At 37.6% G+C, this 72,089-nt stretch overlaps 1 protein-coding gene across 3 annotated transcripts; it reads right to left on the bottom strand.

The window, feature by feature from the left end:
* Positions 1–26,138: 26,138 nt before the first annotated feature.
* Positions 26,139–39,153, bottom strand: PCDH18 (protocadherin 18). 3 transcript variants are annotated; one of them, XM_070386537.1, is made up of 5 exons: positions 38,860–39,153; positions 36,202–38,604; positions 35,299–35,387; positions 35,046–35,209; positions 26,139–26,957 (listed from the first exon to the last, which is right to left on the bottom strand). In XM_070386537.1, the coding sequence occupies exons 1-5, from the start codon at positions 38,905–38,907 to the stop codon at positions 26,290–26,292; spliced, it is 3,372 nt and encodes a 1,123-aa protein (XP_070242638.1). In that variant the 5' UTR covers positions 38,908–39,153; the 3' UTR covers positions 26,139–26,289. The 3 variants fall into 3 exon arrangements, with proteins under 3 accessions (XP_070242638.1, XP_005892234.1, XP_005892235.1); XM_005892172.3 differs by having other exon boundaries at positions 36,202–39,153; XM_005892173.3 differs by having other exon boundaries at positions 35,299–35,384; positions 36,202–39,151.
* Between the last annotated feature and the right edge of the window lie 32,936 nt (positions 39,154–72,089).

Genomic DNA, 72,089 nt, shown 5'->3' on the forward strand with positions numbered 1-72,089 from the left:
CCTCTGTCTCCTGCATTGGCAGATGGACTCTTTACTGTTGTGCCACCAGGGAAACCCCTCAGAAGCTGTGAAAGTGACCTTATTCGAAAAAAGTGCTTTTAAAGATACAATTAGATCTCAAGATCCTGGTTTAAGGTTGGTTCTAAATCTAAAGATGGTTGTCCATTTAAAAGGAGGGGAGAAGATAAAGGGGAGAAGATCATGTGAAGGCCCATATGAAAATCTAGGCTAAGACTGAGGTTATTCTGCCCTATGCCAAGGAATACCAGGGGCCACTGGAACCTGGGAGAGGCAAGGAAATGTTCTCCTCAAGAACTTTCAGAGGAAGCATCGCCCTGCTGCCATCCTGATTCCAGACTTCAGGCCTGCATTATACATGATAATTTATTTCTATTGTTTTGAGCCACCAGTTTGTAGTAATTTGATACCCCTATGAAACTAATGCACATCTCCTTGCTTTTAAAATTCAGAAAAAGAAGGCAAGACACATTTACCAAATAAGGGCCCACTCTGTGAACAGTTCATCAGTCAAAAAATTGTTTAGAAACCTAGTCAAACAGTGGGACATTAGAGGAACTGTTTTATATTAAAGCCTCATGATGCAAAGAGAACAAGCCTTAAAGAGGAGTCATACACACATGCTATAATTGCAAGGAAGAATTCTCAAGTTTAGCAAAGTGACCACCTTTATAAAAACAAAAAACATAGAGTATAGTTCAAAAAGCTCAGGCACTTATGGTGAGAATTCAGAAGGAATAAAATACGAACAGGCAAAGCACAGGAAGAAAGGCTAGAGAAGAACAAACATAGACCCACACATGTTCAAAACCATCAAAAAAAAAAAAAAAAAAGAGAGAGAGAATATTCTCTCTTGAATGGTAGGAAATGAATGGTAGGAAAGACAGGCAAGTGGTATCTATTTTGCAAAATTAGTGGCCCCAAAGAAATTGATTACTAAAAATGAAAACAATAAAATTATCCTAAGATAACACAAAACTTTCCAAAATGAAATAGTACAAACTTGCTAAAAATTAAAGATGTGAATCTATAGATTTAAGAACCAAAAAAGCACCTATTATAAGAAAAGCTAACACAGAACAATCAATACATGAATATTGTGATACAGACTGGTAGATTTTACTGTACTTTAAACAAATAGAAGGAAAAACAGTTTAGGAATCTAAGCAAAGTAAGTCAAGACATCTGTAAGGGAATAAAATTATTCTGGTTTCCCTCTTCCTTGTTGCATCATTTAACCCTGAAAACAGGAAAGCATATCTATAAAGCCTTCAAAGTAGGAATGGGCAATATAAATAATCTATGTGGATTAAGTATCAAGGCAACCTAGACAAAAGAGCTAACAGTGGACATTAATTTATGTGAACAACTAGGATAAAGACAGATGTGAAAATAAGACTAATAATGAAAATACTATATGCTCTGAGAGTGTAGAAATGGTGTACTGGAAGGAAAATAGTGGGAACTGTGGTAAATGGGATGATTGTCTAATCTTTTATGAATACAAGTTGAATGAGCCATTTAATGATATAGACAAAGCTCTAAGTGTTACAAGTTTTACACAAAGTTACAAGTGTTACAAAGTTACAAGTTTACACATACTTTAATGTATAAGGCTAAATAAACAACAAGATAGGAAAAGAGAGAATGAAAGGAAGAGAAAGGAAGTAAAAACATTGAATTATGCTCTTGCCCACAGCAAGAAGTTCATAGACATTGTCAAAGAAAAAGAGTTTAATTTTTTTATATAAAGCTATAGTCATAAATGTATAAAAAATAAAAAGAAGATAAAAGAAAACTAATTAATACCATAATTATTAAAAAAAAAACATTAAATAGGTTAACCTAAACATAGAATTTGAAGAGACAAGGAAAACACATGTCAAACCACTAAATAGAAATGCACTACCTACCTATTATTTACTAAAATAATAAAATTCTCAGGTTGGACCTCAAAGCACAATCTGGTATAATAAAACATTCTTAGCACAAAGATATTTATATTAACTAGAAATTAATAAATGGGCAAAGGCAAACCAGGCAATTATGCACCCCAAAAAAAAGTTTTCGGAGAAGGCAATGGCACCCCACTCCAGTACTCTTGCCTGGAAAATCCCATGGATGGAGGGCCCGGTGGGCTGTAGTCCATGGGGTCACTAAGAGTCGGACACGACTGAGCGACTGAACTGAACTGAGCTGAAACCTATGAAAAACACAATGAAAATAGAAGAAAAGTAATATATATCAAAAGCAGTGTGCATTCAATTTTTAAATGTCCGAAAAAAGACAAATGTAAGAAAAGAGTGAGTAATAAAAATAAAAGCAAACATGTTGGAACCAATAAATAGGGCCTATTGTCCTTTTTGCTGTGAATAAAATTGATTGCACGAATAAAGAGAAAAGTTATTTATTATCAATGGCAATAAAGAAAGAATGACAAACATCATAGAAATTAGTAGAATTCTAAACACCCAATCATTTAAAATTTTTGCTTTTAGTTTGAGAACATGGATGCTTTCCTTGAAAAATATAAAGTACTAAAACTGACCCCACAAAGTGGGGCTGGGAAACCACACACATGATTTACCGCTCAAAAGATAAAGTATCCAATAGCTATTGCCCAGATGGTTTCACTAGGGAATTCTTAAAAAACTTCAAGTAATGGATAACTGCAATTATATTTCAACTGTTCAAGGCATAGAAAAAAACTTTCTACCTCTTTTAGAATTATCATACATCGCATTGATACCAAAATCTGATTGAAGGTATGCACATACAAAAACCCACAGAACTTTTAAATTTATTAATATAAAAGCATTTAAAAATTACCTAGCAGAAACCAGCTGCTTATTTAATAAATAATAGAACAAATACAGTTTATTCCTGAAATGTTAATGTAGTTAAATATTAGAGTAGCTGTAAGTTTAAATCAACATAATTGGCAAGTCAAAAGAGACATATACATCTAGCTATAAAGATATTATTTTAATTAAATTGACTACCTAATTCTTTATTTTAAAAATGATAATAAAGGTAGTTTCTATATGATCCTGTATATTTATGTAAAAATAGCTTGCATATGCAAATTGAGAAAAATTAGATATATTCTCTTTGAAACCAATAATGAAACAAAATTTGCTATCAACATTTTGATTATAAAATTTTCCAGAGGCATTAGGCAATAATATTGAGGAATGCATTGGGTAATAAATTTAGAAACAAAATTTGGAATGCAGAATTTTAAATTATTACTATTTGAGAATAATATATATATATTTTTCCTTACAAAATCTAGAAGGACCAATTAGAAGACTATCATAAAGAATAAGACAAAGCAGTTGCAGGGCTCAGCACAAAACTGATTCATAGAGAATAAATGGGTTTCTCATATGGGCGATAAAAAGGTATGAAAATAAGACACCAAAAGATAAAATCAAAACAAGAAACATGTACAGTTTTTTATGTAGAAAACTGTTTATGCCACTGAGAGACACAGAGGAAGACTTTAGCATAAGAAAAGATATTCTCAGAAAAGAAAATGCAACATCATAAGAATGTCGATTCTCCTTCAAATTAACTTGTAAATTTAAATGTGATCTTAGTAAAAATACCAACAGTATATATTTGCAAACTAGACAAATTGGTGCCAGTGTAAAACTAACAATAAAATAAGAATGTCCTAAAAATAGAGATACAAAAGGAGATAGAATTATGATTCTCTGTCCTTACCATTTTAAACTTGTCATAATAAAAACAACATGATATGGAATAGAAAGCCAATTCAATGTGCTTTAAGCATTACAAGGATGATATTTTTACATTATTATTAGTTTATTTTTTTAACTAGAATCTAATCAATTGGCCAACATTATATAATTAATTTTTATGTTTTCAGTCAAAAAATTTTTAAAAAGCACAGTTAAGAGTTTTATTAAAACAACATTATACATGCTGAAGGAGAACATTTATCAAGAGTAGATTTTTGCCTACACTAGAGTTAAATAAAATGAGAAAAGTGTGAAGAGTCAAGGAAAGATGTGATTAAATCAAATTTTCTCATGATATTCAGGATATAATATCCTGAAAAGCTTTTAACTTTTTGTGGGCATGTTAGGAAAAAAAGGAAAATTGAAAAACGCTTAAAATAAAAACTAATTTCTTTCAGAAGAGTTGATCAGTCCTGGAGTAAAATGGATTTTTCCGAATAACATTTTAAACCACCATCAAAACAATGAGTAATTAATGAGTACTTTTGAATGTGGATATTTTCATTGAAACTGAGAATTAAATACCAATGGAAATTTTTAATGCTAAATGAGAAGAAACAATCCCTTCAAATTAAAAGAAATTATGGAGTTGAGAGATTCTTTCTGTGGAAAGTCAGTTCAGTTCAGTTCATTTCAGTTGCTCAATCGTGTCCAACTCTTTGCAACCCTATGAACTGCAGCACACCAGGCCTCCCTGTCCATCACCAACTTCTGGAGTTTACCCAAACTTATGTCTGTTGAGTCAATGATGCCATTCAACCATCTCATCCTCTGTCATCCACTTCTCCTCCCACCCTCAGTGTTTCCCAGCATCAAGGTCTTTTCAAAAGAGTCAGCTCTTTGCATCAGATGGCCAAAGTATTGGAGTTTCAGCTTCAGCATCAGTCCCTCCAATGAACACCCAGGACTGCTCTCCTTTAGGATGGACTGGTTGGACCTCCTTGCAGTCCAAGGGACTCTCAAGAGTCTTCTCCAACACCACAGTTCAAAACCATCAATTCTTCGGCTCTCAGCTTTCTTTATAGTCCAACTCTCACATCCATACATGACTACTGGAAAAACCATAGCCTTGACTACATGGACCTTTGTTGACAAACTAATGTCTCTGCTTTTGAATATGTTGTCTAGGTTGGTCATAACTTTCCTTCCAAGGAGTAAGCATCTTTTAATTTCATGGCTGCAGTCACCATCTGCAGTGATTTTGGAGCCCCAAAATATAAAGTCAGCTACTGTTTCCACTGTTTCCCCATCTATTTCCCATGAAGTGATGGGACCGTATGCCATGATCTTCATTTTCTGAATGTTGAGTTTTAAGCCAACTTTTTCACTCTACTCTTTCACTTTCATCAAGAGGCTCTTTAGTTCTTCTTCACTTTCTGCCATAAGGGTGGTGTCATCTGCATATCTGAGGTTATTGATATTTCTCCCTTCAATCTTGATTCCAGCTTGTGACTCATCCAGCCCAGTATTTCTCATGATGTACTCTTCATATAAGTTAAATAAGTAGGGTGACAATATACAGCCTTGACAAACTCCTTTTTCTCTTTGGAACCAGTCTGTTGTTCCATGTCCAGTTCTAACTGTTGCTTCCTGACCTGCATATAGGTTTCTCAAGAGACAGGTCAGGTGGTCTGGTATTCCCATCTCTTTCAGAATTTTCCACAGATTATTGTGATCCACACAGTCAAAGGCATTGGCATAGTCAATAAAGCAGTAGTTAGATGTTTTTATCTATCAATAACATCAAAACATCAATAAATAGATGTTTTTCTGGAACTCTATTGCTTTTTCAATGATCCAGCAGATGTTGGCAATTTGATCTCTGGTTCCTCTGCCTTTTCTAAAACCAGCTTGAACATCTGGAAGTTCACAGTTCACATATTGCTGAAGCCTGGCTTAGAAAATTTTGAGCATTACTTTACTAGCATGTGAGATGAGTGCAACTGTGCAGTAGTTTGAGCATTCTTTGGCATTGCCTTTCTTTGGGGTCAGAATGAAAACTGACCTTTTCCAGTCCTGTGGCCACTGCTGAGTTTTCCAAATTTGCTGGCATATTGACTGTAGCACTTTCACAGCATCATCTTTCAGGATTTGGAATAGCTCAACTGGAATTCCATCACCTCCATGAGCTTTCTTCATAGTGATGCTTCCTAAGGCCCACTTGACTTCACATTCCAGGATGTCTGGCTCTAGGTGAGTGATCACACCATTGTGATTATCTGGGTCATGAAAATCTTTTTTGTACAGTTCTGTGTATTCTTGCCACCTCTGTGTATTCTTGCCATCTTCTGCTTCTGTTAGGTCCTTACCATTTCTATCCTTTATCAAGACCATCTTTGCATGAAATGTTCCCTTGGTATCTCTAATTTTCTTGAAGAGATCTCTAGTCTTTCCCATTCTGTTGTTTTCCTCTATTTCTTTGCATTGATTGCTGAGGAAGGCTTTCTTATCTCTCCTTGCTTATCTTTGGAACTCTGCATTCAAATGGGTATATCTTTCCTTTTCTCCTATGCCTTTCCAGTCTCTTCTTTTCTCAGCGTTTGGAAGGCGTCCTCGGATAGTCTGTAAAGCACTTGCTTTGTGTGTTTCTTCATCTGGGACATTAATATCTGGCCTGTCTTTGCTTTTATCAAAATGAAAGCATTATAATAAAAATGAGGGATATGGCAGAGGAGATTATTCTTTTGTTTTCTTGGCTATTTCTTTATTTGCTGGTTTTCATAAAAGAGATAACAGTGTGAATTACAAACCTTCAACAGTGACTCACTCAATGAGAAAGTTTTTGCAAACTCTTCCCAGTTGTGAATAGCATATTGTTAATTTCATGTGCACTGCCTAATACTCTTTGGGCAGTTTGGATACCTAAGGCTTGTTGTAAGTTCTAAACTGACATGTCATCATCAATACTAGGAACAATTAGTACGTACTTTTGATTATGAATATTTTCATTTTGACAGATTTTTCTGCCTGTTTGTAATTTTAGAGCAACAGTCTTATTGCTACTCAGACTCTTCATGTGATAGCTTTGGGTAACTCTCAGATTTCTCCTATAGCTGATGTGACATACTCTAAAAGGACTCTCAGAAAATTTAGTGAGAATTCTGTTACATACATGATGTATGTTACACTACACACACAGGCTTCCCTGATAGCTCAGTTGGTAAAGAATCCACCGGCAATGCAGGAGACCCCCAGTAGATTCCTGGGTTGGGAAGATCTGCTGGAGAAGGGATACGCTACTCACTCTAGTATTCTAGGGCTTCCCTTGTGGCTTAGCTGGTAAAAATCCACCCACAAAGAGGGTGACCTGGGTTTAATCCCTGGGTTGGGAAGATCCCCTGGAGAAGGGAAAGGCTACCCACTCCGGGATTTTGGCCTAGAGAATTCCATGGACTGTATAGTCCATGAGGTCACAGAGAGTCGGATGTGACTGAGTAACTTTCATTAAACACACACACACACACACACACACACACACACACACACACACACACACACATACAGGCTGTATGTTCAGGCCACCCAAGAGGGCTGTTCTCTTGCTCTCTGTATATCTTTTGACCAGCACCTGCTTCAACCTAATCATAGGACTGACTTTCTTACATACATGCTCTGGCCTCAGCCAGTGCTTTTTCTAACTATTAGATTAGAACATCTCCACCTAATAGCTTACTAGATGATAGACCAACAAAGGTCTGTCTAGTCAAAAGTTATGATTTTTCCAGTAGTCATGTATAGATGTAAGAGTTGCACTATAAAGAAAGCTAAGTGCTGATGAATTGATACTTTTGAACTGTGTTGTTGGAGATGACTGTTGAAGGTTCCTTGGACTGCAAGTAGATGAAACCAGTCCATCTGAAGGAAATTAGCCCTGAATATTCTTTGGAAGGACTGATGCTGAAGCTGAAACTCCAATACTTTGGCCACCTGATGCAAAGAACTGACTCCTTGGAAAAGACCCTAATGGGGGAAAAGATTGAAGACAGGAGGAGAAGGGGACGACAGACGATGAGATGGTTGGTTGGCATAACCAACTCAATAGACATGAGTTTGAGCAAGCTCTGGGAGTTGGTAATGGACAAGGAAGCCTGGTATGAAGAAGTCCATGGAGTTGCAAAGAATCAGACAGGAGTGAGCGACTGAACTGAACTGAACCGAACCTGATAGCTTACTAGATGGGCAGTGAGGGATGTGCTCCTCTGCTAGTTCCCCTGGTAACTGATGAGCCAACATGATGTCAATTCTCCCTATAATTGGTAACCTCCCTCTCTTTCCAGAGTGAAGACTGCTGCCATGTCCTGCCTGCTGACAACAGCACACACTGCAGTGTCAGTCCAGGACCTTGCTCAAACACGTAAGCCCTCCCATCCATTAAACCATTGATGTCTCTGTCACCAGCTCTGGGCTGTTTCTCTGGTCTTGAGGATGGGGAAATATAGGGCTTGGAGGGCTCTGCAGTGCAGCCCAACAATTGGCGGAGCAGCTGGGAGATAGAAGAAACTCTTTTGAGACCCATGGTGTCAGAAAATAAGGATTGGAAATGGATGGTTGTGGGGGATGTCCACTAGCATGTGGGGCCTGAAAGTTGTGGGGATAATCCTGGGGTGGCCATTCATGAAGATGGAGGGTTGCAGGGGAAGCTCCAGGGTCCCATCCACCATGTGGGGCCCTGTGGTGCCTGTCTTGATAAATGGGGGCTTCAGGAGTACAGAGAACTCATAGACATCCCTAAGGCTTTTGCAGAGATATTAGCTGCCATTACATGGAGAAAAAAGAAGTGGAAAGGCCACAGAAGCTGAATGTGAGTGAATGTCTGTTACTGTTATTTGCTTAAGCTGAACTGGCAATTTGAAAACTGAAAAAGAATCCCTGAAGATGTCCTCTTTTGACAATCTAAGACTGGATTTTGCATATGCCTTTAGAGGAAGTCAGCTTTAAGGAAGGAATTGGTATTTCTCTTTCTGTGCCTTTGAGAAGTAAATGATCTACCTGGGCTTTCAGGAACTTTAATCGTTTGTGTCTCTAAAAGTGAAACGGAAAAAAAGAAAAGACTTTTAAAAACTCTGTAGGAATAATTTGGGGTATGTCTATCTAAAATAATCTCTCCAGATTTTGGTAGCTTGAAACTCAGCTAAGTTAAATGAAGAGAATCGTTGATTATTTGAGTCATTCTGTTAGGTAGTTAGTATAGGAAAAAGAATCAGGCCAAGGATCAGGCCAATGAAAACTGTTAGCACAGGTCAGGTATTTAGCAGATTTTCCCACAGTTTATGAAGGGGATTCCTTGGCACGTGTTTCTCACTGCTTTTTCCTCCTGTCCTTCAGCTCTCTCTCCCAGGACTTGAGCCCAGCCAAAACCCATGGTGCCTGGCTTCAGGACCTAATGAAGCTCAGGCTCTGATGTCTCATTGCAAAAATTCAGTTAGAGACACAGCTATAGGAAAGAGGTGGATTTGTTCTGATATAGAGAGAAGCACACTCTGCAGGGTGTGGGCCATTGCAAAGGGCAAGTGCCTGGGCCATGGAATGTGATGTGGCTAGTTTTTTTTTTTTTTTCCCAGATAGGTGAATTCATATGCTAATGAGTTGAGAGGATCATCCCAACCATTGGGGAACCACCCACACCTCTGTCTTTTGACAGGTCCTTGCCACCTGAGTGTGTCATTTAGCTTGCAGATTGGGGATCAAGGTTTAGTTGTGTCAGGCAAGTGTAATCTCCTTGGTTCTGTCTCATCTCAACAAAAATTTGAAGCGACAGACATTAAAGCCCTCAGCACGTTGCAGCTCTTGGACAGACCGTGTTATAGCTCTCGGGTCTTGAACAGACAGTGTTACAGCTCTTAGACAGATCAGTGTTACAGCTCTGTGTTACAGCTCGGTTTTATTTAGAAAATAGCGGGAAAATACATCCTCGAGGCGTGAGGGCATGCCGACCCAAAGACGTGAAGAAGAGATAGAGAGAGAATGAACGCGCCTGTGTGTGGGAGACAGAGAGAGACCTGGCCCTTTGGCTCCTCTTTTTATATGTTTTTTCCTCCCCCATGGGCCTGCCCTATGTAAATTGGGCTAGCCAGGAGTGCTATTTGTTCTACCTGAGGTCCTCACTCCAGTCTTTGGACCTTACTTTGTTCTATTTTCATGGGCTTTTCCCTTCCTTGTCTTTTAGCCACCACCATTCTGGACTCCTTTTCCCTATTCTAACTCCCTAACATTCCCCACTCAAAGAGATGAGGGTCCCAATTCTTTGGGAATAAGGGCTTCGAGGTCTCTCTGGCTATTTCTTGCTGACCTGGGGCTGCAAGGGGCATTGGGCCTCCCCTCTTGCGAGTCTCAGGCCTCAGAGTCCTTATAGCAGTGTCCATCTAAGGATGAGTGATATTTTCTGTGGTCAGCTGTAGTTTTATATATCCTTATTGAACTGACACCGCATGTCGTAGCTTGTTGACCTGGTGGCAGAGGTTTAGCCTCTATGGTCTCAAAATCAGAGACTAATGCATATCCAGCTCTTCTGTTTCCATGAAAGATAAAGCTGCTTACCTCAGTGTACCAGATTTCCTCAGGACTGGTCAGAGGATCTTCCAACAATCCTTCTCGGGGTTTTGCCCAGTGGTCCAAGGCAAGAGTGAAAGGGGAGAAAGCCCTCGGGGGTAGGCAGGAGGGTGGCTGGGTTAAAATCTCACAAGAGGATATAGTGAGGCCTGAATTTTCCATCAGCACTACTTGATATCTGAGGATTCTTTGATCAGACATCCATAATGGCTTCTCCCATTTAGGAGGTTTTTCACTTGGTGGCTGGTAAAAATAGTTAGTTTGCCCCCAAAGGAGAGTTTTAAAGCATCTTCTATCAGGATTGCAATAGTTGCAAGATTTCGAAGGCAGTGGGGCCAGCCTTGGGCAATTGGGTTGAGCCTCTTGGATAAGTAAGCTACGGGCTGGGGCTCAGATCCCAACCTTTGAGTTAACACTCCCACAGCTATTCCCTCTCTTTCGTGGACATAAAGTTGGAATGCTTTTTCTGGGTTTGGCAATCTCAAGGCAGATGCCTGAGGTAAGCCTTGTTTTAGTGTAGCCTCTGCCTTCTTTTGAGGAGTTCCCCACATCAGTGGGATTGAATCATCCTGTCCCTTTAAGATGGGCAATTAGACCATAGTTGGTTATCCAGATTCTACAAAACTGGGTTAGCCCCAGGAAATCTCGCAATTGTTTTAGAGTCATGGGGGAGGGCAACTGGAGGATTCCTTGTACATGATCAGAGGACAGCCTCCTAGCCCCGTGTGTAATCTGAACTCCCAGGTAAATGATCTTTGTCTTGACCATCTCTGCCTTAGCATGGGAGACTTTATATCCCCTCTCTGCAAAAAAGTTTAGAACCTGAATTGCATATTGTTGAGCATTTTTCTCATCTGGAGAGCAGATTAGTAGGTCATCTGTGTATTGTAATATTTTTCCATTAGGTCCCAGGTCCAGATCTAGGAGATCCCAGCTAAGGGCCTGTCCAAACAGGTGGGGGCTATCTCTGAACCCCTGAGGTAATACTGTCCAAGTCATCTGTTGGTGTTTTTCTCCTGGGGCCTCCCACTCAAAGGCAAAAAGGTATTGGGATTCTTTAGCCAGTGGTATTCAAAAAAAAAAAAAAAAATGCATCTTTGAGATCCAAGACTGTAAACCACTTGGCACTGGGTGGGATTTCTCCCAAGATTACATATGGATTGGGTACTGTGGGAAGGATGGGGACTACAGCTTCATTTAAGATCCAGAGAACTTGAACCATTCGCCAGATTCTGTCCTTTTTCTCTACTGAAAGGATCTGGGTGTTACAGGGTGAATTGGTGGGGACCAATAGCCCGCAAGCAAGGAATTTATTTATTAAAGGCTGTAGTCCCCCCGAGCCTCTCTTCTGAGGGGATATTGTTTCCCGTTGGGAAACCGAGTGGGATCTCAGAGGACAATGACAATCGGTTCAGCTTGGTGGGCTTGTCCAGGAGTCCCCTGGTCCCACACCTGGTGGTTAATTTTGTCCTTCCAGAGTTTTTGGCCCCTCTCTATTGGAGAGGGTGTAATGGGTTCTTTAGTAGTAACCAGAAGCTGTAGGGCTCTAGGGGCTGAAAAGCTTCCCATCACAAGGGTGGCCCCCAATTTAGTGAGTATATCTCTTCCCAATAAGGGAGTAGGACACTCAGGGACCACCAGAAACATGTAGGGGGAATGTTAGATAGGTAGCATAGGAAAAAGGAGTCCAGAATGGTGGTGGCTAAAAGACAAGGAAGGGAAAAGCCCACAAAAATAGAACAAAGGAGGGTATAAGGACCAGAGTGAGGACCTCAGATAAAACAAACAGTACTCCTGACCAGCCCAATTTACATAGGGCAGACCCAGGGGGAGGGGAAAAAAACATAAAAAGAGGAGCTAAAGGGCTGGGGGTCTCTCTTCTCTTTCTCTCTTCTCTTCGCATCTTTTGGGTTGGCATGCCCTCATGCCTCAAGGATGTATTTCCCTGCTATTTTCTAAATAAAACTGAGCTGTAACACAGAGCAGTAACACTGGTCCATCCGAGAGCTGTAACACTGGTTGTCCAAGGGCTGTAACGCTGGTCTGACGCTTCAAATTTTTCTTGTGATAAGACAGAACCAAGGAAATTAAACACTTCCCCGACAATTCCAAGTAGGATAAAATGTTGGAACATTAATTGCTGGGTGGGTCTGAGTTTACCTAACTTTGCCTTTTTAGGAGAGGAAGGCTAAAGCATAAGTTTTCCAAACTGGAAATTCTGATATGACAAAGAGTTCACAATCACTTGCTTCTTGGTTTTTGCCATAGATTAAGGTTTTTAATGGTTAAGATTAAAACTGACCATAATTCTAGTTATTGTCATCATTTCTTTATTGATTACCTTGTAACCAGGTGTTTAAATGTGGCTTTTAAAGTCATTTGTTATTTATAGCCAGTTATTGTTATACTCTGATGCTTTTGGAAAAGTTCTTCATCTTTAAGAATAGCCATAGAAAGGGTTTTTTATAAGTTCAGGTTCCTGATGAATTTCATATTCTACTGTTAAACTGGATAAGAAATTAAAGACATGTAAGGGGAAACCTGATGAGTGTACAATAAGTTAACAAAGGATTGGTTATTGAGTGAACTGATGAATATGGTATAATTTTTATGGTTTTTGTCTAGATTATTACCAATTTTGATCTGTGTTTTCAAGATATATGGAAGCCCTTCCCCTCTAGTTAGTTATGATGTACAGCAATTTGGCAATTCTACACCTGTGGGTAGAATTGAAACATTTTTCTTTTCTCTTGCCCAGTCCTTCCAGAATTGGAGACTCTGAGTTCTGAGCAGTCTTATGAGGTGAATGGGAAAGGGTGTCTCCTAGCCAGTGCAGGAGTTTCAATATTTTGGGGACCTCTAGAAGAGAGAAATCCACTGAGGTGAAGCCTGATGGCAGGCCTTTGGCATGGCATTCCTGTCCTTGAGAGGAGTTTAGTCTGAGGTTGCACCACTGCCAGTTTGGAGGATACTATGCGGTTAATTAACCAGAGTATTTTACAAACAAAAATAACTTATTTTTCAAATTGTTTTGATTTGGCTTTGTTTGGGGAAGATGAGGGTAATTTTAAAGAGAAAAATAGTTGATTTGGTGGATATTAAATTCTAGTTCTGCTAATTGAGAATTAGCAGAATTTGTTCTGCTAATTGTATTTATGAATGTTTTTGTGTTAGCCATACTTTTTCCCCGATGTTCAGGATGGAAAGAAAATTATCTAGTGAGGTTGTCACAGAGTATAATTACTCATGATATATCACTGCTTGCTTTAACTCTGCCACTGAAAGGACATGTACAATGTTTGTGTAACAGTTTGATATGATAAAATGTGATAACATATTATTATAAGTGATAAAATGTATAGCCTGTAATGCTTTTCTCATTAACATTCCTCTGTGCTTCCTCACAGTATCTGATCAGTGTTCCCCCAGTGTAGATAACTAGCCAAATATTAATACAAAGGAGGCATAGGATCAAGGGACATGATCTAGACACAGGGCTGGCAACATTCACCCTGGTTTCAAGGGATGTATACTTTGGTGTTTTGAAAGATTTGCAATCAAAAGGGGAAATGATGGAAAAATCTTCACGTATGGAGGTATGGGGAAGTCATTCTGGTTTATATATGGTTTAACTTAAACTTTACTGAGCAGAGTGGCCTGTAATGTGTTCTATCAAACATGCCTTGTACATCTACTTTGGCCATTGAGGAGGGGAATACATTTGAAAGTCAAAATGGAGTAGCTGTGGTTCAGACATTCAAGATTAAAACTAGGTGGTCATTATGGATGTAATTTCAGACACATTCCTATCTTACTAAAACCTTGAGTTTTCTGAGCTCTTTTGTAGACCAGGACAAAACCCACAGATGGGTATGGTATTACCTCAGAATGTGGTTACTGCTAGTATTTTGCTGATTGCCATCATCTCCTCTGCGTTGTTGTTAGATGTCTTGTACTTTATCCTTAGCCTGAATGGAGGAAATCTGTTTGAGGACTGGGAAGCAACCATGGCCTCACTGCAAAATGAGTCTAATTGCTGGGTCTACAGTGAGATACTGTTGTTATCCTCCTCTGGATGTCCATGAAAAGTCAGCCTGGCTAATGGGAACACCTGACCATGAGAAGATTCTCTCCATCTTCCACTTGCACACAACAGTACATCAGATGGACCCTCATCAGTACACATTACTATACAACTGACTGCTCATGAATACCCCTGAACTCTGCTGTGTTGAGTGGAATAAGGTGACTTCTGGACACACAAGTCCAAGTAGTGAGTTAATTGTTTCTTGTTTGGAGAGACCTAATGGGTACACCCCTAATGGCACTCAATATAGGATAGGGTAAAGACCTGTCAGAGAAGGCAATGGCACCCCACTCCAGTACTCTTCCCTGGGAAATCCCATGGACTGAGGAACCTGGTAAGCTACAGTCCATGGGCTCGCAAAGAGTCAGACATGACTGAACAACTTCACTTTCACTTTTCACTTTCATGCACTGGAGAAGGAAATGGCAACCCACTCCAGTGTTCTTGCCTGGAGAATCCCAGGGACAGGAGCCTAGTGGGCTGCTGTCTATGGGGTCGCACAGAGTAGGACATGACTGACGTGACTTAGCAGCAGCAGCAGAGACTGTACTTGTGACTTCTGACTCCTGGCTAGGCCAACAGAATGTTTCCTCCCTGTGAGGGTGGCTCTGGGTTTGTAAAAAACAGAGGTGGCCTTACCTTCATTACATAATTGGATAAAATGCTACCATCATTGACTCCGTCTCCACTGACCTGGTAAACACTTGGCTTCAAAATTTGCCCTCATCCTGATAGATGACATACTTGATGTCTTTCTCTTGATACTCTTTGGCTGCTACTGGCTGTATTGTATTTGTGGTATCTGATTGCAGTGCCCCTCTACATACCTCAGCCCAGGAATATTGCTGAAAAGGTGCAGACCAAGATTATAAGGGTCTTACAGGGTGTGTAAATGTGGAGTGTATGATCAGGCCACCTAAGATGGCCATTCTTTTGCTCTCTGTATATCCTCAGTTTCAGGACCTTGCTTCAGATGCTTAAGCTCCCCCATCCATTAAACTATTCTTTGGTCTTAATGCTGGGCAAGCACGATGGGGGTACAGCCCAATATAAGTACAATCACAATATATTTGCAAGGGGAGAGGGTGTATATTTACTCTCACATAATGTTGCTATCTTGACAATGCACACAGATTGCTCTCCTATGTCACAATTTGTGTTTCTGTTAAAACTAAATAAAATCATAAGTTATTTTCCCTGTGTATGGAAAGCTCATTAACTGAAATTTGGTCTTCAGCATTCATGGTGGTTTCTTCAGTGCTTCTCTTGTCACACCCGATGGTGTAAAATGAAAATGATTAGGTACCATTAGCTGTTATCTTCTCTAAGAAACCTAAAGTTGTAACAGGAAGACAAGTAGCTAGGTCATAGAACTGAGTCACTCCTAATGCTGTGTGGTCTAGAATATCCTGCTGAGGACTTTCTCTGAACTAACTTCCTGTTGAATTAGAGAAGATTTGATTTGATTCAGTGAGAAGTCTTCATATTCTTCTCCATTTTTGCTTTCCAGCATCATTGAATTGTGATTTTTCTCATTTTATTGAGATATAATTTACAAATATTAAAATGCACAGATGTTAAGTGTAGTTCAGTGATGTTAAGTGTAAGTTTGGTGAATTTTGACAATTGTAATGGACCACCCCCAATCCAGATAAAGAACATTTCTTTACCATAAAGGATTCTATCTCTCTACTTTGCATGCAGTCTCCACCCTCATCTCTCCCTACCCTAGAAAGCACTTTCTTGATATCTATCAGGATTTGGGAAAAATAGTCATATTTATTTTATAAAATGGGTTGATTCTGATAACAGTATCTACCAGTCTTCCCATCACCACTGTATCTTCTACCAACCTTACCAGCCACAAAAGATTACTGTGAAGGATTTAAGTGTTTTTTTTAACATTAAAAAATTTTTTTTCTTAATTTTAATTATTCATAGATTGAGTACCTTTGACAGGTCAAAGACTATACCGGTCTCTGGAAACACAAAAAATGATTGAAAACAAAAATACACACTTTCTGTGTCAAGTCACTGAGATTCTAATGTGAGAATTCCAATAGTGAGCTGAAAATGACTGTAGAAATTATGTGGATGACTCGTGACATTGTGAGAGTGCAGGCATTCCTGAAGATTGCGTGGTAGAGACTGTGCTGCTGACAGAATATAGCAGGCAGCATTTCATAGCCTCCCTTTGGGGTCACGTGACTCTTTCTAGCTAGTGCGCTACCAGCACACAATTAGGACAGTTCCAGGCTTGGTTTCTGGTGATCTCCTAGTTGTATTACTCCATGACCATTTCCCCTGTCTGTCTGGAAAGGAGCTCCCTCTCAAGGTAAACTTGGAAATGATGGGTAAATGATAGTAGAGTCCTCATGATGCTGGTCTTCAAATGACCTTCACTTTAGATTGTATTAAGTGGGAAGAAACTCACTACATTTGAGAACTTACTCATTTTGAGTTTGTATTTTGCAACTGTTAGCCCTCTCCACTGACAGTGTTGTGAATCATAGTTTCTTTTCTTTATATAAAATTATTTTTTTCTTTCAAGCCAAATAGTGAAATCTCAGATGGCAAAGAAACATTATTTAATCCCCCCTTTCTGCACCAAAACTAATGAGCTCTTCTATAGAAAACCGACACAAGAAAACAGATGGTTCGTATTATAAATTCTCTGTGTTTTCCTCTTCTAATTTAAAGGTTTTATTATTTTCTTCACTTGAGGCAATTGTGCTATTACTATTGTATTTATTAACATTGTAGTATAAGTGTGGAAACCAGATTTTTCACTGATCATGTGACTTATTGAAAGCATGTTGCCAGATAAGAGTGGCTTTGGAGCATCAGCTTTGAGATATAGACTGCAACATCCAGTCCAGACACAAATGCCCAAATATAAGGACAAAATATTCCAAAATACCTAAATGTTCCTTTAAAAAAGTGAAAAAGAGACCTAAACAATTATATTTGGTCTCAGTTTTTCTTGATTTCCAATTCATGCTGTTAGGGGAAAACACTGAATTTTATTTTATTACCACTATCTTAGTTTCTTGGGTCATGCAGAACATATCTTAGTATGCTTGGGTCATAACTGAATATTTAATGGTAGTAATATTTTTTCAGTCCTTCTCTCTGACTAGCATTCAGGTTCAAGGAGAAGCATACAGTCATCTTTGCATTCTACAAGTATTTGTTGAGAATATATCAGAGGCCAGCTGCTGTTTGGGGGCTGGAGGTGTGTTGGTTAACAAAGCAGGGCCTCTATTCTGTTCTCTGTCCTGTTGAAAATTATACCTGATATGAAGTGTCTGTCTGCTCTGGTGCTGTGTATGGTCTTTCTGTCATGACAGTTAGAGTCTGGGGCTTTCTCTCTGCTGGCTTTGCCATTTACCCCTCTCTCTCCCTCTTTTATACTTTGTTAGTTTAGACCAGTTTCTGGTCAATAGCACAACTTAGAGAAAGGTACAGAGATTTTCTGTACACCCTGTGAACCCACACATGCAGAAACTCCCCCGTTAACACCATCCCTCAGATGGTACATCTGTAACAATTGATGAACCTACACTGACATACTATAATCACCCAAAGTCCAAGGTTTACATTATGCATCACTCTTGGTATTGTACGTTCTGTGGGTTTGGAAAAATGTATAATGGCATATATCCATCTTTATAGTATTATACAGAATATTTTTCCTGCCTAAAAATTCTCTGTGTTCTGCTTATTCATTTCTGCTACTAGACCTCTGGCAACCACTGACTTTTCACTGTCTTCATATATTTGTCTTTTTCAGAATGTCATATAGTTAGGTGTCATGCAGTACGTGGCCTTTTCAGATTGTCTTCTTTCACTTAATACACATTTAAGTTTCCTCCACATCTTTTCATGACTTGGTAGCTCATTTCTTTCTAGCACTGAATAATATTCCATTTCCTGGATGCACCATAGTTTATTTTTCTGTTCACATACTGAGGGGCATGTTGGTTGCTTCTAAGTTTTGGCAATTACAAAAAACATCCATAAACATCTGGGGTAGGCTTTTGTGTGGACGTAAGTTTTCAGCTTCTTTGAGTAAATACCAAGGAGCACAATTGGTAGATCATGGGCTTCCCTGGTGGCTCAGACAGTAAGAATCTGCCTGCAGTCCAGGAGACCTAGGTTTGGTCCTTAGGTTGGGAAGATATCCTGGAGAAGGGAATAGCTACACTCTCTAGTATTTCCAGGAGAATTCCATGGACACAGGAGCCTCGTGGGCTACAGTCCATGGGGTCACATAAGAGTTGGGGACAACTAGTGACGAACACACTGTGGTAAGAGTATGTTTAGTTTTGTGAGAAACTCCATATTCTCTTGCAAAGTGCCACTTTGCATTCTCATCAGCAATACATGGGAATTTCTGTAGCTCCATCTCTGTGTCAGCATTTGGTATTGTCAGTGTTCCAGATTTTGGCCACTCAGAGATACCAAAGGAACATTTCATGCAAAGATGGGCTGGATAAAGGACAGAAATGGTATGGACCTAAAAGAAGCAGAAGATATTAAGAAGACATGGCAAGAATACACAGAAGAACTGTACAAAAAAGATCTTCCCGACCCAGATAATCACGATGGTGTGATCACTGACCTAGAGCCAGACATCCTGGAATGTGAAGTTAAGTGGGCCTTAGAAAGCATCACTACGAACAAAGCTAGTGGAGGTGATAGAATTCCGGTTGAGCTATTCCAAATCCTGGAAGATGATGCTGTGAAAGTGCTGCACTCAATATGCCAGCAAATTTGGAAAACTCAGCAGTGGCCACAGGACTGGAAAAGGTCAGTTTTCATTCCAATTCCAAAGAAAGGCAATGCCAAAGAATGCTCAAACTACCACACAATTGAACTCATCTCAAACGCTAGTAAATTAATGCTCAAAATTTTCTAAGCCAGGCTTCAGCAATATGTGAACCGTGAACTTCCAGATGTTCAAGCTGGTGTTAGAAAAGGCAGAGGAACCAGAGATCAAATTGCCAACATCCACTGGATTATGGAAAAAGCAAGAGAGTCCCAGAAAAATATCTATTTCTGCTTTATTGACTATGCCAAAGCCTTTGACTATGTGGATCACAATCAACTGGAAAATTCTGAAAGAGATGGGAATACCAGACCACCTGACCTGCCTCTTGAGAAATCTGTATGCAGGTCAGGAAGCAACAGTTAGAACTGGACATGGAACAACAGACTGGTTCCAAATAGGAAAAGGAGTTTGTCAAGGCTGTATATTGTCATCCTGTTTATTTAACTTATATGCAGAATACATCATGAGAAACGCTGGACTGGAAGAAACACAAGCTGGAATCAAGATTGCCGGGAGAACTATCAATAACCTCAGATATGCAGATGACACCACCCTTATGGCAGAAAGTGAAGAGGAACTCAAAAGCCTCTTGATAAAAGTGAAAGAGGAGAGTGAAAAAGTTGGCTTAAAGCTCAACATTCAGAAAACAAAGATCATGGCATCTGGTCCCATCACTTCATGGGAAATAGATGGGAAACAGTGGAAACAGTGTCAGACTTTATTTTTCTGGGCTCCAAAATCACTGAAGATGGTGACTGCAGCCATGAAATTAAAGGACGCTTAGTCCTTGGAAGGAAAGTTATGACCAACCTAGATAGCATATTCAAAAGCAGAGACATTACCTTGCCAACAAAGGTTTGTCTAGTCAAGGCTATGGTTTTTCCTGTGGTCATGTATGGATGTGAGAGTTGGACTGTGAAGAAGGCTGAGCACCGAAGAATTGATGCTTTTGAACTGTGGTGTTGGAGAAGACTCTTGAGAGTCCCTTGGACTGCAAGGAGATCCAACCAGTCCATTCTGAAGGAGATCAGCCCTGGGATTTCTTTGGAAGGAATGATGCTAAAGCTGAAACTCTAGTATTTTGGCCACCTCATGCGAAGAGTTGACTCACTGGAAAAGACTCTGATGCTGGGAGGGATTGGGGGCAAGAGGAGAAGGGGACGACAGAGGATGAGATGGCTGGATGGCATCACTGACTCAATGGACGTGAGTCTGAGTGAACTCCGGGAGTTGGTGATGGACAGGGAGGCCTGGCGTGCTGCGATTCATGGGGTCACAAAGAGTCGGACACAACTGAGCAACTCATCTGATCTCATCTGAATAGGTGTGTAGTGATTTTCACGTCTTTGTTGTCTGTTTTGTTCAACGAACACCTGGATCGGTGTCTGATACAAAGTGCACAATAAACATTTGTTGAATTAAAGAATGGTTTACATAGTGCCTGTGTACTCAGATGCCACCCAAGGAGAAAGTAAGAAGAAAGGGAAGAGAGAAAAAGCAGTGAGGAAATGAGTCAGGTGTCGTCGTTGGGACTTTGTAGATTTTTGGTACTTTCCTCATTGCCATGTAGCCTTGTCATATATTTGGCAGTCTACATTTTTGGCAGTTACTAAAATCTCTAGCAGAAGTTCACAAAATCCACACTGACAGCCACCAGGCATAGGTTTGCAGAAAAGATACAGATCGCAAGGCAGAGACTGGAAAATATTTTTCTGGTGAGAATTTTTGAAACATTCTTAATGCCACTTTTGGATTGAATAGGATTTACTGCAAGTTGTATAGATGATTTGGAACCTAACACAAAGGTCTTCTTCCAAAGAGAAAATCTGTGCTTTTTCTGCCTAGAATATTTTGTGGTTAGCTGTTTTCAACTGCAGAATGTACCATTTAATAAAACAGGAATGCACCTGAGGATTTTAGAACAGTTTCGTTCATTTAGATAAAAGTACTTTGAGAGGTAAATACAGTTTATAACATCAGCTTCTCCCCCATTTTGGATAAGAAAGAAAGTCTGAATATCCTATAGTTCACCCAGAGGCAGTGAGGAGGAGAAACGATGCCCAGAGGCACACCTGCACCTCTTCCTTCCAAGTCTGCACTCCTGCACAGGGTGGGTCAGGGAAAGGGAAAACACCTTCCCCAAACAGGACCCAAAGGTACTCCTTTGTTGTACAGCTTTTTCTGAAGATCACTGGAGGTGGGAATAAAGACACAAGCATCTGCTATTTTACCCTTCTCACGTTATTCATCTCTAGGGCTTTATGCTCTCAATTGCTTGTTATCTTCCTTTTCTATGGTTATGGCCCTTTCTTACTTACTATTCATTTTCTTGCACTTAACTTAGTAAAACTCCAAGCTTACCTTTCTAGCCTAACCCTCAGTACGTAAACAGAAGTGTTTCATATTTAGGAATAAAATATTTCCTCCCTCAATGAAAGTAAAGTTTTCTACACTAGTTTGTCTGTAAGCACTCAAAAAGTTTTAATTTAAAACATAGAGCAAATAAAATGACCCCTTTGTTAATCATTTGAATTTACCCTGCTATTAAACTAGTGAATCAGAGGAGCAAGGTTTATTGAGAATGAAAAGGTATTAGCTTCATACCTCAAAAATATGATTCCTATTATATCAATAACAAAGAAAGACATAAAAAAAATTGATAAAATCTGGGTGGTTATATAAAGAACTATATGCATGCAAAAATTTGGAGAAGATTGCTATAAAATGTGGACAGTAGGATAAATTATCAAGGAGGAGAAGCATAAAATAAATAAATTGAAGAGATAAAATCTGAAAAAGCAAACAAGAATAAAGAGCAACTTGCAGAAGTCATAAAAGGAAATAGAAAACTATTATTTTAAAGTGTCAGGGTAGAATGTGTTTTGCGGTTTTAAAAGTCAGGAAGTATGTAAATTTTGGTGGCAATTTTTGCAATGTCAGTGCCTCATAAAATTATTTTAACAGCTCCACAACTTGTATAAGCTATCTTATAATAAAAATACAAATTAATGAGAACTATAGACTCTCACTTTCAGATCTATTGTATGGTGCCTACCTGTTAATTATTTTTTGGTTTACATTATATTAAAGGTCTTATTATTTCTGGTATACAAATATATCTACTTGACTGTATGACTACAGTTACACAGATGAAGAATGAAACCACAATTGGGCATTTTTTTTTCAATTGCAATGTAATATTAACTTTAGGTATCATTCAATTATTTCCAAAAAGTTACTTACTGCTTGTTCTAGAAACTAAACAGAGTGACGTGACTCTTCAGTGGTCCTAATTTACTAAAATGTTACGTAGCCATATAGGATTATTTCCAACATTCACATGTTAGAGACATCCTAATATATTAAAGGGACTTCCCTGGTGGCTCAGTGGTAAAGAATCTTCCTGCCTATGCAGGAGACCCAGGTTTGATCCCTGGGTTGGGAAGATCCCCTGGAGAAGGAAATGGCACCCAACTCCACCAGCATTCTTGCCTGGAGAATCCCATGGACAAAGGAGCCTGGCAGGCTACAGTACATGGGATCTTAAAGAGACACACTGCTGCTGCTGCTGCTGCTGCTAAGTCGCTTCAGTCGTGTCCGACTCTGTGTGACCCCATAGACGCCAGCCCACCAGGGTCCCCCGTCCCTGGGATTCTCCAGGCAATAACACTGGAGTGGGTTGCCAGTTCCTTCTACAGTGCATGACTGAGCTACAAACACTTCACTTACCATATTAAAATTATCACAATCAGTTTGGCACCTTACACTTTCACAATATATAAGACAGCTTAGAAATATAAGATAGCTTTGTTTTATGAATTTAACTTGCAATGAAGGAAGTCAATATACAGGCATTTTTAAAAGAAAAGTTCTTGCACTGTTTTTTCCCTTTAATATTCAACACAAGTCTTTAAGACTTTCACATGGTTTGGCTTTAATTTTACATAGTGATATTTATTGCCTATTCAGTGTATCCTTAATCTTCAATACTGTGATGATATGTTATCAAGATATATTGAATTGGAACAGAAACATCAAAACTTTTCAGTAATTTGGCAAATTGACTGAATTGTTTTGGATCAGTTCTGTGAGCTCCTGCAGGATTGCAAGTTGCTATGTCAGGCAATCCATTTTTCATCCACAGAACTAAATTTCACATAGATCCACTTTTCCCTGAATTTTAATGTGTCAGTAATTCAAACTCAGTTTTGAATATTTTCTGACCTTAGCTGGTATCAAATGGATGAAACAATGAAGCTAAGCTGATTTTCATAAATCACACTTCTTTTGTGACTCCAAAGATGGTATAACTAACTCATCTTTTACCTTAATTGTTATCTATTGGTAGGTGGCAAATTTGATATAAGTGTGATGGAATGAACAAGAATTTAAATGATTAACACAGTTATAAGCCCCATCTGCTAAGTACCAAGAAAGAAAGAAATGATAAATGAATAACTGTTTTAAGAACTTGTAAGAATTTGATGAAAGTCAATACTAATCCACCCTATAAATAGGCATTTTATTAAAAGAAGGATTTGTTAATCACCCTATAAACAAGCATTTAAAAAGGAATAGATTCACTGTCAAATTACACTTTTGGAAGAAAATTGTCTTGATGGATGATTATGATTGAAGAACATTGAGAGGAATCGAGTAAAGTCAACATTTAAAGGAATCAAGTAAGGTGAAATCCAGTAAGGAATGGAAAAAGAAATCTCCTTAAGTGCTTTTTAGTTGTTTCAAACAGAGGAAGGGCATGATATCAAAAGAGAGGAAATATAAATCTGATGAGATAAGTTGCTATGATGGAGCAGATATTCCAGCCTTCACTGAGAAATTATCTGTGAAAAGTGAAAATTTTGCACTAATATCCTTAACCTGTGGCATGGGAAGTAATAAGAAGTGAGGGAGACTGGAGAAGCAAGGAATTTGAGATGAAATGCTCACTGTATAGACAATAGACAAAGGTCTTCTATTTAATACAATAGTGCATTTTATTTATTTTACATCATCCAAACATTGATTTCCAGCTTTGTTTCTTAAATTACTGTTGATGCTTTAAATTAAGAACAGTGAAATTATAAAAGTCTTTTTCTTAATGATAATATGTACTGAAAAGAAATGAAGTTGAAAAGCAAAATGTATTTCAGTGTGGTTAGCATTTATATGTATAACCTGCTGAAAAATAAACTGAAATTTCACTTGTAATTGCAATCCTTTCTACAAAGGAAGATGTGCCTTTTGAAAGATATAACATATCTATATGATGTGGTACTCATTTGAGAATTTAAATACCTGAGTTTCAGCCATTTTAAGGTTATTTAACTTTTCCAGTCTTTTATTTCCCTACTAGTAAACCAAGGGAGATAAAATTTTCACCTCTTGGAAACACTCTAAGGGTATAGACTTTTTTCCCTGACACAGTGTAACACAATATGCTCTGAGAAATAATTTGAAAAGTGTTCAAGCAGTTACTATTGATTATTATTTTTTTATTTATACTTCAAATGCATTTAAATTCTTTAATCAGCTGGAAATATGGTAGACTACTTTCATTCCCATTACAGATCTCAAATTCATTCCTTTTCCATTGTAGTTTTTCTTGTTTGCCAAGCCAATTGAATGTTCCCACTCTACTATTCAAAACCCAACACTGAAATACGCTCTTATGAAAGGTATGCTTCTTGCAAAACTTTTGAATGTATATGTAGGAACAGGACTCTGATTTATGGACAGTTCTTTAGCTTTACTTTAATTTTCCTTTTATTTTCACTGACAGTAAAATTTTCTGGAGAGTACAATCAAGATAGTGTATTCATAGAAATAACATTAATAGAAGCTTGGTCATAAACGAGAACAGTCATAACACCAATGTCCCTTACCAAGGCATTCCACACAGAGACATAACAGCACAATAAATAAAGAATTTGCCGTTTGTCACGCAACAACTAAAACAGAATTGCAGTAAAAAACTGTAATTTTATAAATGTTCCTATACTAAAAATAAAAGCAAAAATATGAGATCATGCTCTAGAGACAAAAGCTAAGAGTGAAGAGTTATAGAAAAAAAACATTGCAAAAAATAAAAATGTTCAAGTATTGTTAGAGAAGAGGGGAAGATTTGAATGGAAGAGTTTCAGGATTAATCAATTATATTTATTACTACCCTAGGAGGGACACCGACATAATTGTCTTTGTCCGTGAATACCTTATGCTGTTAAATTAAAATATACAGTTATCCATTTAAAGGACAAGATTCTATTTCCTTGGGACACCTCTCATATTACAAGGATGGAATAAAATTCATTGTTTACCTTGATTATAAGTAGATGATAATACTTTAGAAGTATTCTCAAGAACAGGCCAGTGTGACACCCTGCAATAGTAGGAGCCTGGGAGTTAAAAACGGATTCTACTCCTATTTCTTTAAATCATCGTCTGTGAAAGATACTTCCCAGTCCTGAAATAAAATTTCACTTCATGTTTCAATTTTACTGTGGGAACTGAACTATTAGAACTAGCAAGAGCAATAAAAACAATAATAACAATAATAAAATAAACAGTTTACTGATGCTTACTTTTTCCAAAAAAAGGTAATGAAAAAAGCTGGATCACTTAATGGAACTAAGAATTGAATAATGCTTTAGTGGGGTTATTCCTACAGGATAACAATTTCTTCCCCAACATAACTAATCTAAGCAGTGCGTTTATTCTTTGTGGTTGAATATTATATCAGATTTAAACAGTGGCTAGTTTCTACATGATTAGGAAAGACATGTTTGTCATGGGAGTAAAAAAATAAAATTTGTCTGTTAAATTACACATAAATATAAGGTACAAATGTATTTTTAAAATACAGATTAAAATAATCACACTTGCATTGTGTACATACGAAAATACAGTATTTAATATTCAATATACACAGACACATTTATGATAAATGCAACTATTGGGCAGTGCCAGTTCTTTGAGGGTTTTTGCTGTCTCCTATTTCCATAAACATGGAAACAAAAATGCTCTGCCAACATTCCCTAGCTCTGGCGGACATCCTGAAGCAGTTTGTTAATCTCAGCCACTAGCTCACTGGCATCCATGAGTTCATGTTTGCCGTCATTGAGGTGGTTAAGCACATTGTCAAAATCATCCTCTTCATAATTCTCAGGGATCTCCTCCATGGCCGGCAGCCATTTTGAAGAAGGCTGCACACTGGAGTGAGTTCCAAGTGGGGGCCCAGAGTTGTTGGTCGGGTTTTGAAAATGCGTACTGGCTGCCCAGGCCGCCACCCCCTGTGGGTAACCCACAGTCTTGGCTGGCAAAGGTCCCTTCCGGCGTTCCAGTGAGTTGGATCGGTCCATCTCAGTGCACTCAGAATAGGTGTCCAGAGAAGCGGGCAAGAGGCGCTGGAACACGCTGCTCATCTCCGAGAGCAAAGAGGAAGTGCTGGTGTCCCCAGAGTCCTCCTCACTTGGGGAGTCCTTCCCAAACGTGGAAAAACTCTTCTTCTTCTCACCAGAGTCTACAGGCTGCACGTCATCCTCAAGACTCTGATGCGGATGCTGCTGCTGGGGCTGCGCTGGGAATTCCTCCCCGGGGATGAACATGTTGCTCCTATAATCCGAGGAGGGTGAGGGCAGCGGCGGCATCCAGCACTGGTCGGAGTGTCCCAGGACCCTGCACTCTTCCGTGCACAGCCTCATAGCTGTACTCAAGGAAAACAACAAAAGCAACAAGGACTCAGTGTTACATGTCGTGTGACTCAAACATAATAGAAAAAATTGTAATTTTTTTTTCAAATACACAATTTTAAACCATCATCATGATACTAACCTATTACTTTACACATTAGATGGACTATAATTATGACTTGAATATGACTGCTGGTTTTATGGACCTAGTGTATGTGTGTGAAAGTCTCTTAGTCTTGTCCAACCCTTTGTGACCCCATGGACTATATAGTCCATGGAATTCTCCAGGCCAGAATACTAGAGTGGGTAGCCTTTCCTTTCTCCAGGGGATCTTCCCAACCCAGGGATCGAACCCAGGTCTCCTGGTATATATACTTTTTCTTGTCCATCAAATAAGAAAGGAGGATTATGACTCATGTACTTCTCAGGAATATCATCTGCTCCTTATGCAATAATAAAATGGATGGATAACTTACAAATGAAAATGTCTGGAAGAGAGCTAAGGTGTGAGTGATGAAATATTTGCTGAACATAAACTCTATGAAAACCCAGAGGTATACGGTGAAATCTATAACTTTAGAATGCTACCAGATAAGCCTTGAGTAACACCTTTGAGTACCTTCTATAATGTAGTCTATCTGACCTACTTTACTTTTAGTGGAGGCACTTATAATAAAATAATAAGTAATTATACTTATCAATCTCTCATAAAAATATACTGGATTATTTATTGACTGTTACTTAAAACAGCAGTGCAAATTATCCTCAACTACCAGCCATCTGCAGTTACTCTGTTAAGAAGAAATCTTTTAGAGGTTTTAAATTCAAAAAGTTGGAAAAGTTATCAACAGATGAAGAATATGAAAAAAACACTGGTTAGTTCTTCCAGATGTTATGATGCCCCATTGGAATGTGAGTGGCTACACTCAGAATATAATCAGTGATATGAGAAAACCAGAAAAATGAAGAAGAAGGGAAAAATCTCTAAATTTGGCAAATATATTAACTACATAACCACCAAGAAATGTGAAGATGTAAAACACACTCCACAAACCATCCATCTCTTTCAGTGATCATTAGGTCCTTTCAATATCATGATTTCATTTTAGCTCAAATGACAGTATGCAGAAAATGCAAACTAATTATCTTATATTTGAATTAAAACTGGATTGATATCAGCCATACTTATACATTCAGAGCTAATTCTGTAGATCTGGCTGCTTAAGAATGATTTCTCTTCCAGATTACTGCTACAAAGGATGACTCTTGAACAATGCCAAATCCCCTGTCAGGGGAAGCAAGTTGTTGAGTGTGCTTTTTGCTATATCCCCAGCACTAGGTAAAGTGTCTGAAGTGTTTGCATAGACTAGGCAGTCGCTACATATTTTCTAATTATCAGGGAAATGCGAATCAAAACACACAATGAGAAATCACCTCCAACCTACCAGAATGACTATAATAAAACACAAACACAAAAACCCAAAGGACAACAAGTGAGAGGAGTGTGGAGAATTGGAACCTTTGTACACTGATGTTGGGAATGTAAGTGGTGCAGGTACTTTGGAAAATAATATGGAAGTTTCTCAAAAAATTAAGAGAGAACCACTATATGATCCAGCAATCCCATCTTTCGGATTTACCCATGAGAATTGAAATTAAGATCTCAAAGAGATACAGCACTCCCCCTGTTTACAAAAGCACTGCTCACAATAACCAAGATGTGAAAACAAACTAAATGTCTATCAACTGTTGAATGGATAAAGAAAATGTAGTATATGCATACAGTGGAATATTATTCAGCCTTAAACATGAAGGAAACTCTCTAAAATGTGACGATATGGGTGAACCTTGAGGACATTAAGCTTTGTGAAATAAGCTAGTTACAGGAAGACACATACTGCATGATTCCTTGTATTTGAGGCATCTAAAATGGTCCAACTCAGAGAATCCAGGAATGAAATGGTGGTTAACAAGCATTAGGCAGACTGCTGCTGTTGCTGCTGCTGCTGCTATGTCGCTTCAGTCGTGTCCGACTCTGTGCGACCCCATAGACTGCAGCCCACCAGGCTCCCACGTCCCTGGGATTCTCCAGGCAAGAACACTGGAGTGGGTTGCCATTTCCTTCTCCGATGCATGAAAGTGAAAAGTGAAAGTGAAGTCGCTCAGTTGTGCCCAACTCTTAGCGACCCCATGGACTGCAGCCCACAGGCTCCTCCATCCATGGGATTTTCCAGGCAAGAGTACTGGAGTGGGGTGCCATATGCCTTCTCCATTAGGCAAACTGGGAAATTGCTAATTAAAAAGCACAAATTTTCAGTTAAGCAAGATTAAGTTCAAGAGATATGCTGTACAACACTCTACCTACTGTTAACAATATCACACAGCTAAAGTTTTGTTAATAGAGTAGATCCCATATTGAGTGTTCTTATACAATAAAATTGGAGAAGGAAATGGCAACCCACTCCAGTATTCTTGCCTGGAGAATCCCAGGGACAGAGGAGCCTAGTGGGCTGCCATCTATGGGGTCACACAGAGTCAGACACGACTGAAGCGACTTAGCAGCAGCAGCATACAATAAAATAAAATTTTGGAAAAGACTTATGCACAAGAAAGTGAAGAGTAAATGTCGCCTTTCAGAAAAGGAGATGTAAAGGACTTTGTTCAAAGGTGTGGAAGTCACTGCTCTTCATCATGTGCATCTCGAAAATAATTCTGTTCTTATACCTCATCCATTCTGGGCCTCAATTCTTAATAGAGAAGGAGTCAGTTGAAGAACATAAATGAGAGTAAGAACTGTAAGAAAAAATGTCTGATTGTTAGGAAGGCTAGAAATTCAAAGTATGGAAAATGATGGATAGTGTGAATGCCAATCCCGTGGGAATCACAATGGGGTGAGAGAAAGAGCAATACTGAGAATCCTTGTGTCATTTTGCTGTGAAGAAAAGTGACATTTAAATCAGCAAGAATAAAAAAGATTTAGATGTGCTGACTTCAAGCATTATTACTATTGGGGGATATTTACCAACTGTTGTTGTTTATCATATATGGACAAAATCAAAAGGTGTTGAAAGTAACTGGAATACCTCCATAGCCATGAGGTTTTCTAAGCACTGAAATAACTATCAAATGGTAATTAATTTTTTCCTTAATTCCCTGGGTCTCTAAAAGTGGAAAGGAGATCTGTCTGTATTGTCTTACTCACATCCTTTTAGAAGGAAGAGTAACAGACCTAAAGACATCTCTTCAGTTGTTTTCTGGCCTTTAATTCTGTGGGACGGTCTTAATTGTTTGATCGAATCTGTTTTGTTTTATGTTTAATGATGGGGGAGAAAAGGAAAAATTACACAAGCTTCTAAGAATCCTGAGCATGATCAGCTTTCTAGAGAACAGAATGTAATGAAAATCACAATCAATACCATCTGAGTAATTAAAACAACAGTTTGTATAAAAAGTAAATTTGGTCATAGGAATTTTTAGGCAGAGAATGCTATCTTATAACTTCACAATAAACAAACTGGGCTTTAGTTATAAAATAATAAATTAACATAAACTTTTAAAACTCAAAAATATGAAAAATTAATGAATAAAGATTAATGGGGATAAGGAAAGCTAAAATAATAGAGATGGAGGAACAGTGTGGCACAGAAGGGGCGTTTCTTAATTTCATTGATATGCAACCTGTACCCCAAGACTCAACTGTGCGAAATCATTCTCAGTGTGCATACAGCTTAGTGTCACAGGTGTTCTACACCATTTCCAACGAATCAGGACTTGTTGGCTAGTGGTGCAAGGGGCTAATCTTCCTTTGTTCCTGGAAAGCTCCTGTTCAGTGATTAAACTTTCTCTGAAGAGGGAAAGTCATGGGGAAACAGAAAACTCTGTTTTCCCACAGCAAGATGGTGAGTTTTGTCTCTGTACTAGACCTTATAGGCAGGACAGGAAAGAGGCATTGAGTATAAGAAGATAAATATATGCCTAACTCCTATCAAGCCATTAGTCATTGAGTTATCAATCTATTAAGAGCCTGACATATGTAAAATGGTGTGATAGCTCCCCTCTCTCAAATGGTTTCCAGTACTAGAATAATCAAGTGTGACAAATGAGGTCATAGATGTCTAAGGTGTCAAATTATATGATGCTGAGACAATATGTAAAAAAAAAAAAATGTAGGATGTCACTTACATGTGGAATCTAAAAGCTATAACTGGTGAATATAACAAAAAAGAAACAGGCTCACAGATATAGAGAATGAACTAATGGTTACCAGTGGAGAGAGGGAAGAGGGGAGGGGCAAGATAGGGATAAGGGATTAAGAGGTACAAACTATTAGGTATAAAATAAATAACCTACAAGGATATATACAGCGCAGGGAACATAGCCAATATTCTATAATAACTATAAGTGAAATATAACTTTTAAAAATTGTGAATCACTGTATTATATACCTATAACATATAATATTGTATAGCAACCATATTTCAATAAAAAAAAAGAGTATAGGTGGATGCTGAAGCAGTTAAAGAGAAACTCGAAACAAATTTTGAGAGATGAATAGAATTGAGATAGACAAAGTAAAGAGAAGCTCGTTTTTCAGGTAGAAAGGCGAACATGACCAAAGGATTGCTGTGTTATGTAGAAATAACCCTGCCTATTGCAAAAGATTTAAAAAAAATAAATTTAATAAGCTAGGACTGGATTTCACTGGCCTTGAAATGTCAAGACAAACAGCTAATTAGGTGTTGCCAGGCAACAAAAGTCAATAACTATTTTTGAACTAAAAAATATAAAATGTTCTGAAAAAGTTGTTCAAGCTGTATGAAAGAAAGGTTTGACAAAGGAAGAAGCTATTGGAGAGTGAATACCACTTCATGTGCTGATACAGAAAAGCAACCAGAAGTAGGGTACCAGCCATGAGAATGGAGAGGACAAGGAATTAAAGAGGAATGTTTGAATTAAGTAATCATAGATGTTACAATGATAAAAAAAAAAATGAAATGAGCTCAGTTAAGGAGTATCGCAAGGACAGCCTGGTGTAGCTAACACTTTGGGAAAAGGGAGATTTTGCAAGCATTTGTATAGAGTTGTAATTCAAAGTTGAATGAGTAAGGAAGAAAGTATGCTGACAAACACGAGCCAACAGACAAAAATGCGTGCTGACTTTACTGTTCAGAATGCAGGGTCCTCCTGTGGGAATTAATAGAATGAATTAATAGAATGAATGACCAGAAATGACCCTGTTGGCAGGCAAAGCAACATAACATAATCTATATTTGATCACAGTCTAATGCAGAAAAAACAGTTGGAATAAGACACTGAAATTCTAAAAATATCCATGCTTTAAAAAAAATTGTACTGATTTCTGTTAATGGCATTCAGATGTGGACTTAACATTTTTTTCTACTTGGAATATTTCCTGGGAATATAAAGTTTACAAAGCAAAACTTTTACACACTAATGTGTTGAAAGAAACTGCAAGTGTGAAGAATAAACCAGAATATGGGTAATGTATCATCAGAATGATGGTGATAATTAAGTATAGATATTTGATTATGCACATTTCTATACTAGTCAAGCATACAAAAAGCTTAAGATATTTTATGGATCATTAGTGATTTCCTGGTGCTCTGTGCCTCTAAAATAGTTTCTACAGTACCCCACATAGAGACAAGAAGCTAATAAGGCAGAAGCATATGTATTATAATACAATCTATTATAATATAGTTACATGGCCTAGCAAAAGATCTCTCCCACCACACACCTAGATTAAGTATAATTTTGTGGAATTCCTTTTTAAAGACTTGTCTACATATTAACTGGTGTTATTAATGTTAGTATAAAAATGAGCCTCTAACTTTCAGAAGAAATGTGACTTACAAGGAGTCTAAAGTCACTCACTAAATAAGGCTCTAGTATCTAGAGTTTATCAATATCCACCTATTGTTTCCCCAATTATTCTTTATTCTTTAACATTTATTTTAATTACTTTAATTCAAGCATTAGATAACTCTCCTGCTATGAACATAGGTGGCAGTGGTAACTATAGGCTAGAATGAAAGAGGAGTCCTGACCTTTTTTAAAAAAATTAGACCATGATTAGCTATTGAATTAGAGAATTTCAGAGTTAAAAAAGGATTTTACGTATCACTTGGGCCCGGTAAGGTTATCTAAGCAGGGGCAGTTGTTCTTTTAACTATAGTGATAAATGAATTGTGTCAATGAGTCAATCTTCTACAACTGAAAAAATAACAGGAAATATTGATATTATACCCATGATATGTTTCCATTTTATGAAATAATTTAAGTTGGGAAATTATATTATTGAAAATTAAGGATCAATATTCAAAATTTGAGTTCCATCAGTATTATAGAATCATAGAAATTCAGCCAACTTTTTCATTTCATGGGTAAGAATAACAAAACTGTTTCTCTATGAGCAAATTGTCTGAGGCCATATATATTCCACTAGTTTTTTCAAGAATTTCTCTTTAAATTGGTTTAGAGAATTTATGAATTTAACAAAAACAAACAACCCCCCCCATGAGTGACTGTGTAAGTATCAGCTTTCAGTGTACATTGATTGTAGCCCTTAATGCCACTAGAAGTCCTTCCCATACATCATCCTGTCAGAAATGCAGTATCTATTACAGTAATAGCATAATTAAATAAGCAGCATTTCATTGGTTCTCAGACAGGTAGTAAGACTTTAGAAAGGCAAAACAAATATGTCACTCAAAGTATTAAAAAAAAAAAAACTTATTTTATATTATTCTTGATAGACATGTGTTTATGAGTAGAGGCATGGGTTCAAATCTCACCTCTAAAATATACAAATTGCTTGATTTTGTATACTTTTTTTTTAACCTTTATAAGCTTCTGTTTTCAAATCTTAAAAAAAAAAAAACAAAAAAACACTACTGTTATTACCACCACCACTAAATGCTATGCCAGAGTGCTGGGAGAGGCAGTGCAGATACAGAACTCATGAGCCCAGAGGAAGCACTGGCGCATCACTGGTGACTGTGACTGCCTGGATTAATAGTAATACTCCTGCAGCTCCTGCCACCATTACGACTACAGTTTACAAGAGCTAGCATTTCTGTTCACTGATTTCCACTGAGGTTCGGTGGCTCTCTGAAGCTCTCTCAGGTCTATTTCCTAAACTATCTTATTTATCTGTATTTAGGAAACAGTTGTTCATGCACTCACACAGGTAATACAGTTTTGTTCTCCCTTTCTTTCATTTATCATTTCATTTATTCATTTATCAAGTGGCAGTTATTTGATCAACATTCAGTGGAATTTAGAAATATAAGTAGCCATAGGAATAGGTTCTGAAGGGTTGATGTAATATTATAGTCTTTAGTAACAGGGTTGCTACAGTGAGGCAGTCAGTATTTACTCAGCTGGATCTGAGAGTTTCTACTGCAGGATTAGAGAGGAGGGACTCTAAGGAAAACGTGGCTCACAAGTTAATAGGGTCTCCTCCATCTAGCTGTGTGCTTATAAATTCCCCTCCTGGACTCCTGCCCCCTCTTCATTACAGTGGAGACATGAAATGAAAGGTGGCAAAAAATATTCCATGCTTGCCACCTACAAAGATGCATTCTTTTGCCTATTTTTAGTGATTGAAGTATACCATTCCCTAGTGTATTTTCATCTCTGATTATGTGAGTTGGTTCCCATCACAGGAAATGTGTCCTCCAAATTATAGTCCTGCTTACCACTAGGCACCAAAACAGGCTGTCTGAATAAAAAACAACCACCCAGTAATTTGACAGAATTGCTCAAGAGTGCCCTATGGCAGTAGTGGATAGGGGAAAAAGAGGAGGGAAGTGGTGTGGTTTTCTATCCTCCTCTGCCCACTCCTTCCTTCTTGTCCTCTTAAGCTTTCCTGTTTATTCCCTTTCTCTACCAACTGATTACTATGAATTTTAATTAAGCAGTATAAAATTGTTTCAATTTATGTTCATTACTGATAGTGTGCATATAGCTACTTTAGTACAAAGAAAAAATAAAAGCATGGGAGAAACCACTCACTCCACTGGTGCAGTAGACCTGAAAAATAAAGATTTATCTATTTGTCACTGTGGTGACACTCTTACCTGCTGGAATTCTTCCATCTGTAAGAAACAGATCACTGAATCCTTCACCCAGCAGCCTGTCTATTGGAGAATCTCGCCCCAGATCATAATCACTGTCTCCTGCTTCACTGTCACCACGGCCACTGTCTTTCAAGCTAAATTTGTCCATGTCTTGAAGGGCATATCTAGAAAGAGAAGTCAGGGAAAGTAGAGATTTTACTCTTCAGCATTAGGTTATTGGAGATATAATAGGTAACAGGAGGGTCATTCATACCTATAGCTCCTGGAATATTTGTTTCCTCTAAAACTTGGCCTTGGCTGATATTGTCCCTGGTGAAGCATTGAAAGAAGCTGGGAGACCTGCTGGAAACCAAACAGACTGTATTGATTCCTGGAAACAAATCCCCCAGTACTCAAAAGCTTTAAGCAAGCAACTACAGTTACTACTCACTATTTCATCCTAATTAATTGAACATATTATCTTCATTTTAAAGACCTACACATGCTAGACTCTGATAGACCATGCAACCAGCCACCAAACAGAACTGAAGTAAGTCCCAGAGAGATTTAGATGTTATCATACAGCTGACATTTTCTTTTTGAAAGAGGATTCCTTTATTTAAAAAATGACTGATTACCTCTATTTTATTGTTCAGGTTAAAGTGATCAGTTACAAAAATACATGGGAAATGCTGCAGAAATACATGGGAAATGCTGTAAAATGCTGTAAAATACATGTAGTCAAAATAATGTCAGAAAAATTTCAAAAGTTGAACAAATACACATGCACTGGGATGGGATTCTGGAAGCCTCCATTTTAAAATTTTTCTTAGAGGCCATAACTATGAGAATTAGAGCAAGCCCCTTTGTTTCTGGCTTGAAGTATCATAGTCTGAGGATAAGGGGACTCTAATTAGATAGTCCTTTGCTAGCTTGACATTTACTTTTCAACATTACACATAGTACATGCAAGCATATTCTTTATGAAAAACTCAAGACCAGCATGCTGAGGTGTGTATGTTTGCTTTATCCACATAATGTAACGTGCATCCTATTTAATTTCCATTTTGTTAGTACTGTTACTTAGTAATGGAAACATTTAAGAACTAAGGCATAGACAACTTCTGACCACTAACAACTGAGTGTGTCAGTGAATAGGTACAGGGTGTGATCTTACCTCAACAGCAGGGGTGGCATGGGTGAGTTCTAATGAGAAATTCTCTGGCACGTGGTTTGATGAGATGGTCACCAAACTGTTGAGGGACTGGTGACTGTTGTGACTCTGCCGGCTGCCCATTTGCCCTCTTTCTAAGGTAGGAGATGAAGACGGAGATGACCTGTGATGAGATCTGATGGGCAGGGTGCCATTAACGGTAGGCACCAATGTGATGTCCCCTTTGTGGATCTGCCTGGAGGGTCTTTTGGGGTGATGCTGGTATGTCGATTCTGCTACTCTACAGTTGTAGGATCTAGTGTCTTTTTTTTCTCGGTTACACCTAGTTGCAAACAGCACCATAATAACCAACAATACTGCACAAATTGCTCCTAAGGAAATGATTATAATCATGGAGACATCCAAGGGTGCTTGGCTTACTGAGGTCATTGCTGTACTTGTCACCGACTCTGCATATTCAAAGATCACACACTTCAGAAGGACTTTGGTATGCAGCTGAGGATTGCCTTTGTCCTGGATGACAACTGAGAGCTCCCATTCTGTGTAGGGAACAGATTCCATGCTTACGTTGGTATGGATGTCACATGATCGCGGATCAATTACAAAGATACTCTCCTCGTTACCTGCTACTATGGAGCAGCTGAGTTCTGCATTCACGCCAGAGTCTCTGTCAATTGCCCTAATTCTTGTGACATGAAAGCCGCTTTCAGCCCCTTTGGGGATGGAGATTTCTGCTGTGTTATTGCGCAGTGCAGGCCCTATAACAACAGGGACATTGTCATTTTCATCAATGATGGTGAGCACCACTGTGGTATTGCTTACAAGTTGCTTTGGACTTCCACCATCTCTTGCTTCGACCACAAAAGTGATCTGACTCACCTCCTCATGGTCAAAGATTCTGAGGGCGTAGATGGCTCCATTAGATGGGTCAATGGTGACATATGTAGTAATGGAACTTCCCAGGATAAAACTCTCCAAAATGGTATATGTCACTTGCCCATTTTCTCCAAGATCAGGATCTGTGGCTGTAACGGTGGTGATATATGCCCCGGGTGAGTTATTCTCTGAGATTGCAAATTCATATCGACTTCTCTGGAAGTGGGGTGGATTGTCATTTATATCATTGATTTGAACAGTAAAATGTTTTACTGTAGAGAGACTGGGTGTCCCCTTGTCCTCAGCGATTACAGTCAAACTGTATTCAGATCTCTTTTCTCTATCCAGCGTGGCATTCGTCAAGATTAAATAATTGTTTTCATAAGTCTTCTGAAGTTTAAAGTGACCATGTCCATGAAGCTTACAAACTATTTCTCCATTCAGCCCAGAATCCTTGTCCTGAACCCTGACCAAGGCAACAAATGTATCAATAGGATCCCCTTCAAAAATATAAGAAATTTCTTCTTTTCCAGGGGACATGAGGTTTATGCTAATTTCAGGTTTATTGTCATTAACATCCACAACCTTAATTATAATTTTGCAATGTGCTGGGATTGAATTTGGACCCAAATCTTGAGCCTGAACATCAATCTCATAGGATTTGGTGATTTCATAATCCACCTGCTTGAAAAGAGTCAAATGTCCTCTTTCTGAATCAATCTTAAAAGTCTCTATAATTTTGGGAGACACATGACTGCTGAAGGAATAGACAATTTTCCCATTAGCGCCCTCATCTGGATCAGTGGCATTCAGATCAAGGAGCAGAGTGCCAACGGGGGAGTTTTCTAAGAGTTGTATTATATAAGACTGCTGCTCAAAAGCAGGGCTGTTGTCATTAGAGTCTGAAATGCTGATTTTTAGTATGGATGAGCCAGACCTCTGAGGCACCCCCATGTCGGAGGCGGTGAGCTGAAGCTCATAGCTTGACTTCAGTTCCCGATCCAGCTCTCTGACCACTATGAGTTCTGCATACTTCGCTCCATCAGTCCTGGTTCGAACCTCGATATTAAAAAAATCATTGGCAGAGAGAGAGTACGTGTGGAGGGAATTTTCCCCAACATCTGGATCAAATGCACTGTCCAGAGGGATACGGGTCCCCACTGCCGCGCTTTCTGAAATCTCAATAGGTATGAGAGATCTTGAAAACTGGGGCGAATTGTCATTAATATCCAGCACTTCAACTTCAATATGGAAAAGCTGCAGATGCTCAGTGGGCAGAGTGATCACATCAAACTCTATGGAACAGTTCAAGTTTTTCTGGCATAGTTGTTCGCGGTCTATTTTTGCTCCTATGCTGATTTCCCCGTTATCCTCGTTGACCACGAGTAGAGGAGTATTTCCCCGTTGCATGGCTCGGAAGCGAACAGTAGAAGGATTAGGTAGCTTAACTAACACATCAGCCACATCCTCTGATAGTCTTGCAATTACCGATCCAACCCTCTGCTCCTCATAAATCCTGTATTTCAAATTCTTGCCCAGCACATCCAAGTTGAAAGACACCACCAAGAGTGCAAAAACAAACGTAAAGTGCATTTTAGCATTCATTTGGTAAATCGGTCAGTTTATGAGATTCCGCTCACAGATCAAATTAAAACAGCAAACCAATCCCCTCAACTTCCTTTGGCAACTTAAAGCTAATCTACATTTGGTACCGGAAACTTGAAAGCGTCTCTTAATAACACAGCACAGCAATTAACAGCTCTCAAACTTTTGCTTTATACACACCGTGTCACGCCTTCCAGATATTACCGGCATGGAGTCCAGTCCTTGCATTTGTTTGGCCGTTCGTCCTCTTGGCAGGCAAAGAGAGTGTCACCTCCGCGTTTTCCCCCTTGTGTAGTCGGAATCCATCTATTGCAGGGTGCCGCCGGAGTCCGCAATGGATCTTTCCCGAGCGATTCTCTCTCCCTTTCTCTGCTCGGCTGCAGACTAAACGCCCGTGATTGCTGACTCCAGTCTAAAATCTGTACAACTTCACTTCAACTCAGACAAAGCTCTCTTGCCCGGCGTGTGTTGAATCGCTTCCAGCCAATCAGCGTCCTTCCAAATCAAAAGCTGATGGAGTCCCCAAAGCGAGGGCTGGGCAGACTGGAGAGGGTGGGAGAAGGAGAGAGACAGGGAGGGGTGGGAGGCGGGCGGGGGCTGGGGGTGCGGGAGAGCGCGAGCCTGGGAGAGCAAGGCCGGTGGGGGCTGGGGGAGCAGGATACGAGAGGCTCCGTGACTGCTCCTGGCTTCCTCCACCCCTCTCCCTTCCTCCTCTGCATCTACTGCATTCACTTTCTCTGAGCGTGCCACGACAAAGGAGAGACAAATTACTGAAGAAAAACTTTAAATCAACTTCTGGTCGCCTTTATTTATTTGGTATTTTAAATTGGCCTGCTTTTCTTAATTGCCCTTTCTTCTTCCGCAAACATGTAATCATCTTGCTTTTCATAGTCCTTAAGTACTGGTTTAACTTAAAATACCTCTAAGTGCATTTTGTTGGTGGAGGAATTTAATAAAATTTGAAAACTTGCTTCTAATTATGCTTGTTTGCCCGCCTCCTTCCCCTCCCCCTCTGTAAATACTTGGGTCTTTCTCCTTTTGTGAGCACAAGCAGATTTTCTTGTGCTCTGTTTTAAAGAACAGAACTAGTAAAGAGGTTTCATTTTCTGTTTTTCTTTCATCTTTATTCTTTGAAGATAAGAAAAAGGCTATTTTCCACTCTTGATTTCTCTTAATTAGCAAGATTTAAAGGAACACCTTAAGATTTGAAACTAATTAACAATATAGTTCTACCTTCTAACACTTCTTGCCTGGAGTTTGGTCAAAATTGGCTATGATATTTCTTTGCCCTGTACTTCAAAAAATCCTATTTACCTTTGGTAAAAGACATTTCATGGTTTAGCATGTCAATTTCTACGGAAAAGGCACTAGACTATCTATACATGGTGAATCTTCGCAATGAATACTGGGGGGACATGGACTCAGAAATTTACAAGTCAAATTTTTATAATATATGTATTATTTATGAAAACACTTTTAGGATTTGTATTTTTAAAACCCAAAGCTTGTTTACATTGAAAAATAAAATGCCTGAGCTGAAAATTGCATTTTGTGTGCATCAAAATGCTAAGGAAATATCATGGGAGGTTTGTGCTCTATCCAGGTCACAGAAACTGATATGGTATTCTTATTTGAAAATATGATTATTTATGATGTTCTTTCTGCTCTGCAATTCCTTTTAAGTTTATCATCATGGCTCTATTCTTAATGCTTTTTTTCATACCTCTTGCATTATTCCTCAGCTGTCTTCATCCACTTGCATATTTGCTGTTTCACATAATCTCACTGTCACTTTTTTCCCATTTATTTTCTCCCACTCTCTCTTTTGCCCCCCAGAAACATATAAAAAAAGTAATTTTCTGATTTTTCCACTTTACTTACTCTCAGCAGAGCTCAGCTAAAGTAACTAAGAAGATTCTTTCCAAAAAAGAAAGCAGAGGAGTCTCAGCGTGAATTCTCCTTCTTTTTAGGCATTCAAAAGCATTTTATAAGCCATTGTCTTTTTCTCCCCCCTCCAGAAACCAGTGCTGTGTGGCAAATTGTGCAGAATAGAAATGTCTATAATGAATGTATTTAGTACTGGGTCATGCTGATGAACATTCTGCCCCCATGAATAATACTGTTTTACAAGTTTGTAGCCCTTTCAAATTGCTGATCCCAAACCCTATAGCAAAACTAGGAAAACTACCACAAGCAACTGGGACTTTAGAAACCCATAGCCATCTGTCCTAGATCTCTAACAATCTGAGCCAATAATTATATCAATTCAGGCTTTAGTGAACCCCTTTGCCGACACCAAAAGAGCAAAGAAAGGAATTAGTGACTATTCAAAGTTGGGGTGAAAATTCAAAGGTAATCTATTAGTTCTAGGAGAGTTTTCTTTTTGGATTTGGTAAGTCTACCTCCCAATATCCCAAGAGCAATGGTTTTGATTATCTTAATGTAAAAGACATTTTTCCTATGCTTAAAAAGTAAAAATATCTTAAAAATCTTTCACTTATTTCTGACAGTGAGCTTGAACAGAATTAACTGTTGTGAAAAAGAGCTTCAGAAGTAACTGAAATTTTTGAAATCGATTAGAAATTAATATAAACTGATAAGAAATGTGTTCGCATGAGTAAATCATTAAAGAACGTTGAATCCTTTCATGCAGGAGGGCTTTTTTCTCTTGTTGTATCATCCTTACCAAATACTGCTTCATTTTCAGCTGATCAGTCTCTCCCTGAGGAATTATATATATACCTACATGATGGTATTTTGCTTTTGATTTCTCCTTAGTGTATATTACCCTGCTTTTTCAAACTCGTTTTCAAAAAGTACAAAATAGAAACTAAATCTTTCCTTCGAACTTTTGATTAGTTCCAGCAATTCAAAATGTCCTTATTTGGTAGCCCTGAATAGAAAATCCTAAAAAAAAATCCGTCCCTCATATCCCTTGCTGTTTAGGAAAGGGTTTGTGTCAGGGGAGGAAAACTGATAAACTTCTGTTTGTTGTCTAATGATGATTGGATTTAACTTTCTTCTTCTTGAATTTTACAAAGTCGTGAAAAAGTGATAGACCCTGAAACAACTTCTTAGATATCCTAGTGGTGAAGCAGTGATAGAATGTTCCCTAGTGTCCAAACTCGTGTGACATGGAGGCCTTTGTTGACAAGAAAGAAGAGGGCTTCTTCTCTTGAGGACTGTGGCATTCTAAGTGCTGATAGCCACTCCAATTCCTGGAGGAGAATCTCAGCTACTTCCATCCTGTTGTGCATATTTTATTCACAAATATCCTTTTACCTCATCAGCCTAAGTTGGCTGAAAATTGCTAAACCTAGAGAAAAGATACCAGCTGGCATAGGGTATATATCCAGTCACTTTTACCATGTAATTTCTTGTGATAACTTTTGGCTCTTCTGTCCATGGGATTCTCCAGGCAAGAATACTGGAGTGGGTAGCCATTTCCTCCTCTAGATCTTCCTGACCCAGGGATCAAATCAGGGTCTCCTGCACTGCAGGAAGATTCTTTACTGTCTGAGCCACCAGGGAAGCCCAGCGAAAACAAAGCTTTATAATTCTAAATCTTTACTGGTTTCTTTCCTACTGAAGGTGCTTCCCTGGTGGCTCAGTGGGTAAAGAGTCTGCCTGGAGTGCGGGAGAGCTGTTTTCAACCCCTAGCTTGGGAAGATCCCAAGAGAAGGAAATGGCAAACCACTCTAGTATTCTTGTCTGGAGAATTCCATGGACAGAGGAGTCTGGTGGGCTACAGTCCATGGGGTCACAAAGAGCCAGACACGACTGAGTGACTAACACTTTCACTTTTCTTTTTTCCTACTGAAGAAGAGAGGAAGGGTAAGACTCAATTGTAAAGCTCATATACATCTCCATTACATCAATAGATATCCATTACATTGATAGTGACTTTTTTGGTCCTGGAATACAAAATTATAGTCACTGAAATTATATCTTACGAGTAGATGTCAATTTTGTTTAAATTTTTTAGTTATTAATTTGCATTACTGTGGGATCTCACAATCTTTTTGCAAATTGGCATACCATGATAACCTTTCATACCATTTGTTGTGAAATGCCTTGTAGGAGGAACTTATATTCTTGCTTGTAACAAACCTAATAGTTATTCTACTATATATCTTGGGAAATGAGGTAAGAGCAAAAGCTTTACCAGCCAGGAGTTGTTAAAGTTAAGAAATCTCAATACTCTGGAACTATTTAAAATGAAAAGCTCGACTTTTCATATGAGCCCAACTCATGTACCAGTGCAGGTACCATCAGATGATAATTGTATAATCTTAAACAGTGTATTTATCTTCTCCCAATCTGGCTAATCCTGTGGGACTAATCATTGTTTGCTATAAAGAATTCTTATAAGAATTTTAAAAACTGTATAGAAGAAACATACAGCAGAGAGAGTAAGCACTAAACAAAGGTTAGTTCCCTTTTCTTAGCCTCTGTGTGTCTGTTTTCTTCCTAATATCCATCGGAGGGGAGGAGGAAGGAGTGTGAATTATAACCACAGTCCTTCTTGCTTTTCAAGCTTTTGGTTTAGATACTTATATAATTTTATGGTGGAAAGTGAACCTCTCCCCATTTTTGATTTATGAAGGCCACTCATGAGCCATAGTTGACAAAGCTAACCGTAGTGATCCATGAAGATCTTGAAAACTTGGTGGTTCACTGAAGAACATTCCATAAGATCCATAAACCTATTTAAGTATATCTAGACTCTAAAACATAGAAATGTATTTAATACTGCAGTACAGGTAAAAGAAGTTCATGTTGTTCTCCCCATATTCCATTTTCTAACTTATTCAAGAATATACAATATAATATCACTAAACAGTATGAACTCTTTATTGGAACATAGTTATCAACATAAGATCTAGGACTGAGACATGAGAATGGATCCTAAATTATCCTGAGACTTGTAGAATAGAAATAGATTTTATAAGAATTCTGATCAAAACAACGGGATAAATGGCCATACGAGGACCACACACCTGCAGGCAGAGCTGTGCAGGTGCCAGGAGGCAGCATCAGTGGAAGGCCTGGAAGAAATGGAGTCCATGAAATGCAGTGACAGGTGCTAAGCCAGTTTTATCTGAGTGGGCAGTCAGTATTTGGGATGTCCTGCCAATGGTAGAGTGCCAAGTTCCAGCAGACGACTTAAGGGCTGGCAGCAGGCAATCAACTGAGTCCAGAATACCAGGCACACAGGTAAGCTTTTCATTTTAGGACTTCAGGCCTTCTAAGCAGACAGGTTATGAAATTAGTTATTAACATGGAAAGAACAAGACAGGTACAGGGACCTAAGATCCAGTATTCTAGAAATGGTCATTTTTCAGGAGCCTAGTCAAGATTTAAGAAAGATTACAAACTTAAACTATGGCAGCAGAGTTGGTTTTAGGATTAATCGTTGAGACTGTCATAGAGGCTCTTAAATTTCTTTCTCATCAGGACAATATCCTGAGGCAGAAACTAAGACTACACACTGCATTCCAAAAGTTACTGCTGAGAAGATTCGAGGAACTCAAAAAAAAAAAAAGATTCGAGGAACTCTGGGGGACTTCAAGTCCTTCAGTGAGTTAAGTCTGAGTTCCCAGTTTACAGCATCGCTATACAGTGTACGGTCCAGAGAGCAGCAGCCTGGGCATTATCTGGAAGCTTGTTAGAAATGCAGAATTTCAGACAGTACCCCAGACCTACTCAAACAGATTCTGCATTTTAATAAGATCCCAGGCTGATTCCTATGCACATTAAAGATTGAGACACAACACTACAAAGAGTAATCTATTGTCTGGAGTGGTTGAAACCCTAACATAATGGTACTCACATCCTATGTGCTGTGAGATTTTGCTCCTCCAGGGAGTTTAGACAGTTGGGACAGTTGGCATATGGTGAAGATTACCACAGAAGGGCAGAGACTTAGATTCCATTAATTCCCGAATGTAGGTAGAAGTGATATAAGAAAACTTCTCTGTTTAGTTAAATTCATAGAAAGAAGAGGGAAGTGAGCTTCCCTCTGGATCAGTGTTTTATTATACCAGTTTGCTCCCTGTCCTCATCTATTTAGAAAGTACACTTTTCATTTGGGATGGGAATACTTTTCAAAAAAGGAAATCTAATTCTTTTTGAGAAACTATTTCTGAAGGCAAAAATGTTTCCAATGTCATTACATATATGTTTATTTGTACATATGTGTAAGCTTAGGAATTCCCGATTGAGTGTTTTGTATCTGTCAAGTATATATAAATGGCACATTTGCATTCTGTTTTCTTCATGCAAATAGTCCTTCATTACTCAGTGGTGTGGGAAAGCAGATCTTGAGTACACTATTTATCCTTAACTATTTCTAGCTCAAGATTAAAAAGAAATAGAAATTGAAGTGTGACAAAAATGTATTGCCAATGCTTAAATCTTTTGTGTTCACATTAAAATCCTTTTCACATGTAGTACCTCTGAGTGTTCCCAATAAATATCTAATTCATCTAACCATTTTTTTTCCCAACTAAGAGCATCCTACAATATGTAGATTAGTGTCTACTCTTAAGAAAGCATTTCTAAAAGTATAAATGAAAACTAATATCAGTTATAAGTACTGGCATCAGTACTTATAAAATAAGTAAAATCAGTACTTATAAAATAGTGAAAATCAAATCAGTGCTATTTTAGGATATATTAGATTGGGTTAAAGCTTTTTGAAAGGCTTTAATATATTGTTGTTGCTCTTGGTTAGTTGTTAAGTCGTGTCTTACTCTTTGTGACCTCATGCACTGTAGCCCGCTCGGCTCCTCTGTCCGAGGGATTTCCCAGACAAGAACACTAGAGTGGGTTGCGTTTCCTTCTCCAGGGGATCTGCCTAACCCAGGGATCAAACCTGTGCCTGCTGCATTGGCAGGCAGATTCTTTATCACTGAGCTATCAGAGAAGCCCATTTTTTAGTATAGTATGTCAAGCTTAAATAATGTCTATTACCATCAAAGTTATACAGAAAACCCACTATTAGTAAATATGGCTAACTTAGTTGCAACTTCAGTATCCAATTGCTTGACTTAGAATTTGTGGGAAATTATTTCCTTCACAGTTACCATCCACCAGTTGAACCATTTTTAAGAGGAGCAACATAGGATTTGTAGTGCAGTAAGGTCTTTTTATCAAATTAAGGGATGTTGAATTTCACAAGGAAAAGAAAAAGTTCAAGTTACTGTCAAATAGCAACTTTGTCAAGAATAATTAAAATTTCATTTAATAAAGGAAACCAATGATTAATAAATTTAGAACATGCAGCAGATACTTGGCTATATAGCTGTTCTCTGGAAGTATAAGTTCTATTCCTTTTTCAACCTATAAAAGAAATGAACAATTTGTACATACTTTTTACTTAAGTATGAATGTATGGTAGTTATACAGAAAATGTTTCAGTTGGAACAAAACAGGAAATTTGATAGGCCTTCATTGAAAATAATGCCTGTTTCCTGTAAGGCACATAGCAGGCTATCATCTGTCGCAACATGGTGCCTTTTTATTATCATTAGTACTTATTTTGAATTTGGATAGGTTAATTATAATAAATTAGCCAATTATACTCAATATTCTTTATCTTCAGAAATTTAATTTCCAAAGAAGATTCTCATTTAACTAGTAAAGCATTAAAAAAAATTTTTGCCTAAAAGCAGTAAACCATTTTAGAAAATATCTACTCCAAAATGTATTAATAATTAAGAGGGCAAATTTAAGAGTTTACATTTAGAATGAGTTACTCATAGAAAGTCCTATTCTAAAATAGTCATACCTCACATAGCAGTTAAATGTCAAGGTTTTAAAACACAATGAAAATAAAAGTAATATTTATTAATAACTGTTATGTACCAAGTAGCCTTTATATATATTTCCTCATTTAATTATTACTGTAATCTTAATAGTGAGCTGTTCATAATTGCTAGAAATATGTGGGATAAAAGTATAAAACCCAGCTGAAGTGTCAACAAAAAGGAGTTTATTATGTCAAAACACAAGATATACAGAGATTGGACGCTTCAAACATTCAATAATTAAGCAGCTTAGTAATGCTATCATGAACCACGTTTCTCCCATCCTTCTATTCGTTCATCTTGAATGTGCTGCCGTATCCTTCTTAACGGGTTCTTTCTCCTTCCCAAGATGGCTATTACAATTCTGCAAAATGTCTTCCCACTCAGCTGAAGATAGAGTTCAAAAAGGTAGTATTTCCCTTATAGAGTTTTTTTCTTCTAGGAGCCTTCCACCGATATCCTCTGAAACCTCTTTTCAGATTTATGTCTTGTGATGATCCTTCAACCTCTTGCAAGAAGAGGGGAATTGTCATAGTTGGCCTAAACTAATACGTTTTAGACCTGGGGTCCAGGAAGAGCTCTTTCAGTTCATATAAAATGCTAAAATATTGGGATTCAATTAACAGAGTAGAGGAAAGTGGTTGTTGAATGAAGAGCAACTATTGTCTGCCACATTACTCCTAGAACCATTTTGTTATAAAGAAACTAAGATTCACAAAGTTTAAGTAATTTTTTTACACAGGTAATATATAGTTATATTGGATTTGTATATTTTTATTTGCATCCAAAATCTACTTCTGATATAGGAATATTTACTTGTTTCTTAGTTATTAAATGAAAAAGGCTGTCCCGGTTTTTTTTTTTTTTTATAATCAAGATTTTTATTTTATTTTTATTTTTTTAATAGCAGTATTTTTTTTTAATAGAAAATTATTTAATTAGTATACATGTGTTCCCCATCCTGAACCCTCCTCCCTTCTCCCTCCCCACACCATCCCTCTGGGTCGTCCCAGTGCACCAGCCCCAAGCATCCAGCATCGCGCATTGAACCTGGACTGGCATCTCGTTTCATACATGACGTTTCACATGTTTCAATGCCATTCTCCCAAATCTTCCCACCCTCTCCCTCTCCCACAGAGTCCATAAGACTGTTCTATACATCAGTGTCTCTTTTGCTGTCTCGTATACAGGGTTATCGTTACCATCTTTCTAAATTCCATATATATGCATTAGTATACTGTATTGGTGTTTTTCCTTCTGGCTTACTTCACTCTGTATAATAGGCTCCAGTTTCATCCACCTCATTAGAACTGATTCAAATGTATTCTTTTTAATGGCTGAGTAATACTCCATTGTGTATATGTACCACTGCTTTCCTATCCATTCATCTGCTGATGGACATCTAGGTTGCTTCCATGTCCTGGCTATTATAAACAGTGCTGCGATGAACATTCGGGTACACGTGTCTCTTTCCCTTCTGGTTTCCTCAGTGTGTATGCCCAGCAGTGGGATTGCTGGATCATAAGGCAGTTCTATTTCCAGTTTTTTAAGGAATCTCCACACTGTTCTCCATAGTGGCTGTACTAGTTTGCATTCCCACCAACAGTGTAAGAGGGTTCCCTTTTCTCCACACCCTCTCCAGCATTTATTATTTGTAGACTTTTGGATCGCAGCCATTCTGACTGGTGTGAAATGGTACCTCATAGTGGTTTTGATTTGCATTTCTCTGATAATGAGTGATGTTGAGCATCTTTTCATGTGTTTGTTAGCCATCTGTATGTCTTCTTTGGAGAAATGTCTATTTAGATCTTTGGCCCATTTTTTGATTGGGTCGTTTATTTTTCTGGAGTTGAGCTGTAGGAGTTGCTTGTATATTTTTGAGATTAGTTGTTTGTCGGTTGCTTCATTTGCTATTATTTTCTCCCATTCTGAAGGCTGTCTTTTCACCTTGCTAATAGTTTCCTTTGATGTACAGAAGCTTTTAAGGTTAATTAGGTCCCATTTGTTTATTTTTACTTTTATTTCCAATATTCTGGGAGGTGGATCATAGAGGATCCTGCTGTGATGTATGTCAGAGAGTGTTTTGCCTATGTTCTCCTCTAGGAGTTTTATAGTTTCTGGTCTTACGTTGAGATCTTTAATCCATTTTGAGTTTATTTTTGTATATGGTGTTAGAAAGTGTTCTAGTTTCATTCTTTTACAAGTGGTTGACCAGATTTCCCAGCACCACTTGTTAAAGAGATTGTCTTTAATCCATTGTATATTCTTGCCTCCTTTGTCAAAGATACGGTGTCCATATGTGCGTGGATTTATCTCTGGGCTTTCTATTTTGTTCCATTGATCTATATTTCTGTCTTTGTGCCAGTACCATACTGTCTTGATAACTGTGGCTTTGTAGTAGAGCCTGAAGTCAGGTAGGTTGATTCCTCCAGTTCCATTTTTCTTTCTCAAGATCACTTTGGCTATTTGAGGTTTTTTGTATTTCCATACAAATTGTGAAATTATTTGTTCTAGCTCTGTGAAGAATACTGTTGGTAGCTTGATAGGGATTGCATTGAATTTATAAATTGCTTTGGGTAGTATACTCATTTTCACTATATTACTTCTTCCAATCCATGAACATGGTATATTTCTCCATCTATTAGTGTCCTCTTTGATTTCTTTCACCAGTGTTTTATAGTTTTCTATATATAGGTCTTTAGTTTCTTTAGGTAGATATATTCCTAAGTATTTTATTCTTTTCATTGCAATGGTGAATGGAATTGTTTCCTTAATTTCTCTTTCTGTTTTCTCATTATTAGTGTATAGGAATGCAAGGGATTTCTGTGTGTTGATTTTATATCCTGCAACTTTACTATAATCATTGATTAGTTCTAGTAATTTTCTGGTGGAGTCTTTAGGGTTTTCTATGTAGAGGATCATGTCATCTGCAAATAGTGAGAGTTTTACTTCTTCTTTTCCAATTTGGATTCCTTTTATTTCTTTTTCTGCTCTGATTGCTGTGGCCAAAACTTCCAAAACTATGTATTCTTCCTTTTTTTTCAAAACAATGAAACTTTAAGGAAAGATATCAGTACCCATTGAAGTGCATTATCTTGTGGAAAACTATTACGGTCCTTGTAACAAGAAAAAATTATCACTGTTTTGTCCTTTAGATGGTATTCTTAAAAATTTTCAGTGCTACAAGAATAATTGAAGTGATTCTTAGGCAGAGCTGGGAAAAATAGAAGAGGTAAAGATAGACAGAGGTAATATTCTTCTGACTGTAAATCTCCCAGTCTCCCAGGTATCCTGGTTTCTCTGAGACCAGGTTCATCTAGAAGAAAACACAGATCAATCATTTGTGGTTTAAAAGATGCAGCTAGAAAGTCTGGGAAACTGAGAAAAGGAGAGTAGCCATTCATATTTCTATTTATGTTATAATCAGAAACATTGCAGTGTTTGAGCAAAAGCCAACCAGGGGACTGGCACAAGGGGGTAGCCTGATGTGGTACAAGAGAAACTGACCTGAGATCAAAGGAGCCTGCTTCCCAGTCAAGGACTCTTTGATGTTGCATCATTGTTCATACCATCACCAGTCTTCCCTGTGATAAGTCACTCTCCACAAATATTTTCTTGTGCAAAGGATAGAATCCTAATTCCTAAAGACATAAAAGTGCACCTGGATATCCTGCTTACATTGAGTACTCAAGAGTATATTATTTATTTTGACAAACTTTCCTAGAAACTCTGCCTTCTGTTGTGAGGCTAGATGAAAGACACTAACATTCCTGGCAAAGAAAGTAACATCATTTAAGGTAAGCAAATGTGCTTCATCTTTCTCAGCCAAAAGTATAGAATTTAACCATCTAAGTAAATAAAAACAATAAAACTCTTTTGTTAAATTTTAAGAAGCATATATAGCCTGCACATTAAGTGCACAGAGATCTGAATTTCTAACATTAATTTAATGAAATAATAAAATTCTCTGTCTCCACAGTTGCCAATACAATTTTTCTTAAACAAAATGGCTATGCATTTCTGTTTTAATGTGTTATTCTACTACTAGAAATACAGAAAAGCAAAGCAAAGCTCAACATCCTCCCCCCATTTTTATGCAGAGCAGTTCACCAAAGTGGGATCAAGCTGTTTTAAAATGATTTTACTAAATAGTATTAAGGTTATAGAAATCCTTGACATGCAAAAAAAGAAAAAAGTAAACATTTGAGATTTTTCAGAAATAATCAGCAACTACAACATTTGCTGTGGTTCTTTCTGTTTTGCTGGAACTCTACAGTGTTTTAAATTCAAAAGGTTTCTGCTGGCATTGGATTATGATTATTATGCAGGAGCAGATCCCAGTATAAACAGCTTGCTTGGCATTTACATATTGCTCCCACATGCTTCCATATCTGACTTCTCAGTAAGTCAGAAGCACATATTTTATTATTATGAAAAGAACACAGTTTTTCTTTATTTACTATAGAACCTTGGGTCTTTACAGACAGAATAATCTAGCACCATAGAGTTTGTACAATCCCAAACCTGCAGTGATGATAGTGATAGCAATTTAGAAAGCATGCAAACATTTCTAATTCAAACCTGTATTGCTAATGCAGTATCATCAAAGGTTTGTCCAATGAATTCAGAAATTTCAGCCTCACTAATTGTTTTTATAATAATGAGGGTCAACCAGCTGAACAAAAAGTGAGACGTGAAGCAGCTTTTATTTAACCTGGACAGAGACACTGAGCCTCTCTTCTAGGGCAGGATTAACGTGACTAATCTACCCTGTCTGCAGTCGCCATTGAAACTAACCCTATTTCTCCAATACTAGAAATAGGCCACTTTTTTTTTCCTACAAGAAATATAACACCAACATTTCTGAAAAGCAGGTGTATACATCCTCAAAAGTAAAAGTAATATATAATAGAATTTCCCACAGCGTCATACATTATTTCTGTCCTCATGGAGAGCCCTAAATTGCCATATGGAAAACTGTCCCACAAGCCTAAACACCCAGTATCTGAGGGTTTCTTCTGATTTTGCTTGATTCCACTCTGACCATTCGTTATTCTAAGACAGAGCATTCTGGACTTCCCAATCTCAGATATTTAAAAAAAGATTCAGTTACTGAATCCTCAGTAAAATTCTAATTTGTTAAAGATAGATCATTCACAGAACATTTTGGCTAAGATGATTTAAAAGGTCAAGAATTTTTATTTTCATTTAGAGTTTTTTTTTTTAATTCAGAAATGAATATTTTTGGTAAAAAGTCTACGTCATAACCTTTTTCTCTCTTGATTTTTCTGTAGGTACAGACATGGCCCTTTCTCTTCATGTCATTAGAAACCACATGGCCTTGTAAATCTTCTGTAAACAGCCTGTGGGGAGTTACAAGATGAGAAGGCAGGCATGGTTTATCAGAGGAGTATGCATCATACACAAAACATCAGTCTTTCCATGTAAGTCAACTGTTTGGGGTACAAATGTTTCTCTCTAAAGAATCAGATGTTCCTTTCCCTTCCATTCCTCTACTATGGTAAAACTGATGTCATAAAGTCATTGCAAAAGAAGGCAAACAACTTTGTTATTGTAATGGGTCTTTTTTTTTTTTTAAACAATAGGTTTAGCAGGTGGCATGTGGCTGAGGCTGGGTCTAGCTCCATCTCCAGGGTGCCAAGATGTCCCTCAAAGTTTCTGTGGGAGGAATTTGTTGGTGGGATTTGGATTGTAAAGGCACGCGAGCATCTGCTGCCTCCCTGGTCTCATTACCATTCACACAATTAACTCCTGCAGCTCTCAGCTCAGCAGCCAGGACCAAGGACTCAGTTTTACTGCCTCTTTGACAGTGCTCATTATCATTCATCCAAACTAAAGTTCTCAGGCTTTCAACTCAGTGGAAAGTTTTCTCAGGAATATATCGATAGATCACACACTGGAAAGCACTAGGAATGAGAAAGAAGGAGCAGAAAAATGACTAACTCAAATCAAAACCTGGAAGGAACTTGAGGTTCTGGAATGTGGAATTTTATTTTGGTTTATAATAGCATGCCATATCTTTCAAGACAGTATCATATTTCAAAGGTCTCTGTTCCGGGTCTCCTAGTATTTTCTGTTAAGGAACTATGATGAGTTAGTTGTTATTTCAAATGTTCTCATTGATTCCAGCTCCAGTTTTGCATCCTGCAGAAGCTTTGGTGAAGACTGAATCTCTGTCTCCAAAAAGGGTTTTGAGTAATTTTCAGTGGAGATCAGAGTATTTTGAAATGTTAGGAAGAAAAGATTCAGGGAAGATATATGACAAATTCAGACAAGCCTGTGTTTATAAAGCCTCAGTCAGTCTGATTAATCAGTGTTAAGTTGCATGGCTGTCAGTAATGCTACCTGAAAATTAAAGCTGTACTGTTTCTTTAACCACTTGTCGACCACTTGGTGCATGATAAATATTCATAAACCCCAGTTATTAACAAGTTTATCTTGGGCCAGATTGAGGTGATAATGTATGGCTTTTTTTCTAGATTAAATAGCAGAAGTCTGTCATTTATTGACATGTAGACTATAAAGAGGTTAAAAGAAAACCTCCTTTCTTGTTATTAAGTGATATAAAAACTATACACCTTTTCTTTAAGATAAAAATTAATTTTGAAAAACAAGCATTTAAAACATTCTGGCTCAAATGGAATAAAGCTTCTTTGTGTGAAACAACAACAAAAAAATGATTAGGCTGTTAAAATCTGGGAAAACTGTGTTATGTGTGAAAGCTATGGAGTCTTTTTTGTACTTTTATTTAAAAGTTACGTTGTGAAAGAGAAAGTTGCAAAACTATTTTTCTGCAATAAATAAAACTACTCCAATGACTACAGTTGAGGAAAAAAATAATATTTGTGATATCACTATTGAAAAATTTTGTGATGATTGAGTTTTATATTTTTTTAGATGTAGGAAACAATCTTATTGATCATAATTATACTGCTTTTTCTTTGAATTCTAGAAGTTAAGACATACAACTTCATTAACATATATACTTAAAATTTGGTATTAACAATAAAGATCCTTTTTAAAAGTATAAATTTATTGCTATAAATATAAGTTACCTGGTTGTTTATGCCATTCTATACTGCCCTTCAAAATGCACATTTTCAGAGGTAAACAAACAGGAGAAAATAAAATAAATTTTTGGGATGTGATATAACTCAAAGTCACCATTATGTGAATGGAGGAAAAAACTTTGTGTATTCTAATGCTTATTGTTTGTGATAATTCATGTTTGGAAGATAGGTAATATGTAGTAGATGCAGAAAATGCATCGTCCCCAGATTGTTTACACAAAATGAAAGTATTTAAGTTCCTTATATCTTATCTACATGTAAGTGATAACGCACCATGAATAAACTTGATGCACCTAGAATTTCTTGACAGTTTAGAGTAAAACACTTGAAGTTATTGCTGTAGGCAGGTGTCTGATATAAACATCTCTGGAGCATACAGTAGGCTCTCTCAGAAAGGCTATAGACCCAAATCCTGACTGCTGTTTACTTCACAGAAGCATGTTTGCCGATTGTTTTAAAAGTTGCGTCCATGGGAATGACATTTGTGTCCTCAATTCTGGTACCCATATGAAATGCTATCTGGTTCACAACTTTTGTGTTACTAGTCTTTTTCATCCCAGACCACTTGAATCCCACCCTTTGTACCCTGCAGAGTTCTATCCCAGAGTATCAGGAACCAATCTTGTCTTGAGTCAGAAAGGATGTGTGGACATTGGTGCTAACTAGTAATTGATGCTTCATTGAGTCTGACCCCAAGCCTGGTCCCTGGTTCTAATTAAACTTCTTCCTTATACCTGAAGTGTCATTCTCACCTACTGTTCCAATTATAATAGTTAACCTTCAGATCTTTTCTGGTTTTGTTAGTTTTATTCTCCTGCCATTCCAAATCCCCATTACTCAATCCTGCTCCAAACACTTTTAGCTTTTGCCTTTTATCAGCTGGTGACATTTTGTGATGCTGACATTCCTTTGGGAATCTCACCTGGAATCCTCATTGTTTGCAACATCTACCTGTGAGAGTAGCAGTGATTTCATGCTGTGCTGGCAAGTGCTCAGGGAGTGACGGTTTGCTGCCAGACACTCTGATGTTCTGCCCATTACATTGAATCTTCATTCAGTGCTCTGGATGAGACTCCCAGCATTTGTTCAGCTCCAGTAAGAGGTTTTGTTTACAGTTTCTCTCCTCTCACAGCCTTGTGCTGTCATATATTTAACTCAGCCTCACTTGTCACGCTTGCCTATGTCCCTGATAAAAGAAATTTTAGCAATATTTCTGCTGGTTAATGTATTGCAGAAAATGTGAACTTCATAGAAACTGAACACATGCCAACTAGTAGTAAATTCTCTTCCAAGTATTGTCCAAGTCTATAGTATGGAATATTGCTAAAAATACCAGAACACCAGCGTATATGTTATTAACACAATTAGATCTTCATAAGTAACAAATGGTGTCTTGTCTTTGTGAATTGCATTAGTGATTTGCCATATTTTCTCTAGGGATTCTGGTATGTATATATATACACATATATGATATGTATGTGTGTAGATATATGTATATACCTATATACTTTCATTATTTACTTATATATAGTAGTCATATATCAATATAACCCTTAAAGGAAATATAATGACATACAGCCACATGCTAAAATAAAATTAAAATAATAGAGTGCACAGTCTCTCCAGTGTTAGTTATGTCTGACAACATCCAAATGTTTACTAAAAATATTTTCTAAAAAGCATATGCTCCCAGGCATATGAGTTAAATCCCCAAGCAAATACAATGCTGCATAATGAAGCAGCTGATATTACCTCTTACGAATTAAAAATATACTAAGTTTAATATTTTCATGATGGGAATCGAAAGCAACCTGAATTTTCAAACTCTTAACACACATACAAATGTAAACAAATGTTACCTTATTCTTCATATGTCAAAAAAAGTCACTTTCCTTATAAAAAATAAAATCTAGCCATTAACTTAGGAATAATCTGTGTATGTCATGAACAAAATTGATGTGCTGAATTTAGTCTTAGATATAGTATCTGCATAATACTCATGTTAGTAATCAATGTTGAAATGTCATATTCACATTTTGCCTTTGAGTGCCCTTTGAAAACCATCGTGTTATTAAGATATTTTTGACTGTTTTGCCCTTACAAATGTCCCCTTAAATCATGGAAAAAGGCTGTTAAGCAAATGTAAAATAAGTCAACCATGAATTGTATGGCATATGGGCAATTTCCATTAAAGAAGTTTGTATGTAGATAAAAGTAAAATTCTATAAAGTGGAATATCAGCATCCAACTAGATTTGGAGGGTAACTATTATGAATACTACAGTAATAAAATTCCTTGGGCAAACTGAATATTATTCCTAGGGTTTTATTTGATCTTGAGTAAGTGGTTTAAATATTAGTACTTAATTCTTTCCCAAAATGTCACAATGTAGAGACAGGTTATATTTTATTCTTCAAAATATTATTTTAGTGTAGCTATTTCTAAATTATAAACAGTAGATTAGTTAATGAGGTTTATGATGAATGACTGTTTTACAGACTGATAACATTGATTCACAAAATCTTTTCTGCTCTGCGTGGTAACAAACTTGCTTATTAGCCATGGCTTGCTTACTAAGTAGTGATTCTCAATTGCAAATATATGAGCCTTAGAGAAAAGCATTTTTTCAATTGTTTCCCATTGGTGGAACCTTGGAATCACCTGAAGAGCTTTACAAACTACAGTTGGCTGGATCTCACTCCTAGAGATTATGACTAAATTGATCTGTCTTGCTTCCTGGGGAGTTTGAAAAATTCCCCAAGTGATTACACCATGCAATCAAGGTTTAGAATCATTTCAGTCAGTGTGCGTTATTCTCTCAGTCGTGTCCGACTCTTTGCAAGCCCCTGTCCAACTCTTTCCAAGCCACCAGTCTCCTCTGTCCATGGAATTTTCCAGGCAAGAATACTGGAGTGCCTTCCATTCCCTTCTCCAGGGGAGCTTCCTGATCCAGGAATCAAACCCACATCTCCTGCATGGTAGGCAGATTCTTTACCATCTGAGCTACCAGGGAAGCCCGCATTTCTGTCAACTCTTTCTAAAAATGAGGAATTTGACTATGAATATTTTGTCCAGATTATGCATGAAATATTGAAACAAACTGACTTCTGATTGGATGGAAAAATTGATGTGATTTATATCTTTTCAGATTTGAGTATAGCAGTGGATGGACACTGGTCATGACCAAGCAATAAGAGTAGAAGCTCTTGTGTCAAACTTTTTCTATCTTACAACCCTTTATCGTCTAATGGCTCACATAAGAGTACAAATTATGTATAAATGATTAAATCTTTAGAGGAGCAAAACACCACCAATAAACAATAGCATTTTGCTGCTCCATCTTAGAGAAAGACATTAAATTGGAAACAAATCCTGCATTTGGTGATTCTCTAGAAATAATGAGTTGCTTCTTGACCAAAGAGAAGCCAGGATGCAGACATTTATATATTATGTCGCATACCTCCAGGCAGCCATTCTAACAGTATGAAAATCAGATCCTAGATTCTGGCTGAAAGGTCACCTTCACTCTCCCTGAAAAATGAACTGTCAATTCAGAGGCAATCCAGAAGAGAAATGGTGATAGATATGTTACAACACAAGTGTTACCCTTTAAATAATTTAAAATGGTGTGCAGGGGAACCAATAGGAATGCTCTGAAGCAAATTGGTAAGCAATTTGCTGAATTTAAGTGCAGTAGTGTACTAAATAAACTGAATCAGGCCATCCTTATAAGAGAAATGGGATATCTTTTTTTTTTTTTCTTTTTCTTTTTCATCTTCTTATTTAGTGTGGCATGTGGGATCCAGTTCCCTGACGAGGGATCAAACTCGGTTCCTTGCACTGGGAGTGAGGAATCTTAGCCACTGGACCACCGGGGAAGTCCTGAAGGATATGAGATAGCCAGGCCAGGCCAGGTGAACAAGGATCCAGAAGGCAGAGTTTTAAAGAGTTAAGAGATTTCTTTTTTTCCATCACTATGAGGGAATGCCTGGAAAACTATTTAATACCTTAAACATGTGCCAAGTTACTTGAGTGATGTGAAATTGATACCTCTTGAGCACAAGTACTGAAACTATTAAACATTAATTTTTCTCTTAAATGGTTTATTGTGAAGGACAATTGACTGAAAAGGTCAAGGGGGCAAGAATTAAAAACAAAAAAATAGATAAACGCAATGAAAGCAGAGGCCTAATATCAGAGAATTAGAGGTCAGAATCTGGCTGGGCAGATTTCTGGAGGACACCATGCCCAGGGTGGTCTGATTTATCATAGGCTTTGCAACTGATTTGAGATTTGACCTTCAGGCAAATTAAATATGAAGAGACATTACCCTCTCTCTGTCCTAGTTTTGTGCACCAGTACCTACTCCAGTGTTGTTGCCTGGAGAATCCCAGGGACGGGGGATCCTGGTGGGCTGCCATCTATGGGGTCGCACAGAGTCGGACATAACTGAAGCAACTTAGCAGCAGCAGCAGCATGGATTACAATTATTTGACTAGATCAATCAATTGGCCAACTGATTAAAATTACTTTCTTAGCATTTCGTTTTCTGATTAATGGTTATCTTTATTTATTAAATAGAGTAATTACCTACCTTAAAATGATTATTATAAAATCAAGTCATTGCATGGCAATACTACAAAATAAATTATTTGGACAAAGCTCTTCATTGCAGCACTGTTTATAATCATTAAAAAAATTTAAACTGGAAATAACTCAAGCTCCTATCAATAGTATACTGCTTGAGTAAGCTACCAAAAGAAGAAAAAAAAACAAACAAACCTCTATTGTGTAAAACTGTACAGCTGGAATGAATAGCCATCCTGTGGAGTGATCATCAGGATATGAAGAAAATTATGTTGACTATTTGCAGGTTATCTAAGAAAGTTTGGATACCCAAATGTGTGTGAGTGTACTTTGTGAAACATCAGAGGTATTATCCACAAAATTTTAAAACACTTATCAGTGGAGGAGGGAGAGAATAGGTTACAGCTGAGAAGCTGAATTTCTTCATATATATCCTACATATATATTGAACTTTGGAATAATGTAATATTTGGAATAATGTAATATGCTCTATAATATAAAACAGGAGCAAATTTTAAAAAATCAAAAATAACATGAAAGACATATACATGTGTATTTTATTTTTTAAAAATACACACTCATTCATATGTATGTTCCTGGTATCTTGCAAATGAAAAGACATAAAATCAATGACCAGTAAGAACAAGTTCCTTTAGTGCCCTGTGATCTCTCAATACCATTTTTCACTGAAAGGATCTAGGGTTCTTTGGAGAAATGGTTGCTTCTCAGTCTGAGATAGGAAATGTGTAATATGAGCTGGGATCATCTTGTCATAACAGAAAAATGTTGGCAAAACCTAGAAGGAGAATGTCTTTAAGACTCAGGAGGAAACCTGAATATACTCTGCCTAGCTAAATATGGAATCATTTTAGTATCATTAAGAATAATAGCGGCAATGTATTAAAATACATAAAAAATGTTTAAATCCATGAATTCAGCAGTGATAAAAAAGTTTTTGCTTGCTTTTTAAAGATGCTAAAGAACCAAATATCTTGTAAATAGATGTGGGGGATTGGGATTTATTCTGCCTTTTCTAAATAACCTATACTTATAGCAGAGTTGATATGGGGATGTTCCTCCTTTCAGGAATAATTCTATCAGATAAAATAAGAGGAATAGTAAAATTAGAATATCATTTTTCAATCTGTAATGAAATAAAGGACATAGGCAATGATCATCACTGACTGATAATATCACAAAAGGACAACTGGAGACATTGTGTGCCTCCTGATGGAAATACACACCACCACTTAGGAAAACCATCAAAAACACGCTACAAATCTGATCAGTTCTCTAGAGTAACAAATTACAGGAGATACAGAGAAAGAAAATCATGCTAAAGACACTACTGGAATGCAATCATCAAACCCCAACTCTACAGAAAAAATAACCTAGGACTTCCAACAAAAATTCAGATAAATTAGAGATGAAGTGGTAAACTCTATACTGAAAGACATTTTAATTAATCATGAAACATGACACTTCTTTTATTTACATTTCAAGGACCAAGTCACTTAAAAAAAAATGAAACCATTGGGAAACTTTTATAATCTTAAGGAATTATTTTTCAGCAGTAATAATGATGTTTTGGCTGTGTTTGATTAAAGAGCCTCATGACAAGAAAATTAGGTAAAAAGTTTCACTTCAACCCTTAGAGTTTTTCCAAGAAGTTCCCCCAAAGATAATTTCTACAAAAATAATTAAATGGATGCATGGTAATAACTTTATATGAAAAAAGCTACTTGCACAATGCGTAGCACCAAAAATCACTGACTTATTTCAGGTGCCACTTAAGCCTGTAGATCATTGTTGTTGTTTTAATCAATAAATCGATATGGCAATATCCAGTGCCAGTAATTCAGAAATAGTTCCAAGCAATGTGGCTTTCTGGCAACTGTCCTTCCTGAATCTGACATGCGATCTAAAAGTACTAGGAATTTATAATCTCTTATTGATTTATATACCAGCAGGTAATCTGTAGGCTGTTGGTACCCATGTTTGTGTTTTGGTCGGTAGAAATACAAACATTTAATATTGTGTAATTAGTATGTGGGAAGTAAGTCCCTGAGTAGCTGGAATCCAAAAGAGTGAAATGGTAAATGAGACCTGAAGCATATTTATTATCAATTAAGCTCCTTCTTTATGTTTTTCATTTAATCACCAAGGTCTTGAGTTTATATTATTTCCAGACATTTGCATTTTGTAAATGCCTAAATGAATATATTTATACATTTGTATATATACACACGTGTGTGTATGTGTACATGTGTTTGTGGAAGTGTGTGTGTGTGTGTGTACATGAGTTTGTGGAAGTGTGTGTGTGTGTGTGTGTGTGTACATGAGTTTGTGGAAGTGTGTGTGTGTGTGTGTGTACATGAGTTTGTGGAAGTGTGTGTGTGTGTGTGAGACAGGCATCTCACAGTGGTGAAGAGCACACACACTAAGGGATTAGATTTTCCTGGGTTTCATCCCAGTTCTGGCTCTGGCACTTACCAGTCTTGCAGATTTGGCCAAATTATTGATACTCACTGATTCTCAATTTCCTCATCTTAAAATAGGGATAAGAAAATCCCAATCTGATAGTCTTGCTCTGAGTATTAAGTGAGATAATGAATTTGTAGACACTAGCACAGTTGCTGGCACCTAGTCAGCACTTAGTAACTGATACCACAGGTAAAACAGGAAGAATTATTTATGTTGAAGTTTTTGAAATAAATTATTAGAGAGTACAATATAGAAGGAGACTCAGAATGCAGTGGAAGGGATGGTTTAGTTCTTTCTGGTGTGCTGTCATTTGCTGATAATTCTTTATTGCGTATGTGGTGGTTTAGTTGCCAAGTCATGTCCGACTCTTGTGACCCCATGGACTGTAGCCTGCCAGGCTCCTCTGTCTATGGGATTCTCCAGGTGAGGAGACTGGAGTGGGTTGCCATTTCCTTCTCTAGAGAATCTTCCCGACCCAGGAATCAAACCCTGGTCTCCTGCATGGCAGGCAGATTCTTTACCAACTGAGCTATGAGGGAAGCCCCAATTCAATACATATATGTATGTATCTCTGTTAATATCTCTGTTAATATCAATAAGTAACTGGTAACAGAGCTTGCGTCTTTCAGAGGGAAACCTATTGGTAGACAAAGATGCAAAAGAGACTTAGAGTCTTACTGGTATGAACTTTTATGCGTGCTTTTTGAATTTTGTACCTCATGTTCTAATAGCTATTCAAAATTAAGTTTTAATTTAAATAAAATATGTCTTAGAATCAGAATATATTTTAAACATTTACACCACATATTCTTAGAGATGTTCCAACTTCTCAGATTTAACACACTTGGACTCCTAGCTGGGCCACCATGTTAGCAGAAGGCAGTGAGCAAGGCCTAATAGGTTGGTTTAGAAGTATTTCTAATTCTGAAATGACATGAACAAGGATAGATGACTTATCATCTGGATTAGAAGTACAAGCTTCCAAGAGTAGAGAGGGTTTAATTTTGAGGAGACTCTTCTTAATACTGTTCCTTCCTTTACTTGGATTATCCTTAATGAGCCTGGAAAATTCTACCCCAAACCACTAATCCTGTAAAGAAGATGTTTGTGAGCACTCTGCCCAACCCTAACTAGAAGCAGCATGCCTAAAGATCAAACTTGCTCTTTAGGTTTTTCATAAGTTAGGACCCTTGGATTAGAACTCATTCAAATATTTTCATAAGAAAGTACTTATTTATGCAACAAAGTGGCTCTAAGAACACAAAGGGATCAATATCTGGTCCCATAGTCATATGTCACAAGATAAATGAAGTGTCTAGAACTATGAAAGTTCTATTTATAAATGATTTTAAGATATATTAAAATGGTGTCAGCATTTCTGTTATTGGCTTCCCTTGTGGCTCACCTGGTAAGAATCCACCTGCAGTGTGGGAGACCTGGGTTTGATCCCTGGGTTGGGAAGATCCCATGGAGAAGGGAAAGGCTACCCGTTCCAGTATTCTGGCATGGAGAATTCCGTGGACTGTATAGTCCATGGGGTCACAAAGAGTCAGACACGACTGAGTGACTTTCACTTTCACTTTCTTTCATATTACTGTTATCATTTGCTTCGTTTTCCCATGACAAATTTGACTGCTTATAATAAAAATTCCAAAGCTCATTTTAAGCACTCTGTAAAGCTCAATTCTTTCCTTAAAAGATTCATATTTAGACTAAAGTAGTTTTTCACAAATTTTTTAGTCATTCATATAACACCTATATGGTTTTTAACATATCTTCACACCACTTATGTTATTATTTATAAAATTATGTTTTCTTCAAATTGACTCAATATTTTCATTTAAAAACCTTAAAACAGAAAATGTATATTATTACTACAAACAGTGGTAGAAGAAACTGAATGGAATACAACATTACTTAACATGTACTAAAAATATGTCTCTCTAATGAAAACAATACATTATTTTAAAATTAAAAAATTAAGATGCTGATTTTATCAATTGCACCTCATATGGTAAAGAGTGTATCTACAATGCAAGACATCCAGGTTCAATCCCTGGGTCAGAAAAATCCCCTGGAGAAGGGAATGGTAACCCACTCTAGTATTCTTGCCTGGAGAATCCTGTGGACAGAGGAGCCTATCGGGCTATGGACTCATAGAGTCACAAAGAGCCGGACACGACTGAGAGACTAACACTTTCACTTTTCACACTTTCTATCATGGACTTTTACAAGACCTTACATAATCCTTATCTTAGTTCTAGCTTGTCCCCTCATTATGCTGCCCCTCACTCTCTTGAAGGAAAATATCCTTCAATTCTATGTACTTTTCATGATTTCTCATCATAGGGCCTTTGCATTTATCATGACTTCTACGTGGACATTCTTTCCTCCTCTCTCTGTCTAGTTAATGATTATTCTTTACATCTTAGTTGGAGCATTACTTTTTCAAAGAAGTCTTTTATGATCTCTCTGATCAAATTGCCTTATTATAGGTCTTCCTAGTTAGCTCTTGTCAAATTAGTGATTTTCATTCATTTTTGAGACTAACTAATATTTCTTCCATTAATGTCTCACTTTCAAGAGGGCAGTGGTTAGGAACGGTGATGCATATCATTTTGTCTCCAGCAACTAGTTTCATGCCAAGCTCATGGTAAGTGCTGAAAATATTTCAGGTAAATGAATGAAAGAATAAACACATTTTCATCATATTTTTGAACACTAAAGGAAATTTCTTTTTAAAAACCTTTTTATTTTATATTGGAGTATAGTTGATTAACAATGTTGTGAGATTTTCAGGTGTATAGCAAAGTGATTCAGTTACACATATACATATATCTGCTGCTGCTGCTGCTAAGTCGCTTCAGTCCTGTCTGACTCTCTGCGACCCCATAGACGGCAGCCCACCAGGCTCCGCCTTCCCTGGGATTCTCCAGGCAAGAACACTGAGGTGGGTTGCCATTTCCTTCTCCAATGTGTGAAAGTGAAAAGTGAAAGTGAAGTTGCTCAGTCGTGTCCGACTCTTCTCGACCCCATGGACTGCAGCCTACCGGCTCCTCCGTCCCTGGGATTTTCCAGGCAAGAGTACTGGAGTGGGTTGCCATTGCCTTCTCCAATACATATATCTAGTCTTCTTTAAATGCAAATGTTTATGTATGTTTTAGAATAACTACTTCTTTTACTCCCTTTACTCTGCATTTTTTTCTCACTCCTCACTATGTTGATTTGGGTTTGATAACTACCCAAATGACCATTAAACATGGGTTTTGAGATACTGCTGTATTTTTCCATAGAAACACTGTGTTTGCTTTCTCTGATAAGAGAAAGATTGTCAAGGTGATTTTGTTGTTCAAATTTTTGATTTTCAAAATTCATGAGTCTGCCAAGTACTTCCATACAGTGCCATTACAATACTGGTGCACCACTGTTTTCAGATTAGATCTCTATTTTGGCGTAAATGTATGTGTTAGGTTGTAAATTGAGCAAATAATTCACATAATCATTGAAATAAAAATGAAAGTTCCTCCATGGACCATCTAAAATCAAAACATGCACTTCCATAATCATGAATACCAGACTGAAGGATGGTTTTCAAGGTCATATTACTTCATATTTGTGAAGTTTTATGGTGTTCATGGCATTTTCACATATGTAAAATATTTTGATTATTTCATACGTGTGAGGAGTTGGGCAGAGCAAGTATCTATATCTCATTTAATAAATGTGAAGGGACAGTGAAATGATCAAAATCGTATTGATATTTTTATCATCTGTTTCTGGTTCTAAGAATCTTATTGTCTTTAAGTTAGAAGGGACTAGTTACTAGAGTAAATATAAATGATACTCAGGGCACTTTGAATTTAGTATTGAGAGTACCTGCATAGACACAAAAAATTGTGTATAGCAATGAAAGGAGTTTGGTTAGAAAAGAATCAAAAATTCAATGTACCAAAGGTTTCAGTGCATGATAGGGAGGGATTAGAGTATTTGTAGATAGAAACAATAAAAAGAGATCATAATATGACAATTTACCATATAAACAAATGAAGTAAGCCTCAAAGAAGGTATTTAGTGATTCAAAGAGAATATCAAGATTATCTCCTAATCAGATGTTCATGAGTCACAGGAAAATTAGGGTTCTAAACTCCAGGAATCTGTAAAAGAGTCAACAACATCAAGGGGGAAGCCAGTGGTAATTATGCCAAGCAAATTCAGAGAACATTCTGAATTTCCCTGGGAGATGGGAGGGGAGTACAATGAAGAGAGTGAGAGAGAAAAACAAAAACAAAAACAAAACTTCCAAAGGTTGGAAAGGACACAGGAAGCAGAAGAGCATGTGGAGGAGGAGGATGTCCACAGCATAAATTCATGCGATGGGGAAAGAACTAGTCTGGGAGATCACTGTGGGGAAAAGAAGAGAATTCTAGACTTTGACTTTATAGGATTCTGCAGCTTTGGCAGGTAGTCTTCAAATATGGAGAGAAAAGCCCAGAGATATAGAGATAACACATGAAGAAAGACATAGTTGGAAAGACCTTTTGTGTCACTATGGCTATGAAAATGACAGGAAAGTAACAGATGGGTGAGAACTTCTGAACTATTTTCTTTGCATTTTCACATCTGCTGAGATTCTGAAAGAAAATCTTCAAAACCAATTTGTGGCGTGTTCAAACTTGTAGTTACATTTTGAATTCAGGGAGTGAAAAAAATGTTGCCAAATGTTACATTTCCATGAGTTGTTATTGTGTTGTTCCATAAATGATACTAGAAGATAGGAAAAAATAATGGAATTCAACAAAATATACTATCCTGTACTGTTGCCTAAAGGAGAAAGTGACAGAAGGAAAAAAATTAAAAAGAAATTTCTGGATGAAGACAGAAAAAAATTAGAAAGCTTCATAAACAAGGATTATTCAGATTAGATGGTCCTTTTCCTCTGCTTGTTTTTTCATGGAATGTCTGGATAGTGGACAGTTGGAAATAAACTAGAAATTCAGTTTGATTTCTGCTCACTCTGTAAGGCTTGGACTAGATTTTTGGAGACAGAAAATAAACAAGGCTTTATAGATATGTACTATAGCAAGGGAGGTGAGATGTATATAAGAGAGTAATACAAACACAGTGTTGACTCAGGTCATTGCTGGAAATGCAGCTGTAGAAGCATAGAGGCTTAATTCTTAGGAATGTCCAAAACTAATAGATGAGATGTATATAAGCTAGAGCCCAAGAATTGTGTGAAATGGACGTGGTGCAAAAGAAAATCAGCAGGAACCCAAGAATACTAAAATAAAGGGCATGTTCCAGGGGAGGTTCCTTTGTGGGGGATAAAACTGGCAATACAAGCCAAAAAGAAAACATGAAAGGGTTTAAATACTTCTAAAGGCCCTAGGAAAAGGCATTTGCATTATATTGGTTACAGAGTCCTTTCCATTGCTGATCCAGCTTTTGCTTCTCAAGAACATGTGCCCTTCAGGTAATATTTAGCACATCGTCTCAGGGTTTCACACACAGAAGGCTTTGTGTGTGCTGTGTGCTAAGTCACTTCAGTCATGTCATGTCCAACTCTATGCGACCATATGGACCATAACCTGCCAGGCTCCTCTGACCCTGGGATTCTCCAGGCAAGAGTACTGGTGTGGGTTGCCATTTCCTCCACCAGGGGATCTTCCCAACCACGGGATCAAACGTGTGTCTCTTATGTCTCCCGCATTGGCAGGCAGGTTCTTTACCACTAGAGCCACCTGGGAAGCCCAAGATGATCAAGTTTAAGCAATTTCTTTGTTCATTGTGGGTTTCATCATTACCCAACTAGAACTTTGGATACAACATAGTCTTAAAATTCTGATGATACTTTCTAAATGTGAAAGGATCAAAACCTTTCTCAGAGGGCTAAGCAACTCCAAGGGTGAATACTTTCAAGAAGTAAACTTCACCGTTTGAGCATATATACCTGGTTTTGTGTATGTAGATATAGCCCTCTGAGAAGTGTACTTCTTTAAATGATAAGAAAGTATTTTGAAAACTGAGAAAAATGACTGGGTTTTGTTCCGCCCATGTTATTTGCATGGAGGGATTTTTATCACGCAGACATTTCTTGAATTAGAAAGCAGCTTTCACACATTTTACCCTTTGAAAATGACAGTATCTAATCTCTTTGCTTTCATGAGCCAGCCCTGCATTGCCAAATATCTCAGAATGGGAATAGTAAACTATTTTTCACAGATCCTCCATAATAGATGAGATATGAAATGGATTTCATGGAAGTTGAACACCCTGGAGGTTATTAGTTTGAGTTTGCCATAATATATAACATTATTCTGACATCATGTCATTATTATTATTTTCTTGTGCAACCAACCTAAAACATTTGAAAAATTTATCAATTTTATCATTTATGGATCTTTATAAAGAATATGTGTCCTTTTCTTAAAACCATTAAGCTATGAAAGACATTTTTAAGTTATACATACATGCACTGAATATTTAACATGTTGACTTATAGTATATTGGGAAAATAACCAATATTTAGCTAAAACAAGATACAGTTTTCTTAGGGAAATGCATATTCAATAGCAACACTGAATTCTTGACATTATAAAAGTATTTAATAATAGACACTGTGGTGCTGTGCTTAATTGCTCAGTCGAGTCCAACTCTGTGACCCCATGGACTATAGCCCACCAGGCTCCTCTGTCCATGGTGATTCTCCAGACAATACTGAAAAGGGTTGCCATGTCCAGGGGATCTTCCCAACCCAGGGATCGAACCCAGGTATCCCTCATTGCAGGATGATTCTTTACCAGCTAAGCTACCAGGGGAAGGAAATGGCAACCCACTCCAGTACTCTTGCCTGAAAAATCCCATGGATGGAGGAGCCTGGTGGGCTACAGTCCATGGGGTCGCAAAGGGTTGGACACGACTTAGTGACTTCACTTTCACTTTTCACTTTCATGCATTGGAGAAAGAAAATGGCAACCCACTCCAATGTTTTTGCCTGGAGAATCCCAGGGATGGAGGAGCCTGGTGGGCTGCCATCTATGGGGTCGCACAGAGTTGGACATGACTGAAGTGACTTAGCAGCAGCAGCAAGCTACCAGGGAAGCCCATACATCATGGTAGCAAAGGTTAAAATCTATGTAGCCTTAAAATGAAATATAATAATTAGTGATCACTTTCTAAGCATTGTGCTTGTGGTACCACCAACACATTTTTTAGTGTTAGTTTGTACACGTGTATTTTTCTTCACCTCAGTTCTGTAAGAGAGCTATTCAATTTTAATTTCTCTTAAGTATTTTCAAGCTAACATCAAGTCAGTTTGAAAAGTTGAAAATTTAGGATCTTGTCTTTTATTGGGGCTTCACTGGCGGCTCAGAAGGTAAAGCTTCTGCCTACAATGAGGGAGACCTGGGTTCCATCCCTGGGTCAGGAAGATCCCCTGGAGATGGAAATGGCAACCCACTCCAGTACTCTTGCCTGGAAAATCCCATGGACTGAGAAGCCTAGTAGGCTACAGTCCATGGGGTTGCAAAGAGTAGTACATGACTGACCGACTTCACTTTCTTCTTTTATTGACAATTGTCTCACCAAAGACTCTAGAAATCAGTATCAAAACGTTAATGAAACACAACTATGTTAAAACTAATGAAACTACATACTTGAAAGCGTGAAAGTTATATAAAATAAACCTTAATAAATCTGACTTAAAAATACAGTGTATAAGGAAAGAGATAATGTAAAATTTTGAACATATTTTGGTTTAAAAAATAGTAATATTATTTGCCATTGTCGGTATAACCATGAACTAAAGTTCTTTTGTCAATCAAAAAGCATCTTTCCTATATAATTAGAATAAAACTTGAAATTCTCCATTGATCAATAATATTTTTTAAAATGTTAACTTAGCATTAAATTCACTATCAAAAAAACCCCCACCACATTAAAAATTAAACAAATACCTCTTCTTATGTTTCTGGTAGGAGATGTCAAAGATTTTTCTTGATGTATATATACCACATTTTCTTGTTTTTATCATTTAAGAGATTTATGGTTGTCTATTTAGCTAGCAGATGGGAAGTGATTTTGTGATGTTCTGTATTCATCACAGAGTCACTGCTCATTCCTGTTTTCTATTTCAGAGAAAACCAAAAGAAAAATAACTTTCATTATATTGGCACTTGTTTCATAACTGTGCTGTTGTCAGAATCCGTTACACTAATTCTAGATATGAGTCTGAGCACAGGGTAACCACTAAAATAAAACAGACAGTCATATTGTACTGTATCCTGTAGTCTGATTGTGTGATTCTGTGCTCTTACTTTAGCAAACCAGCTCCTTGTAATTCTTGTACTTTCTGACCCTGTCTTTCCTCTTAGAATTCAATTCTCTGTCTTTTTTTCTACTCTGTTTTCTTGTCTTTTCAGTTCAGTTCAGTTCAGTTCAGTCGCTCAGTTGTGTCCGACTCTGCGACCCCATGAATCACAGCACACCAGGCCTCCCTGTCTATCACCAACTTCTGGAGTTCACTCAAACTCACGTCCATCGAGTCAGTGATGCCATCCAGCCATCTCATCCTCTGTCATCCCCTTCTCCTCCTGCCCTCAATCCCTCCCAGCATCAGAGTCTTTTCTAATGAGGCAACTCTTCGCATGAGGTGGCCAAAGTACTGGAGTTTCAGCTTTAGCATCATTCTTTCTAAAGAAATCCCAGGGCTGATCTCCTTTAGAATGGACTGGTTGGATCTCCTTGCAGTCCAAGGGACTCTCAAGAGTCTTCTCCAATACCACAGTTCAAAAGCATCAATTCTTCGGTGCTCAGCTTTCTTCACAGTCCAACTCCCACATCCATACATGACCACTGGAAAAACCAACTTTATTCTCCCATTATGGTAAAATTAAGACCAAAGTGCTAATGCTTTATAATGGGACCAAAAGGAAGTTAATGAGTTCTCTCCCATTTTCCAACTGTGTCATAAATAGGAGGTACCTGATCTGGTGTGAGATGTTCACAGACTTTGTATTTTCCTCTCCAAAGGCAGAGAGAGTAAGAGAGAGCTAATTACTAGCATTTGAAACACTAAGTAATCAGTTCCACCAACTCATCTAGGAATAACATGAGATTGCTCCCCAACTCAAAACAGACAAGAGAGCCTGACCCTCTTCATCCTAGATGATTCTTGGCTTTAACCCAGGAGTTAATCTCCCCCCCTTCCTCCGCCCCCACATCTTTTTTTTATCCCCGGTACAAAGCATAACTCGTCCCATCTGTAATTGAAAAGGGTCCTATCCTTTTCCAAAAATCATCTCTTGGAACACCATTGTTAGTTAGCAAATTCATGTCATCTATTCAAAGGAAGAAGAACCCCTTATAAGTTAAGCCCCTGGAGGAGGAATCTGTGTTAGAATTTGCCATTGTTCTTTTTTTTTTTTAACCTGTTGTGTCATTCTTTTTAAGGGCCCTGTACTTTGAATCCATATTATCATAGGTCCTAGAGGTAACTTTTGTATAAACCCCAAAACAAATATCATTTAATGGTATTCTTTTTTGTTCCATGTTTAGAAAATACTTGTTTGCTTTGTTGGCAAATATGTTGTTAAATCTCAACAGATTCTGTTTAGCTACTCTTAAAATAATATACTCAATAGCTATAATTTGGATCCATCCATATGAGAAGTTTTGTTGGGTGTATAGTCTTACAATGGAATAAATTGAAATATTCTAGCTTTTCATTGGCTGGTCACTGGCTTCCACATAAAGATAACACTTAGGGCAATGTATTAGACCTTCTGCTAGTTTCTTTACACATGTATAATTTGTTCCTTTCCAAAAATTTATTAAGCAAGTACTATTATTAATTCCTATTTTAATGTTCAAGAGAATGTGGTAGAATTCTTATTAAGTAACTTGCTCAAGGACAAGCAGATAGTAAAAGGCTGTGATTGGATTTGCATCCGGAAATTCTGGTTCCTGAGCTCATGCTCTTAACCATGCCTTCAATACAGCTTTAGAAGAGTCCATTTTGACCAAGGCTCTTCCTACTTTCTGTCAGACACCTGAGTAGACTGTTATGACTCACAGATTTAGTGGAGTTAATCAACTCTTTCTGTCCCATCTCTTGTCCTCTTATGGAGCCATGATATTTGAAATAGATGGAACACACCAAAAGATGCCCTGCCAAAATGTTAAGGTAGAGAATTTTTAGTTACTGAATGGCAAAAAAAAAAAAAAAAAAAAACTGACAAAGAGATGTTGTAGGATGGAAACAAGATTTTGAGTTACTAAAATTTTCAAATTCATCAGAAGCATGTTTATTAGTAAGATTTAACAGAGGCCTTCTGAATCTTTATTCCTCATTCTTGACAGACAACTCATTGATCTTTCATTTATTTGTCATCATATACTTCAAATATTATACATGAACTGTGAGTTTGCAAAATATCTAGGTTTTTAAATGTATTTCCTTCTTCTATATTGCAATTTCTAAAAAGCAATATTATATTTCCAAGAGTGAGTTATATCAAAAGGCAGTTATTTATAGAGGCCATCCCTCATGCCATTCTTATAGATTACAGTTTCCAGAGAAAGTAAAAACTTAATCTGTTGTGGTTTAGGAAACTACTTTCTGTATATTTCTGAATTTTTTTTTCAATTGAAGTATAGTTAATTTACAGTGGTGTGTTAATTTCAAGTGTACAGTGAAGTGATTCAGTTATACATATATACACATATATATTCTTTTTCAGGCTGTTTTCCATTATAGGTTCTTACAAGATATTGAATGCAACTCCCTGTGGTGTAGGTCATTCCCAAATCTTTTTATCTCACTCCTTTAAATATGCTTGTACTTTTATTGTTGCTATTCTATATACCACCTTCTCTGTAATTAATAAAATACGTACCTCTCAATTAACCCTTGGGGTCATAAGCTCAGCACTATGATATATTGAGCAGGATAATTTTTTTGTTGCAGGGGGCTGTCCTGAATATTGTAGGATGTTTAGTAGTATACTTGGTCTCTATTCACTAGATGTGAATGGCAAATCTTCCCCTCCTCATCTTCATTGTAACAACTAAATATGTCTTTGGTGGTGGTGGTTTAGTCACTAAGTCATGTCTGATTCTTGCGTTCCATGGACTGTAGCCTGCCAGGATCCTCTGCCCATGGGATTCTCCAGGAAAGAATACTGGAGTGGGTTGCCATTTCCTTCTCCAGGGGATCTTCCTGACCCAGGAATCGAACCCAAGCCTCCTACATTGCAGGCAGATGATTTACCAACTGAGCTATGAGGGAAGCCTAAATATGTCTTTACATGTTGCCAAATGGCCTCCAGGAAATCCCTCAGGGCCCCTATCCAGGTTGTGAACTTCTGTCTTAAAGCATGGAGAAACTTCCTAAATTTCCTAAATGGATACATGGTCTTCTATGTAATTCTCAGCTTTC

Source organism: Bos mutus, chromosome 17 (assembly GCF_027580195.1).
Source record: "Bos mutus isolate GX-2022 chromosome 17, NWIPB_WYAK_1.1, whole genome shotgun sequence".
Lineage (NCBI taxonomy): Eukaryota > Metazoa > Chordata > Mammalia > Artiodactyla > Bovidae > Bos > Bos mutus.

Excerpts from the sequence above, each read along its gene's own strand:
- PCDH18 (XM_005892172.3), bottom strand. The coding sequence starts at position 38,679 with ATGAATGCTAAAATGCACTTTACGTTTGTTTTTGCACTCTTGGTGGTG. Across the intron at positions 35,388-36,201 it reads ATGCCACCCCTGCTGTTGAG|CAGGTCTCCCAGCTTCTTTC; the intron begins GTAAGATCACAC and ends TTTGGTTTCCAG. Across the intron at positions 35,210-35,298 it reads AAATATTCCAGGAGCTATAG|ATATGCCCTTCAAGACATGG; the intron begins GTATGAATGACC and ends TTCTCTTTCTAG.